This window comes from Eriocheir sinensis, unplaced genomic scaffold (assembly GCF_024679095.1).
Source record: "Eriocheir sinensis breed Jianghai 21 unplaced genomic scaffold, ASM2467909v1 Scaffold26, whole genome shotgun sequence".
In the NCBI taxonomy this organism is placed as follows: domain Eukaryota; kingdom Metazoa; phylum Arthropoda; class Malacostraca; order Decapoda; family Varunidae; genus Eriocheir; species Eriocheir sinensis.
The window spans coordinates 953,825-1,013,409 of record NW_026111565.1 but is presented as its reverse complement, the minus strand read 5'-3'; the positions used below and the strand labels follow the sequence as shown (position 1 = coordinate 1,013,409).

Here is a 59,585-nt window from a genome sequence, read left to right as displayed (position 1 = left end):
CCGTCAGGACCTGGCGACTTATTCCTCTTAAGCTTATCTATCTCATCCTGAACTATTTGCCTGGTAATGATTATATCTCTCAATTTATCGCCATCCCCGCCCTCGTACACCTGAACCCTTTCTGGAATAGTCGTTCGATCCTCTTGTGTGAATACTGAACGGAAGTAGTCGTTCAACAATGTGCTTATATTATCGTAATTTTCTACTAGCTCCCCTGTGTTTGTTTTCAGCGGTCCAATTTTCTCCCGTGTTTTTGTTCTCTACATCTGAAAGAAGCCCTTAGGATTACTTTTTGCCTCGTTTGCTACTTTGATCTCATAATTCCTTTTTGCCATCCTGGTGTTTTTCTTCACTAATCTAGATAGTTCGACATACCGGCCCCTGAAATGTGTCTCACCATTCTTTATTTTCTGATAAATTCTCTTCTTTAACCCTATCTCGTGTTTTAGTCCACGAGTCATCCACTTGGGGTCATTGTTTTCTTTTCTAAGTGTTCGCTGTGGTATATGCTGTCCTTGCCCCTCTACTATTACTCTAACTAAATTATTGTAAGACATTTCTACCTGGTTCTCCTGGCTCTCTAATCCGCAGTGCTGGCCCTCATGTATCCCTAAATTATCCCAGTTTATCTCTTCAAGATGTCTTCGAAGCCCCTCGTAATTTGCTCTTCTAAAATCTGGCACTAACACTGGGTTTGGTTCGCGGGTCACCGCCCAGTCTAAGCTAAAACGAACTGTTCTGTGGTCACTATTTGTATATATTTGTATATATTTGTGGTGGAAGTGGGGGAGTATCTCAGAAAATAGTTTTTTTTCTGATGGAGTTCAAGGTCACAGTTGCATGAATCACTTTAAAAACAGGTGGGTTATATGTTTCATGAAAAAATGGTGGGTGACATGAAACTTCCCAAATTCCGAAAATTCCTGGACACTCATTTTTTTTTTCATTAAGGATATGGTTCGATTACATTACAGATACATCTAGGTGAAGCTTGGTGATAACAAACGCCTAGTTTAACTATGAAGGGTTAAAAGGATACTGCTACTACAAAACTCAGTGGCTACACTGAGTTGGGTGTCGTATTCAGGGGTTCTTACCGCTGGTATTATTGCTAATAAGAAAACTTACCGGTAATGTCTCCAATAACTTGTTGGAAAGAGCCGCTGCCATACATTATCAGTGCCAGCAGCACCTGTGTGCAGGTGGGGGATGGCGTGTGCCCTCCACGTCCTCCTCTGTAGATAGGGCTCCAGCTCCGCTATCAGCCGAGTAAGCTCTTGTCGAGGGAGTCTGTACTGACTGATGAGCTCCGCATCACTCACGGAGAGAGGGTCAAGGTGATCACGTATTATCCTTTCTCTCCTTAAAGCACGGTCATGCAGAACAGCGATAAGAATCTCCATCGTGGGTGCTGGCAGTGGTCTGACTGAGGATGTAAACAAACGCAATCCCTGTACCATCTCGCTTTTATGGAAGGAATTTCCCATATCACCTCTTACTTTTATTTCTTTGTCAAGAAACACTAATTATGACATATTTCATGTCAATATAAAAAAGGTTGTAAGAGTTACACCAACTCCGTAGAGGTCATAACTTACATCCTCCTTACAACTCCTTTACAACCTCCCGGATGCTTCCTGAATTCGGCAGAGGTTGTACCTCGGCCTTCCACCGTTGTAAGGCTTACAACCTGCTTTCTGAATAAGGCCCCAGGCAGTCTACAACCGGCGGAAGGGCCGGCCAAACTGCTCGCCCGACGGGTGCATCTTGCACCCGTAACCGGAGCCGAGCGAGCAACTCAGCAGTCTAAAAGCTGGCTCAAAGGCCAGGAGAGTTGCTCGCTCGACGAGTGTTGGCGTTCCACTGCAGTACATCTTCTTAAGATTACCCCCATAATAGGGGGACAGGGCCTTTGGCCAAAAGGCGGCCCTGTAAGGGGGGACGGGCAATTTAAGTCCCGGTGGGTGTAGGGACGCCTCCGCCGCCGCCACAGCCACGGGTAACAGCCGGCGAGCAGCGACGGAGGCACGGAGTCTCAGGGCAGGCGCCCAGTAGACACCCATAGCGGTGCACGGGCGAGCAGCCGACCGGTCGACTTGACTGCTGCGGGGGGGGGCCCAAAGCGAGGATAACCAGGCGGGTCAACCACGCCGCCGCAGAAGGACCCCACAGCTGCTCGCCCGACTGCAGTGCATCGGGTACGCGGCCTTTATATATCCGAACATCAAGAGGCAAAAATGACTGCCTGAAACCGCTGTCCAATCAGCGACGAGCTTAAATCAGCAGCTTAAAATACATTTGCAAGCTACATGTATATAATATATAACTTGAAAAAAAATAATAATAATCGTAGAGCAGTTTTCATTGGGGTCATCCATTTAAACAGTATGCGTATTGTGTGAAGTGTCACGCAATGATATAACGATGGAACTGGCACTGATGAATAACCGGAGGAATATCGCTTCGTAGCGTAGCCTAATACTACCCCTTTCTGAAAAAAGATTTTGATTTCAAGAATGCTGTTATTATTGTTATGCTATGAAATACGAGAATAGTAGTGGAAAATCAGTCTTCACTGCCACTGACCATTATAACAATATGTACTTCTATTAAATTTTAAAATGATAACCAAAGAACAGATGTCAATGCCATTAAGCACTATGGCAATACGTACTTCTACTAAACTCTCACCTGTATGTTATTTATACAATGTTATAACAATGGAATTGGCACTGAGGACAAGTGTTTCGTAGCGTAGCCTAATATTTCCCCTTCTACATTAAAGCTTTATATGTTAAAACCAAAATATGCTATGAATGCAATGTTCCCAGGAATGTAAAGCCATAAAATCACCCCTCCCCCCCACCCCCGCACCCGCCCAAGATATACGAAAATCATAAAAGAGATCATTTTTTGCAATGATATTTCAACGGAATATTTTCATAAGCTTCAGAAACTGACGTGTTACCAAAAAAGTCAAACAATCTGTTAGTTATAATTACCCATGTGCTTTTTGTATTGTATATTAGTAATTGTTATACAAAAAGAACGTATTGCAATAAATTAGCGTCATCAAATGACGCATATATTATAAAAGTTGACTTCTAAGGAGTAAAATTCTGTTCCTGCTTTATAATACTTGTCAACATGTTATAGTAGGATATCAATGTATTATTATTAATATCACCACGAATTAGGCATACAATTGTCAATGAAAAAACCCACGACAGATAGATCACGCCACCTTATAGGAATGTCGTCCGTCAGTGTTTACCGTCTCAGTTTTGTATACATCGCATTTCATAGTGCGTGGAGGCCACCTTGACGTACGTGACCAATTGTAACAATTATTTTCCAACCTGTAACTCGTCACTCCTTCACGAGAGTCCGACTGACACACAACGGAGTCGCTCTCGCTACGGCGCTTCATGTACATATAGGCTACGAATATAATTCCCCTTAAGGAAACTGAAGTCTTAATCAACGCCCTTTAAACGCCCCCCGGCAAGCCCGTTACATTTGGTTGGCAGCGGTCACCACCGCGCCTGTGCTTTCGCTACCTCGTTCTCCACCAAGCTCCAAGCCACGAGAACTCACCAACAAACTCCGGGGACAGGCGTAGAAGGAAGGAAGGAGTCACAAGCCAGCCGTCCGCGGCAACTCACCAGGCGCCAGCTACAAGCAACTCACCAGGCGTCGGCTACAAGCTCTATACAGGCGTCAAGCCTCAAGCCACCAACAGGCCTACGCAGCCGAAAGCGAGGGCCACAATCTACAAGCCGCTCCCCCGCCTCAAGCCAGCACTGCAAGCCACTCACAGCTCACTCGAAGCCCGCCAGCAGGAGGAGGCACGCCCCGCTGACCTTGGAACAACCCACATGCCCCTCGCACCACAGCGGGCGGCAACACCGCCGCTGCCGGGAGCATCGGCCCAAACTTTTTCCGGCAAACAGTCAACAAGGGAACCCGAGGACATCTCCCAGTGACTGCAAGCAGTTACCACTACCGTTTCCTGCAAGGCGTCTTCTCAAGAGGTTACACACCCAAGTCGTCTTATCTGCCACCGCGGCCCATCTCTCAATATAACAAGAACGCCGCAGCCGTCCTACGTCTGGCGGCAGTTTTCCGGCCCCCAGCCGCGGCCGATCAAATCGCTGGGTCAGCAGTTTCCAGCAGCCATTACGAGTCCTCCGATGTCCGCCCTTCCCTCATCTCTCGCCGCCGCTGCTGCCGCGGCCGAGGTTTCACGACGCGACTCCAACGACTGCACGTACCCGAGGGCGTCCCCAACCTTCGCTCTCTCCACGACATCAGCTGATCAATCTTGGTATTTGTGGATTTTCCCTTCTCGTCAAAATATGCCGGCTCGGCTTATTTCAGTTTTGTTTCGTGCAGAGGCACGACCTTTTTATTTTTGTGTTCCTAACACTGTTAATCAGTCATAATTGTGAGAGTAACGTTCATTCGCATACGATATTGATCCTTGATTATTGTTTGCTAGCAGGTTTACTGTGAGTTCCCTGATCAAAGTTAATCTTCCTCAATGCTCCCTGCCTCCGTTTTCTCTTCGCCGCTCGAGGGAAAACGAGAGCTTCAAAGGTATACTCACTTAATTTTATCCTACCCAAAATACCGCAGTATTTATAGAGCTATTTTTTTTAATATACCCATAACATTATGACATTCCATTATAACCTTAACTTATATTACGTCTACCTGGCACCTTGCTAGCCATTCTTTCTTGTTTTTTGTTTTTAGGTTTTCGGCGCAAACTATTAATTCATACACGTTCCGTTTATTGGTTAATATTTACAGCTATCAAATATGCGCCTATATTGTAACTGATTTACACCATAGTATGAACAAAGACACTCTCACTAAACTCGGCGACACCTTTAAACAGTTGGTTCGTCCTTCAAGGGAGGAGGAATTGGAGCACGGTGCGGACACCGATGATTTAAATGTTGTAAACTTGCGATCGGGTACTACTTACTCTTCCCTCCCAAGGGAAAGCGCCCCTTCACCGCCGGGTTCGTCTGAATACTTAACCCCCACTCAGCCGATCAAAATGCCTGACGATCCACCTCCCCCCCTCCTGCAGGGGCCCCACCCCACTTCCCCCTTCCCCCAATTCGGGTCATTCCAACTCACGCCAGTATTCGGCAATTCTCGGGCGGCGAGACCGCTCCTAGATCTGTGTGACTCTGCCATCGTAAATTCCTCCATTACGGAAGATCATGATAAAATCGCTTTCATTCGGTCACAGTTACTTCCAGGCTCTCGGGCACTGAATTTGATGCAGTCCTCAGCGTTCGCTTCGGGGGACATTGGAGTAAACTATGAGGTTTTTAAAAGGAATTTCATAAAAATCTTCGGGGGCGGGAGTAAACCAAGCATCGTTAGACAGATGGCACACACGGTTGAGTTCCTCCCAAAAAAATCCTCAACAAAGCCGATTTGGGACGCCATGATTGAGGCAAATCAGCTGGCGGTTGACTGTGTCAAGAGCCTAGAAGACACGTTCTGGCTTCCAGGGGGTTGTATGCAAAAGCACCAGGTGAAAACAGCTTTCGAGTTGTTTTTTTACTTATTTCATATTTCAGAGACGAACCGCCGTTCTGCCCTTCTTTTGGCCTTCAAACCGAGCGGGAAGTTGGTTGACTTCGTCTCAGAGTTAGAAGTCAATGTTCAAGAACACCCTCACCATCAACCCCTCGCAACAGCCACAGCATTGCAGGCACAAAGTAAGGCATCTCTCACCTGTAGTTTTTGCAAACAATCAGGACATTCTGAACATTCTTGCTTCGCGAAACGTAGGGAATCAACACATTCAAGACAGGGCTCAGATAGGAGATCAGGAGGTTACAGTGGCGGGCATTATTCATCACACAGGAACCCTAGGCCAAACCATCAGCGGAAGGCTGCCTTTTGCCTTGTCCACGGGAATTGTTTTCATGATTCAGGCAGTTGTTCTGCAATACAAAAGGCCGAGGAGGAACAGAAGTACAAGTCCTCGGTGGACAGTAAGCCACACTCCTCTTCTCAGAATAAAAAGACATGACTTCGTGACAGCCCCAAGGCGTACATCCAAGTGTCCCTTAAGGACAATACTAATTGGGAGCAACTTGACTCCGTCATTGCCGCCTTGGGCCGGACAAGCAAAATTGCCCTCCCTTGCAAGGTGGGCAAAATTTCACTCACATTAGCGGTAGACACAGGTGTGACAGTCAATGTCATCTCAGACTCCGCTTACAGGTCACTGACACGACAGGCGAGTGGGGAAAATTGGCCGCTCCAAGAGAACGACCTGAATGTGGTAGGCGTGACGGGCACCACCTTGGGAATCCTTGGGCGAGTACCACTAGCAGTCAGCTTACATGAAAAAGTATGTCCCTTTCGAGATTTCTTTTATGTCTCTAGCAGGTTTGCCTTACCTGTGGATGGGATCTTAGGATTAAACGCCATGAAAGACCTGCACATAACCATAAACCCTGAAAGCAACGCGATCGTGTATCAAGGCCGACGCATACAGGGGATGGTAAATCCATCGCCTCTGTCACCTGTAATCCCACCCTCAGAGGGGGAAAATGACCAACCCACCACAGACTCAGGGACTGCCACCGCCCAAGTGTCACCTCTTACGGTCAAACCACACGAAAACATTGCAGACTTGTGGCGGACAGTAACGGCAGTCGTAGAAAGTCCTCAAATAGTTCCAGATCGTGCTGCAAAACTTGTTAAAATCCGTTTGCCTAACGCCCCTCCAACGGGCAGTTATGTGTGTATCGACGGAGCTCCTCACATACACCGCGTGACGGTGGAGGTAACTCTCGCGACAGTCAAGGAGGGAGGTTTTGCAGAGGCATTGGTAATAAACACGTCTGGATCTCCTGTATCCTTAAAACACGGTGTTAGTTATGCCAGTGTCTAGTGTATGGGAGAAATGTCGCCCCGGAACCAGCTGAATACCCTTCAGCCCAAGTCTCAGGCATAACCTCGGCGTGTCAGGCTTCTCCCGAACAAGGCACAGCTAATTTAGAGGCATTCCTAAAAGTTGCACACTATTCCGAAATTAAGCCAACCTTAGTCCAGCTACTGGAACATTATAGGGGGGCGCTTGCTCTACCAGGCGAGCCGCTTGAGTTACGCAGTGTGCTGAACACCACATTAAGTTAAAACTAAATACAAATCCTGTATATAACAATGCGTACAAGCTCCCCCACAGTCAGAGGGAGGTCGTGCAACAACTTATCTCTGAAATGTTAGAACAAGTTGTCATCAAAGAATCGAATTCCCCGTGGAATTCACCCTTGTTTCTGGTTCCAAAGAAAGACGGTTCTTATCGTCCTGTGATTGATTTCCGGCGTGTGAACACTGCGACCGTGGATGATCATTTTCCGCTTCCCGCTCTTAGAGATCTTCTGATGTGTCTCGGTAGAGGAAATAAAGTCTTTACGAGTCTTGATCTGGTCAGTGGCTAATGGCAACTGCCCATGGCCCCCGAGTCACGTGAAATAACGGCTTTTAGCACGCCTCATGGCCACTATGAGTGGACGAGGATGCCGTTCGGGCTCAAAGGAGCTCCCTTGACCTTCCAAAGGACAATGAACAGTATTTTTGGTGACTTGCTGGGCAACTCTGTCTATATGTATTTAGACGACATCATCATAGCAGGAAAAGACGTGCATGCACACATGGAAACACTAAAAGCAGTCCTACACAGACTTCAAGAGGTCGGATTAAAGCTCAAAATCACCAAATGTGAATTCTTAAGGCCTCGGATCAAGTTCTTGGGGCATGTCATGGACGAATTCGGCATCCACACAGTGGACGACAAAATAAAAGCTGTTGCCGAGTTCCCTCAGCCAACGTCTGCGGACAAGGTACGGTCTTTCTTGGGTGTCGCAGGTTATTACAGGCCTTTCATAAAGGACTTCGCAGCATGCGCGAGTCCCCTAACCCATCTATTAAAGAAAGACGTACCATTCCAGTGGCTCCCAGCTCAACAAACGAGCTTTGAGGATTTAAAGAAAGCGCTTACACAGGCTCCGGTCCTTGTCTTTCCGGATTTCAAGGACCCCTTTCAGCTTTGTACCGACGCTTCGACTAGTGGACTAGGAGCCGCTCTGATGCAAACAGATAAGTACGGCAAAAAGCATGTGATAGCGTTCGCCAGTCGAGTACTAACTGCTCCGGAAAAGAACTTTTCTGCTACCCACCTAGAGGCTCTTGCCATTGTATGGGCTCTGAAGCATTTTCGTGACATAGTGATGGGGTACATAATTGTGGTGTATACGGACCACACGGCCATAACTGATCTTTTCAAGGGAAAAAACCTACACGGTCGTCTGGCAAGATGATTCTTAATGATCCAAGCATACAATCCGTAGATAAAATATATCACCGGGAAAACAAATGTGGTCGCAGATGCCTTATCTCGGAATATTCCGATAGGCGCGATTACCACCCCAGAGGTCATCCACAGCTTCACTTCACCTGAGCTACACACTGCTCAGCGAGACCACCCTGTGTAGAAGAGGTTAATTTACGCCCTCGAGTCGGGAGACGAAACAAACCTTCCTGAATTGCCAGTTCCCTTTTCACAATTCTTCCTATCAGAGGACAACCTCCTTTGTAGGTCATGGCCAACCAAACCGGTACCTATAGACCAACTGGTCATCCCAGACAAATACGTCCCCGTGACGCTTAAGCTGGTCCATAACACACCCATTGCGGGTCACCCAGGAAGAGACAAGACGCTATCTGTCACCAGACGAGAATTCTACTGGCCCACATTACGGGTTGATGTAGAAAAACATGTCGCACATTGCGTCGTTTGTGCTAAGCACAAGGGGTCCGTAAAAGGGCCAGCACCTATGTTGCAATACCCAGTACCAGAGGCGCCATGGGATGTTGTTAATATAGACTTATTACAGCTCCCCAAGCTCGCGCCACTTATTGGTGTGCGTCGACTAGTTCTCTAGGTTTCTAGTTCTAGCGCCTCTCAAGGACAAGACAGCCACACGCGTGGCCCATGCCCTCGTGACTCACGTGTTGTGTCCACATTCGTCTCCTCGAATTCTTTTGAGTGACAATGGCACCGAGTTTAGGAACTCAGTATTGAGCGAAATAAGCGCTCAGTTTAACATCACGCAATCCTTCATCACAGCTTACCACCCAGCTGCTAATGGGTTGGCGGAGAGGGCTAATAGGAAAATCTTACAGGTCCTCAGGCCTATCGTGAACGATCTCCACGATAACTGGGAGGATTGGCTATCGCATATAGCTGCTTCCATAAATACGTCGGTAAACGACTCTACGGGGAAGTCTCCCTACTGCATCTTATATGGGGTGGAGAAACATCTTCCGTACGACTTCCTAACAATCCCTCAACAACCTCTCTACAACATTGATAGGTACGCACAACAGCAGATGCATATGTTTTCTAAGATACACTCCGATGTTAGGTGTACGTTAAAAGCTACGAAGGTTGAAATGATGTCAAAACAACACAGACAGGCCGTCCTGGTGAAATTAATAGAGGGTGACACAGTCATGATTAAGCAAGCGGAAATGAGTTCGAAACTGGGGGCTAAATTTGTGGGTCCTTACCGTGTTGTTCGGAATGTCATGGGAAATCGGTTCGAGGTTCTCGAGTCGAATAGTGGAGTCAGTCTAGAAGTTCACAGTGATCGTCTGAAAGTAATTCCCTCACCTTTGGACCTTGATATTGGTAATTCCCCCTCAGAGTCAAATGTTCAACAAGATAATCCCAACACCCATAGCTATAACTTGAGACCACGGGTTTAAATACTTCATTCCCACCACTTTCAGATCATGATGTTGCGTTTTCTGATCATCTTGTTGTCCCTCGGCTCCCTGCTTGCAACGACACCCATCCACCTGAAGCCTGGTGCCCTCACGGCACACATAGGAGAGGTCTTCCTCATAGAAGATGTGCTCCTCGTAAAATATCCATATACTTCCTTGACCAACACCACTGACACAATCAGGATAGTCTCAGAAAAACTACTCGGCATGGCAGACGCCATACGGGCTACCAAGACTAGGGAATCAAAGGCACCTTCTAGTACCAACTCTCTGAATCTTTTTCAACTACTGGAAGATAGGATTCTGTTCCTACGGGGAAAAGTTGATGAGGTAGACATGGATTATAATTTTCACTCAGCTCACTCTCTGGTAAAAAGGGGGTTGCTCAACATCGTTGGGTCCGCCTCAAAGTTCCTCTTCGGTACGGCAACCGACGAGGACGTACGCGATTTGCGGGACCACTACGCTCATATACTTTCCTTTGCTGCCCGAAATCGCAGGGTGATCAACGCCAGTTGTAGAAAACTTGCGCGGTTGCGTTCTAACATTGAGGAACTGCTGGAGCAGACAAATAAGATGGTAGAGGTTATCAACATAGTTGTCAAATAGATCGACCAGGTGAATCAGTTTCTCCTCCTAGATCAGGCCTTGCATGTATTGGACAACGTCATTAACTCTGTCGCAACGGCAAATCAGCAGGTTATTAGCAACATGGTTGATGCAGCGCACGGTAGATTCACACCTGCCTTGTTCCCTCTACATGATTTGAGAACGACTGTCCATATCGGGTATCAAAATTATAGCCTCACACCTTTATTCAACCCAGACATGAGTCAATATTTTTACCCCTTGATTGAGTCCAGCCTCACCCCCGATGCCATAATCATTCATGTTCCATTTCAGACGGCGGACGTGTTTGAGGCACACGAAATTGTCCCGTTCCCTTTTTCAGCTAAGGACAGTGTGTTAGCCCTGGACACGTCCCCGTCTCTTGTTCTAATCGCGAACGATTTCGCTCTGTATTCAATGGGTAGCTACTCACTCTTGCAATATTGCAAGGAGACGGTCTTCGGGCGAGTATATTGCTCTGCGTCTCTCTTTGCCTTCCTACCAGTTCGGGGAGGGGTATGCGAGATCGCCCTCACCCGCGTGAACGCGTCTGACGCTCTTTCCCTGTGCCCTTACAAGCAGCTACCACCAACACCTGTTTTCCATAGGAACTTTCAGGGTCTGCATTATTTATATTTCCCTCAGTCCTTCTATGTCTCAGTCATCTGCCCGGAGGGTACCACTTATCAACGGGTTACTGGTTACTATGCCATAGCGGAAGCATGCTATATCCGCTCCACTAACATAACAACGTACCCGTCCCGGATCCGTCTGGTTTTCACGGCCAATATTTCCCATCGAGTGTTTCCTCTACGGTCTCTCGATAACATTCACTTCTCCAGCATCTCTTATGTGACTAATTCCCTTAATTCATTGTCTTTCGCAAACAAAACGGAGTTTGCGGAAACCCTGGAGGAAACGCTGCCTGAATTCCTGCATCTCCCCTACCTGTACCCTGGATTTTTTGTACCAATGTTTCTGATGTTCGTCAGTCTCGTCGTCATGTGCTACCTTATTAGGAGGAACTCTGTCCTGCACGATTATTTGGTTGTGCAGACACGGCGACTGGATGCAGGAAGACCACTGGCAAGGTAGTTTTTCCTTTTCTCAGGCAAGTCAGCGGACAGAAACCTGGCATTCCCCTGCTCCTATACTTAACATTGTACTATGTTTCACTATTGTATGTTTCCCTACTGTATTTTTTTTTTAGGAGCTAGATGAACGTTTCATTGTCTGTAACTATGCCAGTTGATAGCTTTTCTACATGTGTCCTTATATTTATCTTTTGAGAGATTTCTTATGTTTCATGTCACACACGTTGTGTTTTACCTCTCACTATTTATATTATAACTCCACATATGTTCTTACATAGCCAGTGTTTTATTGTAATTGTATCATAGGCAGTCTGCTTGACAAACTGCTATTTAGATTTTTATATATCGCGAGGTCGCGATCACTGGTAGGTGACCGAGCAGTGTTATAGTAGGATATCAATGTATTAATATTATTATTCAATATCACCACGAATTAGGCATACAATTGTCAATGGAAAAAAAACACGACAGATAGATCACGCCACCTTATAGGAATGTCGTCCGTCAGTGTTTACCGTCTCAGTTTTGTATACATCGCATTTCATAGTGCGTGGAGGTCACCATGACGTACGTGACCAATTGCAACAAATATTTTCCAACCTGTAAATCGTCACTCCTTCACGAGAGTCCGACTGACACACAACGGAGTCGCTCTCGCTACGACGCTTCTTGTACATATAGGCTACGGATATAATTCGCTTTAAGGAAGCTGAAGTCTTAATCAACGCCCTTTAAACGCCCCCGGCAAGCCCGTTACAAACAACGAAAAGAACGATATGCTAGTGGTTCAGAGAACAGAATATAACTTCTCATTTGGTAACGCTCATTAAGTGCGATACGATTTTTTTTTCGTGTGTGTATTGATTAAATGACTTCGTTGTTGAAAAGTATTCCAAAGATTATTCTATTCCTCTTCAATAAAGTGATGTCCGCTATTCTCGTCTTTTAATCAATATGAATAAAGAATCATCTCAACGTTTGACATATTAGCTGTTTTATGAACGTGAAAATGAAAATTCATGAAAATCCAATTCATTTTGTTTTTTCAACCTTTTTGAAATACTTAATGTGAGAGCCGACAGCATCTAAGAATAAGAGCCTAATTATGCAACATAAAACATGTATCATTTAACAAATATCAAGTATACTAAGCAAAGAACACTATCAACACAATAGCAACAAACACTGGCCTCTCACTGTTTCATGAAACAAATAACTGATATCTCAAGCAATTTACTATGTCAACAATAGCAACAAACACTAGCCTCTCACTGTTTCATGAAACAAATAACTGATATCTCAAGCAATTTACTATGTCAACAATAGCAACAAACACTGGCCTCTCACTGTTTCATGAAACAAATAACTGATATCTCAAGCAATTTACTATGTCAACAATAGCAACAAACACTAGCCTCCCACTGTTTCATGAAACAAATAACTGATATCTCAAGCAAATTACTATGTCAACAATAGCAACAAATAGTATTGCCTATCACTGCCCACTATACATATAACAGCATCAATAGCAGCTGTCTCCATCATATTTCCCATTCCTGTTAGCAGGTAACGGGAGGGTGGGCTGGGTGGCAGGGAGGCAGCCAGGTAAATGTGTACAGGTAAAGGTGACGTAATTGGCAGCATAAAACAATGAGCATGGATGTGCTATCAGTTAGAGAAGTATCAAGGCACCTCTCCATTCGAATTTGATCTCTTGTGGACACAACTCAATTTGCTTATGCAAGAGCAGCGCTATGCGAGCTTTTTATTTTCCTTTATGTTTCCTTTGCTATAAAAAAAATAATAATGATCATAAAAGAAATGGATTTTAGAAATAATTATGAGAAGAGTAGTACTTCATTATTTAGTAGTTAGTGGTTAGTATAAGATTACATGCATGTAATGTCACCTGTTGCAGATTGAAGGTGTGTCTGCGGCTGACGCAGGCATCTACCAGTGCCACGTTCCCGTCAGCTTGGAAGAGGAGGAGCTCAAGGTGGAAGCCGCCCAGCCAGTTGTGGTAAGATTTTAATGTTGGATCATTTTCTTAAGAGGTGGACGAGTGTGAGTGTTTCTTTCCAGGAATAGATCGGTAATGCCTTTATTTTTATCTGGGAAGCCTGGAAAGGGTTGAGAACTTGAGAGATATAGCAAAGTTAAGGTTCAAATGCAAAAAGAAAAGTTTTAGTTGGTTCATATCTGCCATATGCCATCAGATCAATATCATGGCTTCATAGCTTGCCACTTAAAAAAAAGAGGACTTGGATATACAATAACGTAAAGGTTTATATGCAAAAATAGACTTGCCTACATTATTAGTTTCATACCATATCAAAGCCTTCATGCCAATATGAATCATGCCTATATATCTTAGAAACTTGAACAAATTACTCATAAATATAAGACCAAAAAAGTTTAATTCAGTTCGAAAACAGATTAGCCTACATTATAATGTTATTGTTTCATACCTCGAAGCCTTCAGGTCAATATCATATCTTGAAAACTCGACAAAAAACTAAGAAATAAAAAAAAAGTTTATATGCAAAAATAGCCTAGCCTACATTACATTTTTTTTTTTTTCACATTTCGTCAAAGCCTTCAGGTCAACATGAATCATTTCTGTATAACTTGGAAACTCTAAAAAGGACCAATGGCCTCTTTCACAGTTCGCCATGATGTGTTAGTAAACCTGCAAATCAACACCAAAGACTTAGAAAATTCATTGCGTAGTGTTTTGTGTTCATGCACAGGTTAATACTTCTGAGGAAATCATACAGGACATCTCTTGTGTGTGTGGTGCTGCATCGAAAACCTAACCATTACGGAGTGTAAAAGACTAAAGTTTCGTTCGGGCGATTACAAAGCCACTACGATGGACTGTGGAATTGGCTCTAAGAAATATAACAACCTGAAATTTTTGTTAAGAGCAAAAATAGCCTACCGTACAGTCGTGGGACACAAGTGTTGACACAGTTTCCAAAAGGTTTCGGACGCCGCTAGCGAAAGACGGCAACTATCCAGCAGAGCTGTACGACGCGGGTTCGAATCCCCACGCTACCACTCGGATCTTTTGGTCACCGCCGAGTGGCTTAAAACTACACACATGCTGTCCTGAAGACCACCCATCAACCCGGACTCTAGAAGAAGCCGTCCAAGCGAATCAAAAACGAGTTCCGGGGGCAGCATGAGCCAATGCAAGATGGCGCCACTATAAACACTCGCCTGCGCCAGAACGGGCTGGGCCGACCATCAGGCCCCACCTGGAAGAAGCCTTGGGCCGACCATCAGGCTCCACCAGGAAGATGCCTACCGGCGCAACAGGCAACGACGGAAAAAAAAAGCTACATTCGATTTATATGTGACGTATGTGTGTGTGTGTGTGTGTGTGTGTGTGTGTGTGGTGTAAGGAGCAAAGAGTGTGTGTGGGTGTGAGAGAGATATTACTTAAGGAAGGCGCCAGGGGTATATTTTTTTACGAATATTTTTTTAAACTGACTAAATTAGTTTTTCTCGCTCAACATGTCGGGGATGCTATGTACTACCAGGTAATGAAGCATATTCGTGTAAAATATTAAAATAACAGGGTCCCTTTAAGAGATTTAAATGCCCCGCGCTGTTACGCTATAGCGCGCCAACACACGTGGTATTTCTCAAGGCTTGTACGCACGTAAAACTCACATTAGAAAGTATATTTCCCTGTAAGTTTTGTCATCCATCATCCCTCTATCCACTCGTGACGGCTGCCGAATGTGAAATGCGTACTCTGCTGCTCAGTTCTCCCACAGACGTTGACTGGGGAGGACATTGAAAAATTTCGCTGCGCTATAACCCAAAAACGTCTTTATAAAGACGTACAAGCGCAAAGCAACGATGAGCAAAGCTATGAACATAAAGAAGTCTTCTGGAACAAAATGAAGACCCAGGAAACACGCAAGAAAGCAACGCAAAAAAGCAAGAGTCACGACTCTATCTTCACACCAGCCGCACCGCGACCACCACCACCACCACCTTCGAGTGATAACTTTTTTTTATAAAGGGGTACCATATGCCTTATAATTCTCAATTAATTGAAAAAGGTATAAACAATAATATGTTACGATTTCATTCAATTCACGTTAATGTAAATGGCAAAACACATGAAATGGAAAAAAAAAAAAAAAAAAAACTGTAGGAGCCAAAATCTCGAAAATGTGTTTTTTACACTTCAAAAAAATTCAGAAAATCAACAGTCTGATAGTCTGTTATAAGGTAGCAATATAAACTACAACTAAATGGCAATTTTTCTCATTTTGTACATTTTAAAAAGGTAAAAAAACGGAAGAAAAGTGGAGAAGATTATTACTGAAATTATTTTTTCGAAGCCGAAACAGAAAATCTAAAATTTACAAAATGAGAAATGTACATATATACACAAATGTTCTAGGGTATTTTTTTTTTCAAAGTAATTATCTAAAAACTAATGTCTATGAAACAAATAGAAGATTTTATGCTCTGTTTGAGTTTCCCTACACATTCACCCAATTTTCACGAAATTCACAGAATGTCATACATTTACACCAACAAACAACATATTAAAATTTCAAAGACATAGGACAGACAGAATTTTTCTTACGAAACTGTGAGCATCAACTGCACGCCGAATATGTTTCTTTAACCCGAGAACGTTGGGAGACCCTTTTCAGGGCTTTCACAAGTCGGGGCTGTGGTACGGTGGACCCTAAAAAGGGCTCTCCATAAAACACCTAATTCGAGCTATTTGTAGTCGGTGGTGGCATAGCGCAACCCACCATGAATGTCCGAGGTCATTGTGGTAGGCATGGATTAAAGAGAGAGGATAGTTCATGCCGACGTCATTGTTATGACGTGGCGGGGAACCGTGACGTCACTCCCGCAACTCGTGCGCACTAGTTCCCAAAGCCCCGCGGGTACAGAGAGGAACTGCTTCATTCTGGCTTTTATTCATTTAAATAACATAACCTTTAAGTTAGTTTAACGCAGCACAATATGAAACTAGTAAAAAATAAAACTCTGATAGTAGGATGCGACATTTATGCACCAAATCGAGAAAATAACCAAGAGAACAAAAAACAATAAGTTTATGTGGAGCTGTGTCAGATGCTGTATACATATATTTTCGTGTTTCATATTCCCTTCTTGTAGCCCTACGAACATATCGGTGACTAAAATAATAATAAGAAATGCCATAATAACTATTGCAAAAACTGAACTAGCAGCTACTCGTAGCCTAATAAATAACTTGAGAATCCTTACTTTTCACTTATGATTATGCAGTTACATACTCTGTAAATTTACCTACCTCTTTTCACAAATTTGTCCTTGCCACTTAGCATTCAAGCTTTATCGCATGTTCTAGCCAGGAAATACGTGCGGTGACAAATTTGAACTTACACTCACCAAGTTCTTTATATTATACACAGCAGCTAAATGTGGAACTTTTAGGTGGAATTATCTTGCATTTTGCATTTGTAGCACGGTAAATCATATCCTACACACAGACTTGTGGTATACCTAAAAATAGCGCCCTATTGCTAATTTTAAATTAACTAATCTAAACTAACCAATCCTAGCAAGACTCTGACCTTGCCTAACCCTATCAGCAAACAGATGGCTGACCAGATACAACGAAGTATCATGGAACAACCATTTTTAGTTCATAATGTTGTATGGCCAGAGCATCTCTATTGAGCTCCTGTGCACTTCGTGATCCCTTTTGAGTTCCTCTGAGGATTTTTTTACCATAACTTCACAATGCTGGTTGGGCAGTGAATCTCAGACAAGTCACCTTTGCCTTTGTGGACCATTTCAGTCTCATTGAAGTGTCAAAGTTTATTCGTACTACATCGAATCATGTAAACGGGATAATGGAAAAATGGAAGACATACAGTTAGCAAAGCCAGAACGACTGCCAGTATGAAAATAATTGCAGAATTAAGAGAAGCATCACAGCACAAAGGAAGACTAAAGGGAGTTTTCTTCCTCCTTTATAGTCCATCTTCTCCCATGCACGGGGTTAGACGTGTGTGGTGATCCTCCTCCATCTTGCTCAGTTGGACCATTATCCTGAGACACAGCAGTTGGTTTGAAATCAGCTTCCCTTCTAGATGAGTTGTCGGCCAAGACTACTAACAATCGTTGAAGGGGAGCAATTGAAACCATATATATGTAATACAACTTAACCACAGTTTATTTGGTACACACCATAGACTATGGGTACACACACACACATATATATATATATATATATATATATATATATATATATATATATATATATATATATATATATATATATATATATATATATATATATATATATATATATATATATATATATATATATATATATATATATATATATATATAAGCTAATTTATATATTTATTGGTAGGAATATAAAGTAACAGGTTAACGTTGTCTGAGTAGCATATAATATCTGCCTCATAGGAAAAAATCAAGTAGATATCTTGCCTCCATTGAGAAGACATTATTATTATTATTATTGTTATTGTTACTATCATCATCATTACTATTATCTATTTACATTATTATTATTATTATTATTATTATTATTATTATTATTATTATTATTATGAATATTAATAATAATATTATTATTATGAATCAATGAATGCGACCCACTGGAAAGCATGAATTTATAAGCCAAAAGGCACAGCAGGCAACACTTCTCTGATAATAGAAGATGCAGTATGAGAAAGAAGGTATAGAATAGGAAGTTTTGGAGAAATCTAGCTGCAGGTAGACAACTAAGAGAAAGGAGAGGTAGTTACACTTTTAAAAGTTTCACAATTACTAAAATTAAGAATCACATTGGGAAATGTATTCCGAAGTGTGACGGACATTGGGATGAAACACCGGAAAAATTGTGATGTATTAGTCGATTAACAGACAAGGAACGGTCATTCAGGCCCAAGGTATGTCGTGTAGCAAATGACGATGCAACTTTAAAACAATAATCCCACCAAACAACAATGCCAAAGATTCCGAAGAACTTTAATTTGGTTGAACGCTTTATCAAGAAGCAGTAAGCTTGACTTGGCTGCAGAAATCCAAACAGATTGACAGTACTTAAAATGAGGCCGTATGAAAGAGTAAAAGCAGTTTTGGACATCTTTAGAGGAATTTACCAGACTGCACTTGCACAACAGACCAGATTTATTTGTGAGACTGCCGATGCAAGTGAACGTAAGTGCAACTCAAAAATTAGTTTGGGATCAAGGGTAACTCCAAGCATCTTCAGTGAGAAATAATTTGGGATCGGTACACCACTGACAACAATACGTATCAGGGTGAGGAGGAAAACGCATCCTTGATCGACTGATAACCATATGCTATGTACAGTAGGATTTACTCGGGTCCAGTCTTATACCCCACCAATCACACCAAGACAAAACCCTTCAGACATCACGAGTGAGAACATGAAGTGATTCTCTGTCTATCCTGTGGGGATGGAATTACCGCATATTTAGGTGTGTTGTCAGCATATGCAACCTTACTAGATTCTATCGCAAGCCATATATCAAATGTATAAATAATAATAAGAGGGGGTCCCAGGACACCGAATATAACTGGACTAAAAGAACTGAAGCAGCCATCAACAGGCACACACTGTCTCCTATCAGTTTTAAACTCAGAAAACACTTGAAGGGAGCGGCAACCAACGCCAAGACTTTAAAAACTTTAAACAAGAGGGCCTTATGGATAACATGCTGAAAGGCAGAGATAAACTCAAGTGAAATTAGTCTTGATTTGTAGCTAGCATCAAGAGCAACTAGCGTGCCATGCATTATGCAAACAAGAGCATCAGAAATACTAAGACATTTTCTAAAGCCAAACTGACTAAGATGGTAACAAGTTGTTAATGTCTAAAATGAGAGAGATGCTTGGCCAGCAAGCGCTCAAAGATCTAAGACAAAACTGGAGTTATGGAGATAGGTCTATAGTCACTGAGGTGAAATAAAGGATGAGGATCCCTTAGAAATCGGGGTAACATTTGCACTACGCCAGCATACTGGAAAAGAACCCTGACATCAAAGAGCTCTAAAAATAACCACCAACTTAGGATATAAAAATTTTTTTTTTTTTTTTTTTTAGAGGCAAAAATCCCAAAGGATAACTGTCGAAAGTGTCTATCCATCCATCCATATCGTGATGCCTGCTCCCACATGTGAGCTCCCCATGCCATGGCCCAGAACAGCAGACAGTGTCTAAACTAAATAAAACAAGATAAAGTGGTGAATGAGACACTTACAATAATTTAGCGTGTGCATAAGCAGGAGAACACTGTACAAATAAGTTTTCCTTTCACAGTGCTGGTTCCATATGCTAGAATACCATTCCAAATTACATAAGAGGTAAATAATTTCACTAATCCTAAACTTGAGCTACTTGTTTGAATTACAGTCAACATCATACAGAGTAGTAGCAGTGGACATACGACTTTTTCCATGGAAAAAAAAGATGTGGTTGAATATATACTTTTTTATAATGAGTACTGTGAGACATAAATAAATTGTCACCATAAGAGTATGTCTTATCAGTATATAATTTGCTATCTTGTCTGTAATAGGGAGCTAATACTCTACATATTATGCCCTGTAAAATACTGTATACAACTAATACTGATTATAGCCATAGAGAAGATTATGAACCATGGAGCAGCCTAAAAGACAACTTTATTGGGTGATTTTCTTCATTTTCTTAGATGACTTCGTATTCTTGCTTTCAGTAATATTAATGTTAAGTTGCCTTATCCTAAAATATACCCTGCAGCGAACATAATATTGAGCTACTTCATGGGGAACAAAAGTAGGTAAATCTGCTGTTTGCAAAACTCTCTCTACTGCTCCATTTCCCTTCTGTAATGATGTCCCATGGTATTGACGGAAATGGTTTTCAAGATTTAAAAAGGCACTACGATAGTCTGGCTTCATGACCTTCAAACCACCTCTATTTATAAATGCATCCCAACTTGTGTTATCAGTGTTAGAGTCAGTCAAGAGTGTTCCTAAGGCAGAATATTTCAACTGAAATTTGTGTACAACAAAACCTAAGAAATGATCTGTTGCTTCTCTCTCAGGAAATGTTAGTTCCAGAACATCATCATGGGCTTCAGTTTCTTCATCCATGACCCCCAAATCAGGTGTGAATACATCACATGTTAGGGAAGGATGTTCTTCTGGGGGTTCAACATTGTCTGTTTTGTCAATTTCATAGCCAGAAATGTCATCAATTCTAGTAGTAATTTTAGGTGTACTTTCTAACTCTTCAGTGTTGGTATTGGTTGACAACACTGATGTATCTCTCCCCATTATATACATTTTCAAGCGATGCTGGAATGAAAGAGGAGTGGGATGGTCATAGCATCGACCCATCTGCCGCATGACACTGAAAAAGTGTTCCAGAATGTCTTGATTTAGTCTCCTTGTGAGGAGGTAGATGACACCAAATCTTTCTTGCAAAGCATCATACAGTGTTTCAAGCGACCTAAAGCTTATCAGTATTCCCTTTTGGAATGGAAGATATCTTCCTGATACTCGAAGAGACTTTATTAAAGAAACAGTATCAGAAAGAACCTTCATTTGTTCAGTGGTTTTCTGGAATGCCATTCTTTTACCAGACACCTCTCTCTTCACACTACTGTTAAATACATCAAACCAGCCATTGAGAGTATGAATAAACTCTGATGCTTCTGGCCACTGATCACTATTGATTTTGCCTTGCTCTCCAAGAAATTTTAGTGCATTTGAGACAGTTCCTGAGAGCAAATGGACAGCAAGCTTTACCCTCTGCCGTTGATACCCTTTTACTCTTAAGAGATTCTCATTTAATTTGGGTGCTAATTTTAGGTTTCCATTGTCTACCATGATTAATTTTTTTACAGGGTCAGTACTGATTACCTTTCCACTATCAATATTTTGAAACCCATGATCTATAAAGTGGTTTCTTGCAAGTTTAATTAAATGTGGGACATCAGCAAACACATGAATCCTTCTCCCCTCATCATATGGATTTGGAAAGGTATTTTGCTGGTCACTTATACCAAGCTTGTTTAGAAGACTGTAATTTGAACCTTCCAGGTCACAAACAGTGGCATGAACTTCAAATCCAACCTCTTCCACAGCATTTATGATTGTCTTCAAGAGAGCATCAGTCATTTTAGTGTCAAAATTATAATAGACAATCTGTTTCCAGCGCCCAATAATGCCTCTTACCATAACCACTTGCACAAAATTTTTGGGGGACAAAACAGTTTCATCACTCCGCCTAAATTCCCAAGCCTGCGTCACCTTCATCTCATCAAAGGAAACAATGCATGCACGTTCTGCTTTTGTCATCTTTTCAGCACGCTTCTTCATTAGGGTTAAAATAATACCCAGCAAGCCCTGTTCAAAAATGTGCCCTTTAGTCCACCTGTGCAAGGTGGTGCGAGAAGGGTATGGTAGTTTTAAATGTTTTCTAACATAACTGTATCCTTTTGGACTTATAGCTCGAAATGAAAGAGCATTAGCAATATCATCACTGGTCCATTTCCGAACAGGTTCTTGGTTAATGAAGAATGTGATTTGTGTGTCAGTAAAATATGGAGATAGAAGGTCTCTAATAGTTTGTGAAGTGTCATCATGGAACTTTATTATTCCTTTGTCACTGTTGCATGCCTCCAAATTGTGCTTTGATATAAAATCTTTGAGGCCTAAATTACTTGATTGTAAGCTTTTGTTCTCCAAAGACATTTTAGTTAGCTCTTCATGTTGTGATGAATTTGTGAGTCTCATGTTATTCAACTTTTCCCTAGTATCTGCTAATTCATTTTCTAGCCTACCTAACTCCTCTGTTTTCCTTTGTTCAGTGTTTCTAATTTCATTCATCTCCTCAGTAACTTTAGACAACTCACTCTTCAGAACCATTACCTCCTCAGATTTAGCCTTATAACCTTCTGTCATCTTTTCCAACTTATGCCTGATTTCTAAAACTTTGCTCTGATCATGATCTGGTAGACATACACAACACGACCAACAAACTTTCGTTGTAGAAATCTGGTCAGACAAATCTTCAGGAAGGGTAAGGTCTGATGCACCAGTAGCAGGGCCGGATCAAGGGGGGGGGCCAAGGGGCCAGGGCCCCGGGCCACCCACCAAGAGGGGGCCTCCCACCAATTTAAACAATACATTTTGATTTAATAAGGTTAGTATTGTAATCATAACTAAACGAGTGTCAGTACCATGTAGTCAAGTGCCTGCACGTTTTCCTTTCTTTTGTTACCATGGTAATCCATGCAATTTGGATGGTCCATTTTCTCTTACGACAATAAGAGAGAATTGGCCCAGCTGTGTGATGTTAATGTTAATTAAACCATTAAAACCAACAAAAAATAAAATATTTCCCCGATTTTTTTTCTTTTGCTTCCCTGGACAGTCCAGGGAAGCAGGCGTAGGTTTTGTATCCCCGGGTTTATAGTGGCGCCATCTACACATTTCAACATTCATTATTGTCATTCTTATTACTAATGTTAATATATAGAAATACAAAGACAAGTATTTGCATATGTCTTCTGCGTGGCTTCCAAGAAATTGAGGCCGTTGGCGGAATGGTCCTCTATATCTATATATACAGCTAGGAAGGTTCACTGGTCCCCTATTTATCATATTTTTAGTAATAATAATAGTAGTAGTAATTGTTTATTGTTGATATTATTGTCATTTTTATTATTAATATTATTATATAGAAATACAAAGACAAGTATTACTGTATTTGCATATGTCTTCTGCGTGGCTTAAAAAAAATGAGGTCGTTGGCGGAATGGTCCTCTATATCTATATACACGAAGGCGCAAAACAGGGCCCATATAGTAAAAATAGTAGTAGTAATAGCTTATTGTTGATATTATAACAGTATGAAAATAATTAAATACATGCACATACAGCTTACACGTTGTTACATTTATTAAAAAAAAAAATTATATCACAGTTTCTCAGAAGTGAGTTATTTAAGTGCTGTTTTAGTTAGTATAAATTATAATAATATGAAGCGTGGCGACATTAGTGCAGTGGCGACTATTTTAGTGTTGTCGACTGTATCATTGGTTACTGTATCATTGCTGAGCGGGGCTTAGCATTTCGAGGAGACAACGAGCTGGTTGGTTCACCTAGAAATGGAAACTTTCTAGGTATTCTTGAACTTATTTCCCAGTATGATGACTTTCTCGCTCAGCATATCAAAACTGAAGCTAATCGTGGAAAGGGTCACACAAACTTTTTGTCATCTACAATAATGGAAGAGGTTATCAGCATAATGGGTGAACAACTCCTCAGAGAAATTATTTCCAGAGTTAAGAAGTCAAAATACTACTCAATCTCTTTGGACTCTACACCTGATGCAGCCCATATTGATCAACTGACCCTTGTATTGAGGTACATGGAGAAAGATAGCCCTGTGGAACGCTTTGTAACCTTTATGGCAAACAAAGGGCATGGTGCTGAAGATATGTTCAATGCTTTGAGGGAATTTTTAAACACATATGACCTGGACCTTGGAAACTGCCGTGGACAAAGCTATGACAATGCATCAGCAATGAGTGGTAGGTACAATGGTCTTCAAGCCAAAGTGAGAGAGAAGAACAATCTTGCATCCTGGATTCCTTGTACAGCACATTCTCTTAACCTGGTTGGTAAAAATGCTGTAGAATGCTGCTCAAGTGCTGTACATTTCTTTGACTTCCTTGAAAAGCTGTTTGTCTTCTTCACAATTTCAACCCATCGGTATCAACTTCTGGATGAGGCTTTAAAAAAAAGTGATTCATCTTTGACTCTCAAACGTGTCACAACAACGCGCTGGTCCTGCAGAGCTGATGCAACTAAGGCTCTTAAGCATAATTATGAGCAGATTAAGGAGGTTCTTAAGCATATTGTCGATGACATTGAAGAAAAAAAGTGTACGCTGTGAAGCAGAAGGACTGTTAAAACAGATGAATCAGCTTGAAACAGGAATTTACACCACCTTCTGGAATGATATTCTGCAAAGAACAGATGCAACTAATAAAACTCTTCAACACGCAAAACTTGATCTAAATACTGCTGTGGCATCACTGACTAGCTTGAAGGAATATGTTGCATCAAAGCGTGACTCCTTCCACACTTATGAAAAAGAAGGTGAACAGCTGTCTCAGTCTGGATCAGCTTATAAGGCTGTAGAATCTCGGCAGAAGCGACGCAATGTGCGTCTTAACCCACTGGATTATGGACATGCAGAAGAAGTGCAACTCAGCCCTTCTGAAAAATACAGAACACAAACTTTCTTGCCTATCATTGATCAGTTTGTATCTTCTCTCGGTCAACGTCTGGAAGCATACAAACAGATATCAAGTAAATTTAGTTTTTTTAGGCATCTGCAAAGGCTTTCTTCAGATGAACTTTGCGACGCAGCAGAGCAACTCATCAGATCATATCCAGATGACTTGGATATAACATTTAAGGAGGAACTGTGCCAGTTTGTCACATTTGCTAATATATTCACAGATGAGGAGCCAACAGATGTCAGCACTGAGCTTTTCCTGTATAGACTTGTATTGGACAAGGGTGTGCAGGACACTTTCCCAAACATAGAGATAGCTCTGCGAATATACCTTGTCCTAATGGTGACAAACTGCAGTGTGGAGCGCTCTTTCTCAAAGCTAAAGTTAATTGAAAACAGGTTACGGACATCTATGACACAGAAACGTCTGGTAAATCTGACTATGATGAGCCCCGAGTCAGACATCTTGTGTGAACTGGACTCCAACGAGATCATCAGTGAATTTGCAATGAAAAAATCCAGAAAAGTGTCAAGAAAGTAATCCTGACTTAACATGTAACTACATATGAAAGAATGAGGTATTATATTATGTGATAGTTACATTATTATATTCATATCAGTAACTGGAATTGTATGTATGTAAAAAAAAAAAAAGTAAGAATAACTTGTGCTTATTTTATTTTGAATTTATGCATATTGATAATCGGAAGAATAGTCCCGTTGTATTTTATTTTGAATTTATGCATATTGATAAACGGAAGAATAGTCCCGTTGTATTTTATTTTGAATTTTTGGATATTGATAAACGGAAGAATAGTCCCATTGTATTTTATTTTGAATTTATGGATATTGATAATCGGAAGAATAGTCCCATTGTATTTTATTTTGAATTTATGGATATTGATAATCGGAAGAATAGTCCCATTGTAGTGTTTCCTAAATAAAACCGACCTAATTAGTATTGCACTATTTTGGCCATTAGATTAATTAGACTATAGTTTGTGGTGTATGCAATGGGAGTTGGAAAGGGGGCCTCCCACCAGAGTAGGCCCCAGGCCTCCCACCAGCTTAATCCGGCCCTGACCAGTAGTAGTTGTGGTAGGCATATCTTCTAGCAGGGTGGCCTCGGATTCTGCAGTTTTATTCCTGGCAAACTGATCTTCTGGCAGATTAAGCTCTGATGCATCATAATTAGCACTTGTTGCATGCTGTACCACTAGAACTGCAACATCTGTGGAAAAGTAGGGAGCTAAATAGTCAAATAAACTCCACTCATATTTAGTGGAAAAACTCTCAATAAAACGGAAAAGTTTACTAAATAGTCAAACAACATACTCCACTCGTAATTAGCGGCAAACTCAATATAACAGAAAAGTTCCCTAAAATGAGTCAATAATGGACTCCTGATTTGGCAGAAAATTTGATTTAGCAGAATGGGCCTTGACTGAACTAGTCTGTCATATCAGGCCTCTACTGTACTTTTTGAAACCTATATAGCCCTTGGCTGACCCCAGCATTAACTAATTTAGAAAGAAAATACTTCCCAGAACATATCCATCCCTTGGCTGACCCCAGCATTAACTAATTTAGAAAGAAAATACTTCCCAGAACATATCCATCCCTTGGCTGACCACAGTATTAACTAATTTAGAAAGAAAATACTATCCGGAACATATCCATCCCTTGGCTGACCCCAGCGTTAACTAATTTAGAAAGAATATATACTTCCCAGATCATGTCCATCCCTTGGCTGACCCCAGCGTTAACTAATTTAGAAAGAATATATACTTCCCAGATCATGTCCATCCCTTGGCTGACCCCAGCGTTAACTAATTTAGAAAGAATATATACTTCCCAGATCATGTCCATCCCTTGGCTGACCCCAGCATTAACAATTTAGAAAGAAAATATACTTCCCAGATCATGTCCATCCCTTGGCTGACCCCAGCGTTAACAATTTAGAAAGAAAATATACTTCCCAGATCATGTCCATCCCTTGGCTGACCCCAGCGTTAACTAATTTAGAAAGAATATATACTTCCCAGATCATGTCCATCCCTTGGCTGACCCCAGCATTAACAATTTAGAAAGAAAATATACTTCCCAGATCATGTCCATCCCTTGGCTGACCCCAGCATTAACAATTTAGAAAGAAAATATACTTCCCAGATCATGTCCATCCCTTGGCTGACCCCAGCGTTAACTAATTTAGAAAGAATATATACTTCCCAGATCATGTCCATCCCTTGGCTGACCCCAGCATTAACAATTTAGAAAGAATATATACTTCCCAGATCATGTCCATCCCTTGGCTGACCCCAGCGTTAACTAATTTAGAAAGAATATATACTTCCCAGATCATGTCCATCCCTTGGCTGACCCCAGCATTAACAATTTAGAAAGAAAATATACTTCCCGGATCATGTCCATTCCTTGGCTGACCCCAGCATTAACTAATTTAGAAAGAAAATATACTTCCCGGATCATGTCCATTCCTTGGCTGACCCCAGCATTAACTAATTTAGAAAGAAAATATACTTCCCGGATCATGTCCATTCCTTGGCTGACCCTAGCGTTAACTAATTTAGAAAGAAAACATACTTCCCGGAACATATCCATCCCTTGGCTGACCCCAGCGTTAACTAATTTAGAAAGAAAACATACTTCCCGGAACATATCCATCCCTTGACTGACCCCAGTGTTACCTAATATAGAATGAAAATACTTCCCGGAACATATCCATTCCATGGCTGACCCCAGTGTTAACTAATATAGAATGAAAATACTTCCTGGAACATATCCATCCCTTGGCTGACCCCAGTGTTAACTAATATAGAAAGGAAATACTGTACATACTTTCCGGAACCAATCTGTCCCTTGGCTGACCCCAACGTTAGCTAGTTTAGAAAGAAAATACTTCCCGGAACCTATCTGTCCCTTGGCTGACCTCAGCGTTAACTAGTATAGAAAGGAAATACTTTCCGGAACCAATCTGTCCCTTGGCTGACCCCAACGTTAGCTAACTTAGAGAGAAAATACTTCCCGGAACCAATCTGTCCCTTGGCTGACCCCAACGTTAGCTAACTTAGAGAGGAAATACTTCTCGGAACCTAACCGTCCCTTGCCTGACCCCAGTCGTAAGTAATTTAGAAAGAAAATACTTCCCGGAACCTAACCGTCCCTTGCTTGACCCCAGTCGTAAGTAATTTAGAAAGAAAATACTTCCCGGAACCTAACCGTCCCTTGCCTGACCCCAGTCGTAAGTAATTTAGAAAGAAAATACTTCCTAGAACCTAACCGTCCCTTGCCTGACCCCAGTCGTAAGTAATTTAGAAAGAAAATACTTCCTAGAACCTAACCGTCCCTTGCCTGACCCCAGTCGTAAGTAATTTAGAAAGAAAATACTTCCTAGAACCTAACCGTCCCTTGCCTGACCCCAGTCGTAAGTAATTTAGAACAAAAATATTTCCCGGAACCTAACCGTCCCTTGCCTGACCCCAGTCGTAAGTAATTTAGAACAAAAATATTTCCCGGAACCTAACCGTCCCTTGCCTGACCCCAGTCGTAAGTAATTTAAAAAGAAATTATTTCCTGGAACCTAACCGTCCCTTGCCTGACCCCAGCCATAACTAATTTGGAAAGAAAATACTTCCCAGAACCTACCTGTCTCCTGCTTCACCCCAGCAATAATAAATTTAGAAGGAAAATACTTCCCAGGACCTATCGGTCCCTTGCCCCTCTCCAGCTGCAGACATGGGGCGATTACTTATGTTATGTAATCGATTACGATTACGATTACTTCATATTTTCATGATTATGATTACAATTACAATAAAATTAGGTGTAATCATTTTATTTTAATTACGATTACAATAAAATTAGGTGTAATCATGATTACAATCGTGATTACTGGAAGGACTGAAAGGTGAACTTGCAAATTTCATACACATGTACCATACTAAATATTTAATTGGTTGAATTATTACAAATGTAGAGAGTACATACTTGCTGTACGAGAAACTATAAACTAAAACTTTAGGTTTTTGTTGTATTTAATGAAAACTAAACTCTGGAAAGTCTTATCACTAAGCTGTAGAACTAACGATGCTAATGTAATCGCAAAAGTAGTCATGATTACGATTACACCTTTAATGTATTTGATTACGGTTACGATTACTTCAAATAAAATAAGAGGGTAATCAATTACGATTACTTGAAAAACTGTAATCGATTGTAATCGATTACGATTACAGATTACGATTACCACATGTCTGCCCAGCTCTAACTAATTTAGAAAGAAAATACTTCCCAGAACCTATCTGTTCCTTGCTTCACCCCAGCGGTAACTGATTTAGAAAGAAAATATTTCCTAGAATCTATCCTTCCTTTGCCTGATCCCAGCGTTAAATAATCTAAAAAGAAAATACTTCCCAGAACGTATCCGTTCCTTGCCTGACCCCAGCCATAACTAATTTCGAAAGCAAATACTTCTCAGACCCTGTTCATCCCTTGTCTGATCCCAGCGTCAACTAATTTAGAAAGACAATACTTTCCGGAACCTATCCATCCCTTGCATGACCCCTGCGTTTACTTATTTAGAAAGATGGTATGCACAATAATATCTCACTTAACAATGTATTCGGTTAATGACAATTTGCGGACACAATGCACGTGAATGTAGACCGTAGCCCACTTAACGACCATTTTTTATCATTGTGTACAATACTTGTGACGCACGGCCACCAGTTTGGAATTAGAATAGTGTGTGCACCAACACAATTTGCACTGATCAGTGAGTGACGCTTCACCTAGGACAAAAACAGCATTACTGATCGCCATCCGCCATTTTTAAAGCGAAGCAAGTGCAAGGTCGTCAGTCTCTTCTAAATGTCTGAACACCTTTTCAAATGCTTTTAAGGTGATTTTATGCATTGATCCTATGCAGTATTCTTTTATTGTAAGTGTTAACCTTTACTAAGTTTTGTGATTAATATTAAGTTGAAAATACTGTGTGTTTCCTTTGTGAATTGGTAGTAATACTAAGTTTAGGGGGTTAACTCAATATCAGCTAGGAACTTAACACGTAAGTTCCCATTGTTTCTAATGAGAAAAACTGACTTGCATAGCAACGCTTTGATATATGACAACCCCGTTATTAAGCAAGGTATGGCGTATACATACTTTCTTTCTAAATAAGTTAACTCTGGGGTAAGGCAAGAGACAGGTAGGTTCCAGGAAGTATTTTCTTTTTAAATTAGTTACAGCTGGGGCCAGGCAATTAAGGGACTTCTCAGTTCTGGGCAGAATTTTCTTTCTAAATAAGGTAACGCTGGGATCAGGCGAGGGACAGGTAGTCTTCGGAATCGCTGGGGTCAGGCAACTGACGGACAGATAGGTTCCAGGAAGTAATTTCTTTCTAAATTAGTTAATGCTGGGATCAGGTATGTACTGTACAGGTAGGTTCCAAGATGGCTGGGGTCAGACAAGGGACAGATAGGGTCCTAAAAGTACTTTCTTGCTAAATTAGCGAACACTGGGATCAGGCAACGGCCGGATAGGTTGTGGGAAGTATTTTCTTTCTAAATTTGTAATGGTTGGGGTCAGGCAAGGGACAGCTAGGTTCTTGGAAGTATTTTCTAAATTTTTCTTTCTAAATTAGTTACGACTGGGGTCTGTCCGGCTTATCAAACTGTTTTATGTAATTCAATTCAATTCAATACGACTGGGGTCAGCCAAGGGATGGATAGGTTCTGGGAAGTATTTTCTTCTAAATTAATTACAGCTGTGGTCAGGCAATTAAGGGATGGACAGGCTCTGGATTGTATACACTGTCTCTTTAAATAAGTTTGGTCAGGGGTCAGGCAAGGATGGATAGATTTTAGGAAGTATATTTTCTTTAAGTTAGTCAAGGCTGTGATCGGGCAGAAGACAGCTATTATAAGTTCTCAAAAGTTAGTTGAGGCAAGTTTGGGTGTGGTGGGGGGACTAGATTCTAGGAATCTATGTTGACCCATTTCTTTCCTATGTTACTTAAGAATAAGTGCGGGCATGGGGTGGCTAGCTTCTAGGTTTTTTTAAAGTTAGATAAGGGTGGTTCTGGGTGGTGGACAGCTAGTTTCTAGGAGCATTGGCAGTTAATTAATTTAATTAGTTAATTAATGAATATGAGTTAACTATTCTTGATATTTGTAAAAGTAGGTATATCATTTTATCTTTATACCATAATTACAGCTATTAGTAGTAAAAAATAGTAGTTCTCACCAGTGCAGATATTAAGTGAGGAATCTTTCTTTCTAATCTGGCGACAGTCAGTCTGCTGAGTCTGCATCTGCTGGTGCTTCATTCTGTTGAGGTATCTTGCCCTCCGAGGCTCTGAACCACCTGCAATAGTTTGGGTTAGCTTAGATTAGTTTACCTAGCTACCATTTCTCACTTGGATGACCGATTTACCATACAGTAAATATATTTGAATACTTGTCATATGATATTGATCATGCAGATTCTATACTAGAACTATTCCATAATGTGATGTAACTCACTGCCATACTAAATTTCCGGGAAACTAAATTCTTTCAGTAAAGCTCAACAGTAGTATAAATTTTTAAAATAATTACTCCTGATTCTGGATACTTCTCCCTCATAACAGCAAATGAATAAATAAATAAATAAAAACTGCACATATTTCTTCTGAGGTAGTCCTCTCATTCTGATACCAATTCGACAACCCAGCACTTGGTGTGACAAAATTAATTTGGCAGCAATTATAAAGACGGCGCAAGGTACAGAAAATGTTAACTGGTACTGTGCCTATACAATACATATGACTAGGCTATAAAAATAAAAAAGAGAGCAGAAAGTGGTATTAGTTTGTTAGATGCCTTGCACAATACATTCGTTTCTTACCTAAAGAATATGTAGATCTTTTAATTCTGAATACAGTACTTATGATTTTTAGACATACCTTACATCCCCAATAACATAGGGATCTATTGTTTTCAGGGAGAAGTCACTAACTTTGTTTAACTAAAGAGGTACTTACGTGTATTTACTACAGAAAGGCTTATAGGGCTATAAGTAAGAACTGCTCCTAGATAATCATCCTTCAGCTATTTCACTCGTATTTTTTTTTTTAAGTTGGCAGTATCTTCCCCAGGTTATGAAGCTTATTTTGGCCATTACATTTACATTTTTTTTGTGTGTGTGTGTGTGTGTGTGCTTTTTACCTTCGTTTTTTTCAGTAATGCTTAGTTTGTATCGCAAATCACTGGTTTGAGATACGCGACTATTTTACATTACCTTACAAAGCAGGGATTTTCTCAGAAATGAAGGGAAAAAATCGACTAAATCACACACAAAAAACATTGGAAGCACCCAGGTTGAATGAAGAAATCAGAGATGTCAACGCGTGCCATTAAATATTAAAATTTTAACACTCATGACTCCAGGTGCCACAGGGCAAATAAAAATGAGATTTTATTAATCTAAATCTAACCTGACCTACTAGCCTAACGGGGGGGTCTTTGCCCCCTTCGCCACCCCCTCTTGACTAAAAATTCAATAAAAAGTGATTGCCACTAAATATTTGGGACTGGAGTAAATGGTGGTTCACTATACTGGTATGTTACTATAGTGTATTAATCTATGGGGTTTAACTGCTTGTTCCATTTTGCATACATGTAAAATAATACCACTTCACTGTGTAGTTCTCTTCATTATGAGTCTATTCAGTAGCTGAACTGGGGGCAGAACTTACAAATCATGTAGCAGCTAAAATTAGCACAGCTGCATTTCACAAGTGAGTGATCATTTAACATTTGGGTTTACTGCAATGGCGTAGCTAAGAGGGGGAAGCGTGGGGCTGCCATATTTGAAGACACCCCTCGGGCCATATTTGAAGACACCCCTTGGGCCCCCAGCAAAGGAGGGTCCCAACCGGTAAATGACCAAATTGGGAGCACCTTTGTTGCCATCCTCATGTGCAGAAGCGTGTGAGGGAGCCCCACAATGAGCCAAGCACCCCCGGGACCCCAGATTTCTTGCTACGCCCTTGTTGATGCGAGACATGACAAACTTTTACCCAGGAAAAAAGTAGTTTCGATGAATACATACCTGCATGTGGTTTTGATGGAATATGTTGGGATGGCACAGCTCCTGGTTTCAGTTCCCGTGTGTTCCTTGATGTAAAAGTAGTATGAGAATAATCGCTCTCCTGGAAGTGAAGGGAGCAAACGCGGGCAAGCTTGATGTCATATTTATCACTCCGCCTGCACACTCTTATCCACTTCCGGCGAGTTTTCTTGTCTCTGGGGAACCTGTAGAACCTCAGGCCACCTTTTCCTGCATGCCTTGTGTTGCTGGAGCACCCAAACACCGCACAAACACCCATATCGGCACGTTAAATACGGCGCGTGGGAACCACTTGAACAGCTGACAGGCGTGACGTCACGGCCGCGGTGCATGCCGGGAAAACAAATGCTCAGTGAACAATCCTCTCTATTTAATCCATGGTGGTAGGAGAGTGATCTTGAGGTGGGCTTTTTTGTCAAAGGTGGTGCTGTAGGGTCATGGCAGGCTGACTTAGCTATCCATACAGTAATCACTCGTCAAATTCTCTATAGTAGACAACAAGCGACTATTGGCTAGATGCCACACGTCACGAGACTGTTTATTTTGTGACAAACACCACTCAAAAAGAATGGAGTTTGAATAAAAGTAAATATTTTTAACGGCTTTTTGGTTATGAGAGGAGTACTTTGATGTACATTCCCTGTTCTTTTCTTAGTCTCAAAATGCAGTGTAATTTTGTCGTTTCTCGGCCACTTCTCGGCTTTCCCATAGCCGAAGCCCACGGGTTAAAAAAATCTGTTATGAATGCTCTTGCTTCCACTAGTCCACGCTCTGTAATAAGATTTTCTGCATTCCATAAGCTAAATACTTGCTTGGCTTTGGTCGTCAGTGTGCATTCTGGAGAGAGAGAGAGAGAGAGAGAGAGAGAGAGAGAGAGAGAGAGAGAGAATTAATTTCTCTCTGCAAATTTGCTCAAAATAATAGCCTAGTTTTCTTAAATGCATAATAATAACTTAATATTCGTAAATGCAAAATAATAGCTTTGTAATTCAATTCAATGCATAATAGCCTACTAGTTTCCTAAATGCACCGGCTGGCATGGACGATGATGTCATTGCATAACATTGCCAAGCGAGAGAGGTGGTCGTAAAAGATGCAAGAAGTTACGAGATGTCTAAGAGCGTTATTGTAAGTTGTGAGTTTATCGTAAGAAATTAAAAAAAAAAATGAGCAAGATGTAAGAAGCCATTTTAAGTCTTTTAGTGGTCGAAAGAAATGGAAAAAGTTGTAAGATAAATTTAAAGTGTTCATTGTAAACTGTGAGTGGCCGTAAGAAGTTGAGAGCTGTATAATACGAGTGTTCATTGTATAATAATTGCTTGTGTGTTGGGTTGTATGTTTATGTGGAGTTTAATATGAAGTGACTATAAATGTGATATAAATGCTTTTTTTAATAATGGTGTATGCATTGAAGAGATGAATGTATTAGGAATAGCCTACTTGTTATAAGTGCTGTATATGATTAATGAATGTGGAAGTATACAATGAATGCTTCCTTAATAATGCTTTATGTGTTTAAAACAGTATGAATTTAAAAGAAATAGCCTACTTTTTATTAATGTAGTATATGATTGATGAATGTGGATGTATAATGAATGCTCTCTAAATAATGATGTATGTGTTTAAAAGCATATGAATTTTAAAAGGAATAGCCTACTTTTTCTTATTTGTATATGAGTAATAACTGTATGTATAACTAGTCTTTTCTTTCTTAAAAATGTTGTGTGTTATTAAGAGGGAATGAATTGAAAAGGAGTAACCTACTTTTTATCAATCTTGTATATGAGTGATGACTGTGGACGTATAAGTATTCTTTTCTTTCTTAATAATGCCGTTTGTATTAGAGTATGACTTTATGAGGAATAGCCTACTTTTCTTTATTAATCTTGTACATCAGTAATTACTGTCGATGTTCTATTAATCTTTCTTAATAATGTTTTGTATTAAAGAAAGCATGAATGTATGAGGAATAGGCTACTTTTTATTGGTGTTGTATATGAGTACTGAACGTGGATGTATATCTACTATTTTCTTTCTTAATAATGTTGTATGTTGTTAAGAGAGTATGGATTTAAAAGGAATAGCCTTCTTTTCTATTAAAGCTGTATGATTAATGAATGTGGATGTATAATGAATGCTTTCCTAATAATGATGTTTGTATTAATGAGAGCATGCATATATGAGGAATAACCTACTTTTTGTTAGTGTTGTATATGGGTAATGGATGTGGGTGTATAATAAATAGACCGAAAAAAGAAGGGGGGGCTAGAGAAGATATCGAACAAACTACAAAAGGCCTCCAACACTACCTTACCACGGGCCGCCTTTGGCAAACTGTTGTTAGTGCTGGCGTTCCACTGCCTCTGGCAAAATTGTTGTTGTTTTATGTTTACCAGCTCGTTGACTGGATGGGCTATGGTTAGAGCACGGCAGAGGTGCTAGGCGTCAGGCCATGAGGCCCTGCCCAGCTGGTTGGGGGGAACGGGTGCATCCTGCACCCGTAGCCGAGCGAGCAACTCAGCAGTCTATAAGCTGGTTCAAAGGCCAGGGGAGTTGCTCGCTCGACGAGTGCTGGGCCCGTATCCTCGACAACTATTAATACTAAACTTGGTATTAACTTTCGACTTTAGTATTAACTTCACTCTCAAAGTGTATCCTCAACAACTATTAGCCTAATACCTACTATTAACTTTGGTATTAACTTGGGAGTGCTGGCGAGGACTTCTAAACACTTAATAGTAAAGTTAATAGTGAATCCCAGACCCAGACCCATATCAACATGGCCACCGGACTTCCTCGCCCAGCCCGCTTCCGCAATTTAGAGTTTGATAGGACGCTTTGGAACTGTATAACGATGGTGAACTTGTCAAAACATACATATTAGACCGTGCAGGAATGGAGTATGTGACTGATTTGGTGAGAAAAGAGCTACAAGATCAAGTTCAAAGGGAGCATTCCCTCACCCCGGGGTTGAGAGTGATTTTGACTTAAAGATACTTGGCTACAGGAAAAATGCTGCAGTGTTCAAGTGATGAGTTTGGGGGTAAGCCAGATTAGTGTAAGAAGGGTGATTGCGAAAATTCTGGCCGCCCTCAGTGCCCCGTAGGTAGTCGGGAGGTTTATCCAGTCTCCCCTTGATAGGGTGGAGATCCGTGAAAAGCAAGCAGAGTTGTACCAACTTGCCGGTGTTGTGGGAGTGATAGACTGCACCCATGTGAAAATAATGGCACCAAAGGAAAACGAAGTAGTTTATGTCAACAGAAAAAGGAAAAAAAACATAGCTTGAACATACAATTAGTGTTTGATGCCTTTGTTATTGATTAAAATGTGAAATATTTGAGTTAAGGAAAACAAAACATGGGAAAAAAACTTTTATTTGTAGCAGAAAGGTACACACATGCAAATGAAAAAGATGACATTAAAATTGCATTAAAATGTAATTTAGAATATGATTTATAATTATTGTTGCTTTAAAATCAAGTTAGAAAACAAATTACTCCTGCCGGTTATTCGTATTGAGATAATGGCGGTAAGAAAGCTTGTTATAGTCCAGTCGATATGTCAAAAAGATGTTCACTTCCGGAAGAAAGCATGAAAATTTGAATGTAGGGGTTTTTGAGTATGCTGAATCCATTTCTAACCGGATCCAAGCTGGCAAACCAAGGGATCCCGCTCAAAATCAGGAAATCCAAGATGGCCGCCATGCGTATTGTCGATTTTGATACTTCGTTGTAACTTTGCTGTTATTTGACATAGAAACATGATCTTGGTGCCGATTTATAGGTTTTTAAGGTCAAGGAATTCAATGGGATGCCTTATAATACCATAAAATGTGGTTGGAACAAAATCCAAGATGTAATAAAGTCTTTTTTATTCATATCAAAACTATGAGTAGGAAGATTCAGTTAGTTTTAACCAATTTCGATGATCCATTGAGACTAATATTGTTCACATTCATAATTCACAAAGAATATTTTACTGACATAATACTAAATTAGATGAAATGAGTTTGAAATGCATTACAAAAGTAAAAAAAAAAAAAAAAAAGGAACTTAATCTAGGACACTGTTCGCTTTGTCTGCACATTGTCCACCACAAAAACACAGCTGTGTACACGGGAGGCTTGCTTTAGCACACTGGCATCTTCCTGTGCACCGTTTTTTACATGCACACGTAATAAGTTCTCTGCAGCCCTTTGATGCCTCTGGCAGGGTACTCCATAAGGGCACCCAGATTCGCTCACTGTCAAGTTTCCACCCCCACTCGGAAGGACTTGGAAGTGTTGGATTGGCCTCTAATGTCTGACCCCAGACATATCCTGCTTGGTAAGCGGCACGCTTTACATGTTGCAGAAGTGCTGCACGTGACGGTGGGATGTTCTCCAAGTTCCGATTACAGTAAGAGAAGAGATGCTTCCTGGCTTCATTCACATCAGTGAGTTGTGACGTGCGAGAGTACAGCAGAACCACATATCTTTCGAGTTCCTTCAGGTCAGCATCTGTAACTTCATCAGGAGTAGTTGACAGCCGTTGAAATACTTCAGTGATTTCTGGAAGTGATTTCCATACTTCCCAAGCAGTCTTCTTACCGACGGAGCTCAATGAAGACACCGTGTCACACCCTGAAAAGGCGTGCATGAATGGGAGGCCTCTGCAGTAATCATTGCCAAGCTCACTGGCAATGGCATGTGCTCCAATATAGCGAAAGTGTGCACCATGACCAAAAGCTAACCAAATTTCACAGTCTTCCATTTTGCTTGTAGTCACAATGGCTAGAACTAAGACGTCCGTGTCAGTAGCGTGCACCATGATCCTCTTCATGCCACTTCTGTAGGCATGGAAGCAGTGAAGCATCATTCGGTAGTCTGCTTCTTCATGTGAACATGGTTGAAGCCCAGAAGCATCAAGTGTTGCAGAAGAGGCAACACTCTGACCTTTCGTTGTGACCAGCATCTTTCCTCTCACTGTTGATTCAGATTCGATAACAGTGGCTAGAAATCTGAAGAGCTCCGTCTTGTTCCTGTCAACACGCAAGAAGCTTTTCCAGTTATGTGGAAGTCGTGTTTTATCGGAAACCCGAAGAGCTTCTCCAGTACCTCGGCCCTCTGGTGTGTGCTTTGAGACTGTCGGCCTTATAGGCATCCCACACAACATCTACTCGTGCAACATGTACAAGCTGCCTCTTGAGATATGGAAGAAAAACACACTCTGCATAGTCTTTGAATGTTTTCACGCTTGTTGTGGCAGTCTTCGGATCCAATGTGTGAACGAGAGCAGCCCCGTCAAAGATCTTCACATCCACATCAGGTGTGTACTGTGGGCGTTGGGCTAGTGGCTCCAAGCACTTCAGCAAATCAGCTTTTTCTCCGAGTCGCATCATGTTATTTTCAGCCAGAGACGGTGGCCAAGAGTGGTTCTCATGCTGGAAGAAGACGTCCATGTCTCCATTTCGTGCTTGGCAAGAGATGTACATTCTAGAAAATAGTTGCAGGTCACTCCTTCATGTTTGACAATTTGGACTCCATCTTTGAGGGCACTTTCCGCTCTCCATACTTGAACAATTGAAGATTGTTCTTTGGAACAGTTTCATAGAGTGGCTTCTCCATTTTCACAAGCCGCAATTCAACAAATGTTTTGTATTGATTCTTTCCTATTTCCTCTGCTTCTGAGATGTTTTTGACGACTTCGTCGGCCATGATGACCTTTGTGTCCAGTGTGAGGAGATCGTTGCTCGTTTCTGTGAAGGGATTACCAAGCTCATTCATAACATCTATCACGCTTTGTACATTTGAGGCAAATCTCTTTTGTGTGGTTAATGTTTGTTCATGATGTCGGTTGTCATGGGTTTCCTTCTGAGATAGGGTCACTTCAACATCATGTATGATCCTGGCCATCTCAGGACCAGCAATCAACCATCGCTTGAGAGCTGATTCGTTTTCAGTGATGCCAATTATCCCACCATCTCCTTTCAGCACAGCATTAAGCTGCTCATGCACATGGTCATGTGCCATCATGGAGAAGCAATGGGTGGTCTTTTGGGTTACAAACTTACCTTCTCTGAATTCTTGGTAAACAGTTGGGCATTCATGTTGTAGCTGCATCAAATCTCGCACGTGAACTGGTAACCACTTGGCATAGTGGAAGTGATCCATGGCAAACATCCAAGGCACTATTCTCCCCAGGGTGCTAATGTATAGCTCAAAGTTTCCTTCGCGCTGTGATTGCATGAACTGAAGGAAGAGAACTTCAAGGTTGAAGGTTTTGCTCCAGTATCGAAACTGGGGATGCTGAGTCTCCATGAGTGTGCACCAGTCATTGAATGGCATCGCTGGATTTGCTTCTGACTCAACTTCCACCTTGTAAGAATTGTATGCTTGGTTACGCAAGCAAAAAAGTGCAGCAGCTGTTACTTGATGAGCCCACTGAGAACGGGCTGTGAATGATCCCTTCGTGACAGCATCACCTCTACCATCAGTTGTAACGTTTGCAGTCTTCATCACACTCACCCATCCACTGCCATCTATCCATTCTCCTAGAACTTTGAGGAAGGCCATCTCGATATGCAAACCGCCCATCATCACCACGAACTTATCTTTCCCATAGGTTTCTGGCCAGGTCCACTGTATCTTCTTGGCAAGTACAAACAGTGGTTGATCAACAGTCAATATTGGAACTTGTCCGGGATGGACAAGTTCTGTAGCTTGAGCGATTACATCCATACCATGCTTTACCATCGCCAGAGAATGAGCATTTTCTCGAAATAATGGCATGAGTCCAGATATTGCTGGTGGTCTGGGACAGGAATCTTGTGATGCTGCAAAATGTGCCGACCAAGAAATATCATCATCTGCATTCAGTTCAGGTTTCTTCAAAAGATTTTCAACTGAGCTTGCCCAAGCTAACTGCATGTGGTCTGAATCAACTGGAGACATTCCTGGAACAGCTTGCCCTCTGTCTTGTGTGGAGGAGGGCTATCATCTGGGAAAGCAGCCGGTGGGACAGTAATGTACGACTCCAAAATTGGCTTCATCTTCCTTGTTCTTGGCATGTTTTCGTAAATGAGAGGGGTCTTCTGAAGCTCTGTGCCTGCACATTCATTAGTAACATGCTGTGTGAGAGAGATGGCGGTTCCATGGAATGCAGTTCGCACTGAAGTGGATGAAGGATTGTGGTCAATGTTGTCCAGATTGCCTGTTGTGAACAGATCTTTTCTCAGGGCTCTGGGGTACACAACTCCAACATCTTCAAAAGAGGCCAATGCACTGTTTGCTACATCAGTGGCTATCTGTTGTACTCGATCATAAGATACAGACAACCCTTTCTCAAAAAGGGTGTCGATCAAGTCACGCTTTCGGGTCTTACTGTGGATCAGCAACCCCATGTACAGAGGGAGTCTAGTTTCACGTTCTAGGCTGTGCCGAGTCGTTTGAGCAGTGGCTTTTCTTCTACTACTTTTGACTGTGTTGAATGTAATCAATTCAGCTATGGATATTGCAGCCGTTTTCACAACATGGTTGTTTTCCATCTGATTTTGGATGTTTGTGCCGCCAAGTACCATCTTAACTAAAGCCAACAAGGAAGCCGTGTTGTCATCATACTGCTTGTCTGTCAGTGATCCTGTGAACGTATAGCGCTTCTGAAATATATCATTCCTGATTATATTTGCAGCTCTCATAAGAACAACAGCATCACTCTCGCAGGCCCGTTGCTTCGCTTCCAACAACGTTTCCCCAACGTCATCCTTGAACGTCAGCATGACCTCATACTTGTTTTTATGAGCTTCTAAGTCAGGAATTTGTGCAAGAAGCTTTTCCTTCAAACGAGTTGAGTTTGTGCGCTCTGGCACATCGCTATCAAGTTGCTGAAGTCGTGACCTGTAGAGTCGTACAAGGTTTGACAGCTTAAAAATGTGTTCAGTGTGCTGTTTTTCTTGTCGAGACTCTTCAATATAGGATACCAATTCGGCAAAGGCTATAGACTCAGGCGTTACATCTGGATATTCCTTCTGATCCTCTTTCCTGACGAACGTTCGGTGTCTATTGCAGAAGGCAGTCAAACACTGTTTGTGGTATACAGCATCTATTGCAGTCATATCACCTGAGGACAGCTTGGCAAGCAGTCGGGTATCACGAAGCTCTGTTGCCATTTTCCGAACATTTGCGTCTATCTGTGCTGTAGCAGCTCTATGATAACCTTTCTCCACTCTGTCGTCACAAAAGAAGCAGTACAGGCTTTTGTCAATTTTACTGGAGGAACCAGGGAACGCCCCTCGTAGTCTGCCTTTGAGTGGAGACGTCTCAGTCTCTCTTACTTTGGATATCTTCTTGCGGGCACGTTCAACTTTCTCTTGGGTAAACTTCATGTGGCATGTTTTGTGCCATCTTGCATTGTGCTGGGAAAGAGTTACAGCTATACCTTGGCCGTCATCTAAACGTGACAAGGTTATGTCCAATGGCAGGGCACCAAGTGAGTGTAACTCCTGGATATGTTCCGCTATTGTATCATAGCCTCGGACTGATGGGCATCCTTGGATTTAGATGGGTCTCTCAGCGGTTCTGATGAACGTTTTTGACATAGGACACAAAGTGTCCAATCTGTTTCAGGCAAAACCACTTCAGAAGCACTGTCAAGCTTTATTTTCTTGGTTGCCATATTAGTCTTTTCTACGTCACCATCTTTCCTGAAAAGAAAGAGAAATTTGTTACATTTATGTAACCGAGATATCTATATTGTTTGACTACATATCTACATCAGATATTTATGTTTTAGTCATACAATATGAGTATAATCAGATTAATGTTCTCGAAATTAACAAAAATTATTCAATTAATGACCAATTCTGGAAATGAAAGAAATAATAAGATTAATAGCACATGTTCTGAAAACGAAATAAAACATTAGAATAATCATAAACAGCTACCTTGCATTTTGTTCCAACCATTTTATATGGTATTTTAAGGCATCTCATTGAATTCCTTGACCTTAAAAACCTATAAATCGGCACCAAGATCATGTTTCTATGTCAAATAGCAGCAAAGTTACAACGAAATATCAAAATCGGCAATACGCAGGGCGGCCATCTTGGATTTCTGGATTTTAAGCGGGATCCCTTGGTTTGCCAGCTTGGATCCGGTTAGAAATGGATTCAGCATACTCAAAACCCCCCACATACAAATTTTCATGCTTTCTTCCGAAAGTGAACATCTTGGCCTCATTTTGCTACATATCTACTGCACTATTAGAGACGTCTGCCAGTGTGAGGGAGGAGGAACGAAAGGTCGAGGTGACCACATCGCGAACATCATGACTTATAAGTGAAGTAAAACGAGGTTACTTGGTTTCTGTTTACAAAGTTCCAAGTGGAAAAACAACTTTATTGTGAATTCAGTGTATACTTTTCTGGAGTATTGTGTTTACTGAGTGAATTGGTGACCAATCTGTTGCTATTTGTGTCTTGCTTGAGGATATTCATCATTGGATTCAAAGCTATGGTATTAATGTGCAATAGTCATCATAACAAAATACGTAGTAATTAATTACATATGTCAACCTATTTATTTTCATGAGATCATGGTATGACCACTGAAAAACATAGCTTTTTATCTTGGCTCCATTACAAATTCAGTATATAATTACTCTATTAGTGGAATCTAGTTTTCAGCATCTTTTATTATTATGCCAATATTCTAAGCACTCAGCTTGCAAACATGCTTAGGTTTATGTTGTCAGGTTGGTCGGACTTATGTGAACACTTTACCAAGTGATCTAAGATTACTCAATGCTAGCAAAGCTATGGTATTAACGTGCAATGGTCATCATACCAAAATACGTATTAATTAATTATATATGTCAACCTAATTATTTTCATGAGATCATGGTATGACCGCTGAAAACATAGCTTTTTTTTCTTGGCTCCATTACAAATTCAGTTTATAATTATTCATATATTCAATAAAGTAGTGGAATCCAGTTTTCAGCATCTTTTATTATTATGCCAATATTCTAAACACTCAGCTTGCAAACACACTTAGGTTTATGTTGTCAGACTGGGTCGGACTTAGGTGAACACTTTACCAAGTGACCTAAGATTACTCAATGCTACCATATAGGTATACTACATATTTGATTGTGAATTCATCAGAGAGCACTCAAGAGCAGCATGAGTCTAATTAGGTGCTAATGAATATCCTGCCTGCATCACAGACTACATAAAATGCAAATATGATCATTGCCTAAAGGTGTTATTAGCTAATGATGCTAAATATATATATATATATATATATATATATATATATATATATATATATATATATATATATATATATATATATATATATATATATATATAAAACTGTCTGCCCTAATGTCCCTCCCACTTTTGAAGTCCAAATGACGCCCCTGATTGTAACAACGTATCTTGTAACACCCAAGACTGGGTGCCGGTGCAAATCTCCTCATTTAACACCGAGAAATTAATCTAGGCTCTAGAGAACTCGGGAAAATCCAAGTTAGAGAGTGCTGGCTGTGGGGATTGAACCAGTGACCTTCGACATATAAAGCCATGTCTGTCAGTCGAGCCAATAAAGGTAAAGGTAGAGTTAGGGCATACGCTGTAACAGCGCGTGGCCTCGGTGCTCATCTCCATAACATTGGCCCTTGAGCCTGTGGTGGGAGGGAGCCCATTACCCCGGGACACAGGGCCAGTGTGACATCCGGGCTACCACAGTTTCCCCAGGTAGTCATTTATCGACCAGCCCGAGAGGGAGGATGATCAGCTGGGTGAGCTGCACGCCGACTGCCCGGGCCGGGATTCGAACCCGGGCCCGCGTAGAAGCCAGGCATGCTGACCACTAGACCACAGAGGCGTATTGGAGCCCAATCTCAAGTGAACCCACTCACAATGGCACACAATTTTTTTTCTGGTAAATTTTGTGCTTTGAATTAATTTGCTAACCATTTCTGTCGAAAAACAGTAGAGATTATTTTTCACCCCTTCCACCCTAACCTCCTCAGTAATAAAAAAAAGTGACAAAATCATAGCCTTGAGGCAGCAACATTCAGCCCCAGCATCAAAAAATTATACTGCTACCCTATGAAAGGCATCTCTTAACTCCGATGAAGTAGGTGGTGACTGTGGTGGAGCAGCTTCATTGTCATCCCTTGCAGTGGCAGGTGTCATTGGGCCAGCAGATGATGAAACAGTGGCTGGTGTCATAGGGCCAGCAGATGATGAAGCAGTGGCAGGTGTCATTGGGCCAGCAGATGATGAAACAGTGGCTGGTGTCATAGGGCCAGCAGATGATGAAGCAGTAGCAGGTGTCATTGGGCCAGCAGATGATGAAGCAGTGGTTGGTGTCATAGGGCCAGCAGATATTGAAGCAGTGGCTGTTGCCGGAGCAGCTAATGGTATCTTTTCCACAGATAATGAACAATGTGCTGGGATGGTCTCTAGCAATATTGATAAAGTGTGTATCTACAAAGAATATGAATTTAAGGGTGATTAATAAATTGTTTTAATGAGAATATAAAAGTTTTTGCCAAAAACATACTGGCCAGTCAATATTTCACTGCTGCTTGACTGTTGCTGCTGTCCTATCCCTAGCACATCATGTCAATGCTGAATGGCTCTGGTACCCCTTCAAATACATGAGACGAGCAGCCTATGATGTCATACACCAGTTTATCTACCACAGCTAATGTCTTAGTTATATAGGCATGCGCCTGCGTATCTGTGGTGCCACACGCGTGGGGCACTCAGGTGCTGGGGGAAATGTCATTGTTATGAAGGGGCAGGGGTAAACCAGTGTATGTTGTGAGGCCTTGGTGTGGAAGTTCCCTGTCTGAACTGTGCAGCTAATCCCCCATACAGTGAGGGCCTTTTTTACTCCCTCAGGGGCTGTGCAGCTGAGATAGTGATGTACATGAGTGTGAGTGTGTGAGTAAGTGTGTGCCTGTCTTGGCTAAAACCCTTCACTGGGGGAAGACAACCAAGGTATTTAGATAGATTGATAGTCACTGACAGATGAACATTAAAAAAAATTCTATATCAAATATGCAGTTCACTGCTATGAACTTATTAACTTTAAGCTGAAATAAAGGCATTGTGGCCAGTATAGCTGCATTCTGTGAGCACATAAAAAACTAACTAATATAAGTTTTACATTTAAAGACATAACAACTAATAAAAATTACCAGTCTGCCGCTGCTCATTCTTGCACTTGGCAATGTGAGGCTTTGATTTTTGTTGTACGTTGTACCAACGCCTCTCACAGTCATCCTGCGTACGGGGTCCACTCCCAGGGAAGGCACTGTCAGGGTATATGTGAGGCAAGTTTCTTAATCGTTTCACTATGGCATGCTTTTTATTTCCCATACCTTCTCCAATAATATTTAATACATGCTGTGATAGAAAGCTAAATCAGTACCAGTATTTTATTTACATGCATCATAAGACATTAACTTTTTAGTTGTTATGAACATGGCCATAAATACTACTTTTCATTACCTACTTTTCTAAAATGCTTTTCTCTAAGTAGGATGATATTACACAATACAGCTATACAAAAAAAATCAAAGCATTAATCTTAATTCCATTCTTTTGAGTACTTCTAACCTTACATTATATCACCAGAAACTGTTTGACCAATGCTATCAAAATAATATTTTAATCTTACTTTACCATTCTCATCAAATCTACCTATTCCGATATAGTCTTAACATAAAATACTTGTAAAAGTGTTGAGAATCTGGCCTGCCCAACCCCCCCCCCAAAAAAAAAAAATCTAAATAAGGAATAAATAAAATAACAGGTAAATATGACTTGACTCTCTTAGAGGTAGAAGACTATCAGTAAGAGGAGAGCTGATGAGACGAAGAGCCTTAGACTCCAGTCTGTCCAAGAGAGCAGTGTGAGTGGAGCTCCCCACACGTGAGATGCATACTCCATACGAGGGCGGACAAGGCCCCTGTATATGGATAGCAACTGTGCGGGGGAGAAGAACTGGCGGAGACGATACAGAACGCCCAACCTCGAGGAAGTTGATTTAGTAAGAGAGATGTGAAGTTTCCAGTTAAGATTTTGAGTTAAGGATAGACCGAGGATGTTTAGTGTTGAAGAAGGTGACAGCTGAGTGTTGTCGAAGAATAGGGGATAGGTGTTTGGAAGATTGTGTCGAGTTGATAGGTGGAGAAAGTGGGGTTTTGAGGCATTGAAGGACACAAAGTTCCTTTTACTCCAATTGGAAATAATAGTAAGGTCTGAGGTTAAGCTTTCTGCACCCTCCAGCCTGGAGTCATGTAATTCCTGTTGAGAGGGTCTCCTGTTGAAAGAAGTTGAATAAAGCAGAGTGGAGGCATCAGTGTATGAGTGGATAGGACACTTTATTGTGGAAAGAAGATCATTGATGAATAAGAGGAAGAGAGTGGGACAGAGCCCTGTGGAACACCACTGTTCATCGGTTTAGGGGAAGAACAATGACCGTCTACCACAGCAGATATAGAACGGCCGGAAAGGAAACTGGAGATAAAAGAACAGAAAGAAGGATAGAATCCGAAAAAGGGTAGTTTAGAAAGCAAAGACTTATCAAAAGACTCTATCGAAGGCTTCCGATATGTCTAGCGCAATAGAGAAAGTTTCACCGAAACGGCTAAGAGAGGATGATCAAGAATCAGTTAAGAAGATCGTCAGTAGAACGCCCCTTGCGGAACCCATACTGGCGATCAGATAGAAGGTTAGAAGTGAAAAGTTGCTTTTGAATCTTCCGGTTAAGGATTGATTCAAAAGCTTTAGATAGACAGGAAAGTAAAGCTATAGGGCGGTATCTTAATAATAGGAGGAATATGCCCAGAATCGTCCAGAGTGGAGTTGTTACAGAAAGTCTGAGCGACGTGTTCAGCCTTAGAAATAGAAGAGACGGCAGTGCTGCCGTCTGGGTTAAGAAGGGGGAAAGAGGAAGAAGTGAAATTGGAGGAAATATTTTTGGCTAAGTGTCAGAAGTCTCTGGAAGAATTAGAGAAAGCAAGGTGTTGACGTTTGCTATGGATAAAGGAGTTTTTGTTAAGTCGGAGAATAGATTTGGCAAGATTCCGGGCTGAAATGTAAAAGTCATGGTTAGCGGGAGTTGGAAGACTCTGGTACCTTTTGTGAGCTGCCTCTCTATCTTTGACAGCACGAGAATAAGCGTGATTAAACCAAGGTTTTTTAGCATGGAGAGTAGAGAATCTACGTGGAATGTATGCCTCCATTCCTGAGACAATCACCTCTGTGATGCACTGGGCACACACTGAGGGGTCTCTCTCCTGGAAGCAGTAATAATTTCACGGGAAATCGGAAAAAGTACATCCTCAGGTCGTTCCACAGAGCTGAAGCAAAATGCCAGAAGCATCGCCTCTTCGGTGGGTTCAGAGGGTGTACAGGAGCGATAAGACAGAATACAGAAATAAGGTTGTGATCGGATGAACCCAATGAGAGAACAGTTTGACAGAGTAGGCAGAAGGGCTAGAGAAAAGGAAGAGGTCTAGTATGTTGGGCCTGTCTCCAAGACGTTCGGGAATACGAGTAGGGTGCTGAACCAACTGCTCTAGGTCATTGAGGAGAGCAAAGTTGTAGGCTTGTTCACCAGGCTGATCAATGAAAGAGGATGAAAGCCAAAGATAGTAGTGGACATTGAAATCTCCTAGGATGGAGTAGTATTAGTAGTAATATTATTATTATTATTATTATTATTATTATTATTATTATTATTAATAGTAGTAGTAGTAGTAGTACTATTATTATTATTATTATTATTATTATTAGTAGTAGTAGTAGTAGTAGTAGCAGTAATAGTAGTAGTAGAAGTGGGAAGACCCGAAGCTAATCAAAAAGAGAGGAGGAGGAGGAGAGGGGGGCAGGAGGGGAAAAAGATGATGATGAGGAGGAGGAGGAGGAGGAGGAGGCGAAATAAGAAAAGATACATACATAGGAAGAACAGACACAAGAAGACCTATCGGTCTATGGCGAGGGTGTCTGTTTACTACCGCTACTACTAGTAATCTACGTGTGGTAAGACAGGACAGAAAAGATGAAGGCTCCTCCCCACCCACCTCTCCCTCCGGCAACGTGCCGGCAGGAAATAGTTAGAAGAGAACACCATGTACCTTTAAGGAAGAAAGGGCCATGGAAATTTTACAGTAAAGAGAGAAATAAGAGGAAATTACTACCCTTAATTTACACTACTGGTAACCTAAGCTGAGGGGGAAAATGACTTCATTACATAAGAACATAAGAACATAAAAATACAGGGAGACTGGTAGAGGACGAGTGGCCTACACAGGGCAGCCCCAGAATCCCCCCTAATACTCACGATGGGTGAGGTGTAGTTTCAGGGGCACAGGTGGAGGCCTGATCCTCGTTTTACCGGCGGTACTAGGCACGCACCAGTAATCTGTCACCTTACTGCACCCACACCTCACTCCACCTGTCATGCGGACATTAACTGTTGCTTTACTTTATTGTTAACTTACGCTACTTGCAATCTAGGTTGTGGGGGAGAATAATATGAATTTAGGTTGAGGTCTTGCTGCAATCTGTCTGAAAACATACGAAGAAGGGTCAGTATAATCTTATGTCCCTGAAGTACTTATCCAAAGAAGACTTAAAGCTATTGATACTCTGTGCGTTAACTACTGACGGTGGGAGTCTATTCCAGTGATCGACGACTCTGTTATTGAAAAAACTTATGCGCACCAATGTGTTACATCCGTTTCCCTTTAACTTCATACCGTTGCTGCGTGTTCTTGTGTTGGTGTCTCTCTGAAATAGACTATCTGGGTTAATGTCGAATATATTAAGGATTTTGAACACTTCAATTAAGTCACCTCTTATCCTTCGCTTTTTTAGGGAAAACATATCTAAACGTTTTAAACGCTCGTCATATGGCAAGTTTCGGAGCGCTGGAATTTGTTTGGTTGCTCGTCGCTGTATCTTTTCTAGCAAAACTTGATCTTTGATATAGTTAGGTGACCAGAACTGAACGGCGTATTCTAGGTGTGGTCTTACAAATGCTAAATATAATCTCTTCATAAGTTTGGGTGATTTATAATCAAAGTTTCTTGAGATTAATCCCAACATCATATTGGATTTTTTACTCGCTGCAGAACATTGATCGCTCATTTTAAGAGTGTTACTGATAATGACATCAAAATCTTTTTCTTGTTTTACTTCGCTGAGCTCATGTCCTTGAATCTGATATTTAAAGTTAGGATTTTTTTCACCTATGTGCATTACTTTACATTTATCTACGTTAAAACTCATTTGCCATTTTTCGCTCCAGTCGGCAAGTCTTATTAAGTCTGATTGAATGTTCTCGCAACTTTGACTGTTCATTACCGTACCTCCTAATTTGGTGTCGTCGGCGAATTTGGCTACTTTTGATAGGATATCAGTTGTAAGTCATTCACGTAAATTATGAATAGTGTTGGCCCCAGGACCGAACCTTGGGGAACGCCACTGGTGACGGGTTGCCAATCCGATGCTTCACCATTAAGAACTACACGTTGTTCTCTGTCGGTGAGCCAGTCATGAATCCATGCACATAGATGGTCGTTAATACCGTGGGGATGCAGTATTGAAATAAGCCTAACGTGAGGAGCTTTATCAAACGCTTTCTAAAAATCTAGGTAAATTACGTCATATGGGCTGGGCGTCCCAACATGTATAAACATCGTTGGAAAAGGTTAATAGGTTGGTGGGAAGACCGATTACTACGAAATCCATGCTGACGATCAGTTATCAATTCATTTGTTTCAAGGAAAGTGATCATTTTATCCCTGATTATTTTTTCGAATAGTTTAATTAGGACAGACGTAAGGCTGCTAGGACAATAATTACTGGCTTGTTTTCTGTCTCCTATTTTTTAAAGATCGGGGTAATATTGGCCTTTTTCCACTCAAGAGGCACACTGGCCTGTGCTAATGACTTGTTGAATATTAATGTTATGGGTAATTCTAGCTATTGGCTACATTCTCTTAACACATGAGGAGATAAATTATCGGGGCCCGGAGATTTATTTGGATCTATTATCTGCACGCACTTCGCTGATATCAGTTTCGGTCAATGCAAGCTTATGTTCTTCAGGGCCTTGAAAATTTTTATTCGGGGCTGGAATCGATATCATGTTCTCTTCTGTAAATGCGCTACTAAAGGTTGAATTTAGGACCGACGCCATGCTTTTATCACTAATCGTATTGCCACTTGACCTGGTAGCTGCGGGGATTATGTTTCTTAAAGGCCCCTCTAAGCGAGAAAAATGAGAAAAAATCATCACTTACGCAAACCATTCATAATATATATATATATATATATATATATATATATATATATATATATATATATATATATATATATATATATATATATATATATATATATACGCATTTGTGATCAGTTTATGCATCATCTATTTTGGGGGGTCTATATCATGGCAAAAATGTGGCCCGTCGCTGGTACACGGTAAAGCCACAAATTTGTCCCATCGCTGCTACCGGGTTGATAGTAGTGGGCCGATATTATTTTTAACAGTTTTTTTGTTTCTTATGTAACTGGAAAATAACCTGGGAGGCGAGCACAAAGGAACACAAAGGAAGAACAAACAACAACAGACCTGCTGGTCCTTACGAGGCTGTTTGTGACAAGCTACACTAACTATCTAATCAAAGGTGGAAGATGAAGAACAGCAAGGGCGAAGGCTCCTCCCCACCCCCCCATCCCTCCAGCCAAAGCTGGCAGGAAAGGAAAAAGAACCATGCAGCATGGAAAAACTGCATGGAATTTATGTAGGAAAGAGGAAAGAACTACCATAACTGCTACCACCAATCGGGCGATAAAAACGGACAAGGACACCAGTATTCGAAAGAATTTAACGTTATTATGACAATGAGTAATATCTAAGTTGCTGGTTGGATTCAAAATACTTGTCTAATCTATTCTTGAAGGCCGTAACTGTTGTACTTTCAACGACATCACAGGTTAGAGAGTTCCAAACATTAACAACTCGATTGAAGAAGTATTTAGCTTCGTGCGACGAGAATCTTTTACCACTTATCTTCAAGTTGTGATTTCTTCTTGTTCTATTTGATCGATCAATTGTAAAGTAATCTTCCGCATTAATATCATTGAATCCTTTAAACATTTTAAACACTTCTATTAGATCGCCTCGCATTCTTCGTTTTGACAGGCTGAATAAATTTACTTCTTTAAGCCTTTGTTCATATGATAAATTTCTCAACCTAGGAATCATCTTTGTTACTCTTCGTTGGACCCGTTCCAACTTTTCTGTCTTTTCTGTAATAAGGAGACCAAAACTGTACACAGTACTCTAGACGGGGTCGAACCAACGAATTATACAATTTCAATTTTACTTTTTCCGATTTATTATTAAAGACTCGTCCGATGAAGCCAACCAATTTGTTTGCAGTTTTAACTACCTCTGAACAATGCTGACCGGGCTTTAAATCGCTTGAAATAGTGATACCAAGATCCTTTTCTTTACTTACTGCAGAAAGTTGTTGGCCATTCATTTCGTACCGAGGGAAGGAGGGGAAGAGGAGAAGGAGGAGGACGCGAAATAGGAAAAGATGGAGGCGAAGGAGGAAGGGGAGGAGGAGGAGGAGGAGGAGGAGGAGGAGGAGGAGGAGGAGGCAGATGGTGTTGCGCATTCCAGATAATCGTGACGTCATGTTTGTGTATGGGAGAACCCGTTGATGGACAAGTGCTTGACAAATGGAATGTGTGTGTGTGTGTGTGTGTGTGTGTGTGTGTGTGTGTGTGTGTGTGTGTGTGTGTGTGTGTGTGTGTGCGCCCTTTGAACAAAATGAATGTCAAAAATGCTCGAATAAGTGCAAGGAACAGGATTGAAAATAATTGATTCCAAGAGAGTAGTAGGCAGTGGTTGAGAGAGAGAGAGAGAGAGAGAGAGAGAGAGAGAGAGAGAGAGAGAGAGTCTTCCTCACAACGTAACTCTTTTCTCCCACATTTTATCTTCAAAGTTATACAGTTTATTTTTTTTTTATCTTCCCACACATGTTAAAATAATTACATAAACTTCATCATCATCATCACCACTTGTTACGATATCAAAATCATCTGTTTCATCTTCGTCACCATCATCATCATTCTCACCTGTCATTTCATCATCTTTATCTTAATCTTATTTATCTGATTGCTTACCTGGAAATACCTAGCTCAAGAATGACAATACACTCTTATTATTATTATTATCATTATTATTATTATTATTATTATTATTATTAGTGGTGGTGGTAATGTTTTTTTTTTTACATTTCACCTCACACTTCTACCTTCACACTCCCTTCCTCTTTTTTCCTCCATTGCTGTCTCTCTCCTTATATATTCTCTGTTGTTATCTTCTTCCTCATATTTATTCACCTGTCTCTGCTCTCTACCTGTTTATCGAATGCGCTTCTTACATTGCTTCTAATTCCACCTCCTCCTCTGCTCGCAACACCTATGTAATTCCTCTTTATTGTATCATATCATCTCTATTAACACAGTATTCCCCTCCTCCTCCTCTTGCTGCTCTTCCTCTTCCCTCTTCACAATTTCTCATCCTCTTTCTCGAATCTACTCCCTGCTATTACCTCTCATTGAACTAAAACCTTATCTTTTTACTCTTCCTCTTCTTCTCTTTCCTTATATCCTCTCCATCACCAAATATCCCCCTCTTCCTCCTTGCAGCATCGTCCCTATCCTTGCATCATCATCACTTATCCTCTTGCTCCTCTTCCCCTTCCTCCTATCTATTTCGTCCACATCATCACTTCATCCTCATCTTCTTCTCCCTCATACAGTGTCTTCGCGGTCTGTGTTTCGATTCGCCTGCAGATATCCTTGTATTCGGCCCACTTTCTGATCCCCTCCAAGAGCCAGTGGCCGTAGTACTTGGGCTGACTTTCCCTCTGCTCGCACCCTGGCAGGACCACGTTCACGTTGGCGTGGAACCGTGGCTCCAGGAAGAATGGGACGGACAGCCTGCCAAGGGAAAGGTGAGAGAGGTTTGGAGATGTTGTTTGCCGTTTGAGTTCCTTTTGCTCTTAGGCTTAGAATAGATAGTGCCTGTGGGAGGAGGAAGGAAAGGCTGTGTGGGAATGGCGAGTTTGTGTTGGTGATGGTTAGGTTAGGTTAGTGGTGCAGTGTTACCAAACCCAACACACATATACTTTCACGAACCCTGACCTCCAAAATCTTTCAAAGGGTCATATTCTTACGTATCTAGCCTAGTCTATCCATCCTAACCTATCCAACTTAACTTAACCTAATCTAACCTATCTACTATTCCAACAACAACAAATAAAATTACCTATCCAACCTAACCCAACCAACCTACACACACCTATTCCACCACCAACAACAGCAACAACCTTACCAAACCAGCCTAGTACAACCTAATATAGCCTACCACCACCGCCACCACCACCAGGCTCACCTATCACCACAGCAGTCGATCACGCGGTGTTTGGTAGCCTTGAGAGCCCCGCCGCTGGTGTAGGAGAGCAGCTGGCCGATGTTCATGACGAGGTGGCCGGGTTTGTGCGTCACGTCGATGATGGAGTCGTCCTTCCACCAGCGAACCTGCAGCCCCGGGTACTCGGCAAAGGTGGCCAGCAGCGTGACCTTCGTGGTGTCCTGGTGTTCGGCCGTCTGGATCACTGTAGGGGAGGAGGGAAAGTGTGTGAAAAGGAGATGTGGTTCGAGTGCGTGTTTCTTTTGGTTTTGGAGATAGAATAGGTGACGAAAACTTACTGCATGACGGAACTTTGGTGCCTCGCTGACTGTATCACTATAACGATGGAGGAAGAAAGATGGCAGAAGGTGTGTTTAATGTTTTGATGGTCTTTTGCTTTAAGGCTCAGAAAAAGTGATAAAATATCTTTGCTCATGGCTTAATATGTCTGTTTGGCTGCTTGGATTACTGTGAGAGGGAGGAAGAAAGAGAAAAGGTGTCTCAAGCAGGTATTTTTGCGATCTCTCAGTTCCTTGTTTTTAGACTAAGAAGAGATGAGGAAGGAGATGATAACGTGGCGAGACCTTCAATTTACCCGGAAGAAAGGAGTTTGAAGAAGACGTGAAAAGAATATGTCAGCTAGTTTTGCTTGAGGACATAGAGAATGCAATGTAAGATGACGATAATTGAAAGGTGATGAAGATGATAACGTATTGCAAGACCATCAATTTACCCGGAAGAAAGGCGTTTGAAGAGGCCGTGAATAGAACATATCAATTTGCTTTTAGACCCAGAGAATGCAATGTAAGATGACGATAATTGAAAGGTGATGAAGATGATAACGTATAGCAAGACCATCAATTTACCCGGAAGAAAGGCGTTTGAAGAGGCCGAGACTAGAACATGTCAGATATTTTTTCTTGAAGACCCATATAATGCAAAGTAAGATGACAAAAACGTGAAAGGTGATAAAGAAGATGATAGAATAACGTATAGCAAGACCATCAATTTACCCGGAAGAAAGGCGTTTGAAGAGGCCGTGAATAGAACATATCAGTTACTTCTCCTTTTAGACTCAGAGAAGGCAATGTAAAATGACGATAACGTGGAAGGTGATAAAGATGATAACGCATAGCAAGACCATCAATTTACCTGGAAGAAAGGAGTCTTAAGAGGCCGGGAATAGACCATATCAGTTACTTTTGCTTTTAGACTCAGAGAAGGCAATGAAAGATGGCGATAACTTAAAAAGGTGATACAGATGATGACCTTACAAGACACACCATCACTTACCCGCGTCACCGTCACGGGCTTCATATGTCGGGTTGGGTCTGGCCGGGTAGCGGATGAGCCGGAGCGTGGAGAGATGCGGATCCCTGAAGATGTCGGCGTAGAAGTCGCTGGGTGCTCCGTAACCTTCCGCGATCAGGCTCAGCAGCTCCCGCGAAGCCTCGGTCATCTTCTCGTGGTAGACCTCCATCCATGTCTGACAGAAAGAGAGGTGGAGGAATGGTAAAGATGAGAGGTAGATGTAGATGAATATAGTGTTGATTAGTAGTAGATAAGTAAAGAAAGGCAAGAAGAAGGAAGGAAAGATAGCCAGAACGAAAGAAAGAAAGAAAAAAAGAGAGGTTGGTAAAAGGATTGAAAGATTGAAAGAAAGAAAAAGAAAGACAAAAAGAGAGAAAAACGAAAGAAAAACAAACAAATAAAAAGAAAAAAAAGGAAGAAAAAGAAAAAGAAAAACACAAAAAAAACAAAGAAAATATAAAAAAGATAAAAAAAATATACGAAAGAACGAAAGAAAAACAGAAAGGTTGAAAAAATAATTGAAAGGTTGAAAGAAAGGAAAAGAAAGACAGAAAGAGAGAAAAAACGAAAGAAAAACAAACAATTAAAAATAAAGTAAATAAAAAAAATATATATATAAAAAGATAGAAAAAAAAAGAAAAAGAGAATCTAACATCCTATCCCCTCACCCTGAAGTTCCTGCCCTCCTCGGATTCCTCTAGACTCTAGAGGCCATTGGTTGTCCTCGATGATGAACTTCTCCTCCAGCGATATGAGTCCCTCCTTCGGCTTCCCCTGCTTCGGCCCGATCTCGAAGGCTAGGAAGGAGAGGACGCGGTGGTTGTGGTGGTAGGGTGGTGTGTGGTGGTGGTGGTGCGGGGTGGTGGTGGTGGTGATGATGGTGGTGGTGCAGGCGAATTTAAGTTCCTCATCACTATTCTTACATTCGTTTCACCTTCAATTCACTATCTTCATAACCACCACTATCACCACCACCACCACCACCATCATCTGGGTAAATAGCTCACTGATCAATCGACTGATTACAGACAGACAGACAGACAGATGAATATTCTCGTTCGTGTCGTGTTTCGTCAATATTATTCAAATTTATCAACGTGCATAATTTGTTTCTATATAAAGAGAGTATAACCCTCTTGATAACGTACTTACTGCATGTCGTGTCATTGTACCTCATTACAGCTTCGAGTCATTTGCGTCACTTATCATTCAGAATCGTTTTTATTTTGTCACGCACCTGGAACTAGAAACAGAGACCGAATCCAGAGTAGCTTGCTGATTGGTTAGGTCACAGCATTATCTTGTATGGTCGCGAGAAGGGAACTCGTAACCGTGTATCATAACAGCCATCGGAACAAACAGATGATCTCACTGATCGGTTCGGTCGACACGCAATGCAACAACGAGACCGACAAACCACAAAGAAGAAGTAACAGATGAAATTACTCCGAAAGTTACTCCAGACCCGCACTTGATCTCCCTTCTTTCTCTATAAGACATCAAGTTCTTATATATCCTCAAGGTCTATGCCAAGTTTCGAGGTCATCCCTCACGTTCTATCGTTCTCAAGTTTTATGCCAAGCTCAGAAGTAATCCCTCAAGTTTTAGTGAGTTTTCAAGTTCTTAAAGCCCTCAAGTTCTTATAACTCCTCAAATTCTATCAGTCATCAAGTTCAAACAATTTATCGAGTCATTCCTCACATTCTAGCAGGTCTTCAAGTTCTGTGCCAAATTCCCAAAGTCATCCTTCATGTTCTAGTAAGTTCTCAAGTTTTCGTAAATCCTCAAATTCTGTCAGTCATCAAGTTTTAATAATTTCTCGAGTCATTCACCACGCTCTAGCAGGTCTTCAAGTTCTGTGCCAAACTCCCAAGTCATCCCTCATTCTGCCAAGTCCTCTAAGTCCCCCAGTCATCCCTCAGTCCTCACCTTCCTTGTGGAACACGGCGCCGGGGATGACAGGAAAGTATCCGCGGTACTCGTTGCTGCACTTAGGGTTGAAAGACTTCTTGGAGATGGCCATCCTCTGCTCCATCGGCAGGCTGGCGGAGGGAGGAGTGGAGAAGAGATGGTTATAGAAGAGACAGGGGAAAAGAGAGGAAGAGAAGAGGCAGTGGATGGATAGATAAGGGACATGGTGCAGCTAGATGAGAGACGGAACAAGTAGATATTAACTTGAGAGGAAGAGACGGACAGAAACCGAGACCACCGTTGCCAGATTATCGTACTCGGAGCATCACGTATCCCGGCTTCTCACCCTTTAAATATCACCAGGAAACAAGAATAATTAACCTTTTCAACGATAACAACACAAAAAGCCAGTTATTGGGGCACATGAGGCAGCTTTTGTGGTTGAAATCGGGGAATATGAGAGACTGAGTACGACAATCGGGTAACGTTGATTCCGAGACGCGTGAACAGACCCACCGATCTCAAACACTTCGATGTCCAAGACCACACACACATTTGACAAAGCTTTCGTAGGAGCTGCGGGCATTTCAACGGGTAGTCTCAAATAAAGATCCACAGAGTCAAGTGGAGAAGCAGGGACAACGATAAAGACACGGAATAGCGACGAATACAAAGGAACGGAGACCCAGAACGATAAACATGGATTAGGGACAAAGAAATACAAATACGAAGAGACGCGGAGACCCACACGAAGGAGGACAAAGAAGACGAAAACAAAAATAGACCCACGCATGAAAAACGACAAAAAAGAAGACGAAGACAGATAGGGAACCACGAAGAAGAAGAAGAGGAAGAAGAAGAAGAAGGAGAAGAAGAAGAAGAAGAAGAAGAAGAAAGAGAAAAAGAAAAAGAAGAAGAAGAAAAAGAAGAAGAAGAAGAAGAGGAAGAAGATGATGATGCTGGGATGAAAGGAACGGGAAAGAAAAGAGAGGATGAAGGGCGAGGGAAGGAAAGGAAAGGACAAACGAAAGGAGAAAAAGTGGAAAGGAGGAAGAGAAAAAAAAACAGAATTAAGGTACAGGAGAGAAAATAGGATAAATAATATGCTCGTAAGGAAGATAAAGAAGAAGAAGAAGAAAAAGAAGGAGACCCACACAGACACAACCCCCCGCCTCGACACCTGAAGAACCACTTGGAGTGTCGCAGCAGCGCCTCCTCGTCGTAGCCGTCCACGTTCTTGAGGTAGATGAAGCCCACGGTGGTGAGCGCCTCGTGCAGCTCCTTCACCAGGCCGGCCCGCGTGTGACCCTTGGCCAGGCTCAGGTCGATGACGGGCAGGACCTTCTCTTCCTCCTGTATGAGCGAGAGAGAGATGGATAGATAGATCGATAAAGAGTTAGATAGATATAGATAGGGATAGATAGAGAGAGCTTGAGCGAGAGAGGTAGAGAGAGCAGGATCTGCTCTTCCTCCTGCCGGGGCGAGAGAGAAAGTTAGACTGATAGAGAAATCGATAAAAAAAAGTAGATAGAGAGTTATATATAAATAAATTGATAAAGAGAGCTTGATAAATATAGACAGAGAGGTAGAGAGGGCAGGATCTTCTTACCCACCAGTCGTGGTGAGCGAAAGATAGATAGATAGATAGAGGTAATAGAGATAAGAGATAGGTAGAGGTTGGTAGAGAGAAAATATATATATATATATATATATATATATATATATATATATATATATATATATATATATATAAATTTATATATATATATATATATATAGATATATATATTTATATATATATATATAGAGATATTTATATATAGAGAGAGAGAGAGAGAGAGAGAGAGAGAGAGAGAGAGAGAGAGAGAGAGAGAGAGAGAGAGTAAATGTGACTTTTTAATATTCTCCATCAGTTCTTCGCTTCACTCAGAAAAAAAAACGACAACAACAGAAGGTCAAAGTATAGATCAATGTTGCAAGAGCGGAAAAAATTATTTGATAAGAAGATAAGATATGCGAAACTTCAAAAATAAAAAGAAAGATCGTAAAATATAAAAAAAACAAAAAAAAAACAATGTGTGTGTGTGTGTGTGTGTGTGTGTGTGTGTGTGTGTGTGTGTGTGTGTGTGTGTGTGTGTGTGTGTGTGTTTACCTATTTGTAGTATACAGGACCTGAACTCAAGCTCGGTCAGTCCTGTCTCCCACTATATTTGTCCAGCTTTTCCTTCAATTTTATTTTATGTGTGTGTGTGTGTGTGTGTGTGTGTGTGTGTGTGTGTGTGTGTGTGTGTACAAGTTCCTCTTACCATGTTTTCCACGTCGGCGTAAACACCTGACACACAAACACACACACACACACTAACACAAACGCACTGTCTTCTCGGCACCACTTATGAGACGCAGCAGCTATCCGCTTCCTCCTCACGCCACGGCCTCGGGTGCTGCACTGCCACACGTCCAATCTCGCCCTCCCTTAAAAAGCTAAACTGTCAGAACTAATCAGTAATCACATCTAGTATGCCCCGTATTCTGAGACGCATTCGGGTCTCACAACAATATATTCCCTTTTTATTTTATTTTTTGTACAGCAGAGGAGGCAATTCAAGGGCAAAAACACGAACAGCAACAACAAAATTAAAAAGCCCTCTATATTTTGCTTCGTACAAAAAATAAAGAAGAGCGAATAAAAGGTAAAAAACAAGATCAATTTCAGGTGCAGAGGTGTCTCGGTACTCTCCTTTTGAATGAATGTGTAGCGGCAGCTTAGGCCGCTACTGAGAAAGCCAAACATTTCTGTTTGTGTGTTTTCTAGACAGCTACGTTATAGCTGGTATAACGCCGTGTGATTCGTTAAGGCCGTCTGTGTAGGTTCA

At 41.4% G+C, this 59,585-nt stretch overlaps 1 protein-coding gene across 1 annotated transcript; it reads right to left on the bottom strand.

Moving 5' to 3' along the window:
• Positions 1-23,714: 23,714 nt before the first annotated feature.
• On the bottom strand, positions 23,715-59,161 carry LOC126991329 (uncharacterized). Its single transcript, XM_050850106.1, has 7 exons — positions 59,019-59,161; positions 57,893-58,065; positions 56,747-56,843; positions 54,784-54,976; positions 53,473-53,695; positions 52,893-53,018; positions 23,715-23,718 (listed from the first exon to the last, which is right to left on the bottom strand). The coding sequence occupies exons 1-7, from the start codon at positions 59,019-59,021 to the stop codon at positions 23,715-23,717; spliced, it is 819 nt and encodes a 272-aa protein (XP_050706063.1). The 5' UTR covers positions 59,022-59,161.
• Between the last annotated feature and the right edge of the window lie 424 nt (positions 59,162-59,585).

Bases quoted from the DNA above. Each gene is read 5' to 3' on its own strand.
- LOC126991329 (XM_050850106.1), bottom strand. The intron at 56,844-57,892 runs GTGTCGAGGCGG...TCCCTCCGCCAG, and splicing joins CACTCCAAGTGGTTCTTCAG to CCTGCCGATGGAGCAGAGGA. The intron at 53,019-53,472 runs GTGAGCCTGGTG...TTCCCTTGGCAG, and splicing joins ATCGACTGCTGTGGTGATAG to GCTGTCCGTCCCATTCTTCC.